This window comes from Vanellus vanellus (genome assembly GCF_965231255.1).
Source record: "Vanellus vanellus genome assembly, chromosome: 1".
Classification (NCBI taxonomy): Eukaryota; Metazoa; Chordata; class Aves; order Charadriiformes; family Charadriidae; genus Vanellus; species Vanellus vanellus.
Genome location: NC_138905.1, coordinates 56,739,769 through 56,811,150, shown reverse-complemented (window position 1 = coordinate 56,811,150; position 71,382 = coordinate 56,739,769). Strand labels below are relative to the sequence as shown.

Genomic DNA, 71,382 nt, shown 5'->3' with positions numbered 1-71,382 from the left:
AATTGCCAAAATACACATTTAGGTGTTCTTGCCAGTCTGGAATAACCCAAGAGTAGAGCTGCATCATCAGCTTGCTTAATATCCATCAGTACGCCCAGCCCAACATGCTACTTTGTGCTAAAATTCTTAATCTGTTAAAAGTACAAGATGATTTGCTATTTACGGAGCTAGGACTCATATGTTCAAGGGCTGGGCATACTAGGAAATCTAAAGAAACTGAACACTACTTTTTAATTCACAAGTGTCATGTGAAAAATTTAATTCAATAACCCATACAAACCTCCTCTAGCTACACCACGCTTGCTTTATGTTTTGATTAACACCTATGCATCGTCTCACCCTTCACAATTTCTACGTCTATATGAAGCAATCGCAGAATGCGGATGCTTCGTACACAGCTGTATGTTACATAGCTGAAGTGCTGTCCCTCTAACTTCTGGGAGACTTAAATTTTCATCATTAATTTGATGCCCAACTTCAGAAGCTTATAGACTTGGTTTCCCAGGGAGCGCACCTGCAGCTCCTACTGGGCTCAGAGGAGGCTCCAGCTGCTCAGGACGCCAGCCAGCCTCGAGGTTTACCAAATCCCACATCCAAAACTAGCGAGAAGCAAAACGAGGGCTTTGCCGAGCGCGCAAATGGGATGGGTGGTGAAGCTGCGACCCGGTGTCAGGGAGCCCCCTCATCCCAATCCCCTCTTCTTGTCACCGTGAAGGGCTTGGGCACACCTCAGCACCCCGGCCGGGCCCGCCCGCGCTGCCTCACCCTCACACCCACCCCCCGACTCCCCACCCAACCGCCCCCTCTGCTACGGCCCCCCCCGGCGGCCCCTCAGTCAAACAAAGGCTTAAGGCGGCCGGCGACCTCCTCAGCTCCCCCCACCAGGCCGGCACGGCCGCTCTGCCCGCTATTCCTTCCTCCCCGCTGGCCCGGCTTCCCGCCAGACCCCTCCGGCGCCGTTACCGCCAACGGCCGCCGCCACCGCCGAGGAGACGCCCCCTCCCCCCACCCACCCGGTGCCGCCCGCAACGGCTCCGCGGCGCGACCGCCCCCACCCGCTCGCTCGCTCGCTCACCACAGCCCCGGACACGGCATGCACCAGGCTCTCGTAGGAAGCGACGGACGACATCGTCGCGGGCGCCGCCGCCGCCGCCGACCGGCCCGGCTGCACCGCGGCACCGGCAGGATCTAGGCTACCAACCGCCGCCCCCACTCGCGCCATGGCGCCCGCCCTCCCGTCACGTGGCGCCTGGCCCCGCCCCACCTGCGGCCCCGGCGCATGCGCGTTGGCGCGCCTCAACAGCCAGGGCCGGGGGGGCGGTGCCTCAGGCGGGGGGGGGGGCGGGTCGGCGGCGGGGCTGGAGGCCTTCGTGAGGGGGGAAGCGGGGTAGTCACGCCGGCCGCCCGTGGGCACTCACGGGGAGGGCTGGAGGGACAGCTCGGGAAAGCGTTGCGCGTGGAATTTTAGCATCCAGCTGTAAGAGAGCAAGCCGTGGGGGTGAGGGGATGCGTTAGTGGAAGTCTTGGGCACTAAGAAGCAGTTAGATGGGAAGAACAGATCTGAAGTACTTTTTGTATATCTAGTTTTGCACGTCTTTTTTTTTTCTATATACCAAGTAGGCCTTACTTCACAGAAGCTTAGAAAAATTGCTGTGGGTTTAAGAAAAATACAGAATTTGGGTAGATAATGGCAATAACCATTGTGCCTTCCTGTGAAACTCCAGTAATGCCTCTTCTCTCCACCACCAGCTTCCCCTTCCCAAATGTTTAACATAAGCATTTAATTACGAAGAGGAGACGCTATTTAACTTCAAAGTCTATTTCTGCTTTTTCTAACTTCAGCCCCTTCTACCTAAAGTCCACTATCTTTAAAATAACGCTTTTTTCAAGCTGATCATTACTTCTTTCTTACTCCATGCAGACCAATACAGCCAGTTGCTTCTCCTGATTATTTTGTTAGCACCTTTTCCAGGCCTGTCAGCCCTTTCCTTGTCCTTGTCCACTGTCATGGCTGAGGGGCCACCCAGTGCCTGCGGCCAAGGCGCACCCTTAGGCCCAGCGCACCTCCGGGCCCGTCGCTGCCTGTGCTGGCTGGGGATGGAATGAGGAGTGCTGCAAAGACGGGACTAGGCATGGGTAGCTGGCCAAAGGACTGGGTAGCCACGGCTCGCAGCAGTTCAGGCACCCAGTGAGAAGACTTCACTAGGTATTAAACACCTAGTTTGGAAACTACCGAGGATCCTATAGCCTCTTCTTAACCTTTTATGTAGAAGAGGTTCTGCAGGGTAGGAAGGAGCTGAGGAAATTAAATGAGGTTCGACGTGCCACTTTGTAAAATCACTCGGGACAATATCTGTGTCTGTTCCTATCCTGTTTTTTTCCCCCGTTCTTGTGTCATATACTGGTTTCCAGGTAACTTCAAGGTTGTGCCTGTGTTAACAATCCTTCCCCTCAACCTATACTTGAAAAAAATTACAAAGATAAGAATGAAAACTCCCTTCAGCTTTGTATCATGTTACTCCTGGATTCTTTTTTTTTCCCTGTTGTTACTCCATGTTTCATTCTCCCTTTCTGAACAGAAAAAAAAAAAAACAAACAACTTCATAACTTGTTCTCCGTGTTTGCAGGTCTTAGTTCTTCAGCCACAACTCTCCAGCTGCCTGTTGCTTGAGCTACAAGAGCTCCTAGCACTTGCACCTGCGGTAAGAATCACCGTACCATCCGTTGTCTAAACAAGGACGGAGCAGTTAGCACATTACACACTTCCCAAGAGTTTCACAACCACATGGCTGGATAAGCCATTTCTTTTTGGGAAGACATTTCTTCATCAGGTGGTCCAATAACAGACCACTCGTCTTTATTTACCCTTCTGTGGGGAAAATCCCATGATCTGTGAGAATCGGGGCCTGTAAAGAATGCAGGTTACTCTGCCTAAGCCAGACCTTTCAGTTTGAGAAAAACATTCTTCCAGTGCAGTGCTCCAATATCCCTGTGCTCCAACTTTAGATGCTGACACCAACAACCTAAGAGGCCACAACTCTCAATTCTTTCCCGCACAGCTGATACCACCAGTAGTCCCAACAATTTTCTTTTTTTTTAAGAATATCCCCTGTGACAGACACACCCTCTGTGACTGACTGAACAGCACTTTGGTTCAGGCATCAGTGACAAGTAGGCCTGACTGAAATCAGCCCTGCTCTGCAAAACTTGAGAACTGTGCTAGGCTGTATCTTCTCAGGAGCTAAGGAGTGTAGACCATGTCTTATCAGGCGCTAACAGTACTGGCCTCAGCTGGGACTAGACAAAACTAAAACTGCTACAGCTGCACATACACCAAAAAGGGGTTTGACTATGAGTCACTCACTTCACGCTGTAAATCTCTGCAGCACCCATGAGTCCACTGAGCTCTCCTACATGGCTGTGGGCTGCTCAGTGATGATCTCCCCCTTGAGCAGGGATGTCTCTCAAGGTTACTCCTCGAGGTTGAGAGACCCCTTACCCAGAATCTAGTATCTATAACAAGGTAAGCGACATTTTACGTTAGGCCTAAAAGTATATTGTATGTTAGCAGTGTTTATATATATATCCACCTGTAGCTTAATTATTACATGTGTAGTAAGTAGTAGAGTGTTTGACCACCATCTAAATCATTGTCAAATTATGGTTTAATTGCGATTCAATTATTGCTTAATAGCCATTCAATTACAATTTAATTTTCATTCAATCATCGATTAATTATAATTTGATCATCACTTAATCCTTAATAAAACACTTTTAGTTAACCCCACAATGATGGCTTTGTTTTTTAATAATTCACCTGTGACACCCTCCTACATGCAAAAGACTCAAACCTTCATTTAGAATTAAGGTATACATGCTTTGGTGGCTGTCTCCTGTCACGAAAGCAGCCAGGACCAGCTTAGGTTTTACAAAACCAGGGAACAACTACAGAATCACCGAATGGTAGGAGTTGGAAGGGACCTCTGGAGCTCATCTAGTCCAACCTCCCTGCCAGAGCAGAGTCACCTACAGCAAGTTGCACACAAACACGTCCAGGTGGGTTTTGAATGTCTCCAGAGTGGGAGACTCCAACACCTCTCTGGGCAGCCTGTTCCAGTGCTCCACTACCCTCAAAGTAAAGAAGTTCCTCCTCATGTTAAGATGAAACTTCTTATGTTCAAGTTTGTGCCTCTTACCTCTTGTCCTATCACTGGGCACCACTGAAAAAAGACTGTTCCCATACCCCTGGCACCCTCCCTTTAAGTATTTGTAAGCATTAATAAGATACCCCCTCAGTCTTCTCTTCTCCAGTCTAAAAAGACCCAAGTCCCTCAGCCTTTCCTCATGAGAGATGTTCCAGTCCCTTAATCATCTTTGTAGCCCTTTGCTGGACCCTCTCCAGCAGTTCCCTGTCCTTCTTGAACCAGGCAGCCCAGAACTGGACACAGTACTCCAGATGTGGCCTCACCAAGGCAGAGTAGGGGGGGGGGGGGGGGGGGGGGGATGACCTCCCTCGACTTGCTGGCCACACTCTTCTTGATGTACCCCAGGATGCCATTCGCCTTCTTGGCTACTAGGGCACATTGCTGGCTCATGGTCATCCTGTTGTCCACCAGGATTTCCAAGTCCCTTTCCACAGAGCTGCTTTCCAGCAGGTCAGCCCCTAATCTGTACTGGTGCATGGGGTTACTATGCCAAGTTACTTTGCACAATCAGGTACACAGACTTCTGGAACAAATGCCTCAAAGCAGGACACAAACTTGCCTACATTACTGCTGTTCTTTCCGATTCTGTCCCTCTTGTGCAGAGGGAAGCTTTCACCAAGAGTTGGTCTGTACTAGAGGTTGGATTTCCATCCTAAGTCTGTGCCCAAATCATTCTATACTATTACTATTCTATTTAGCAACATTTTTAATACAATACTATGCCCTGTATATACTGCAAAACAGAATATTAACAGGTAACACAACAATTGCAATATTCCAAAACCAACTTCCCTCACTGTTGGAACATATGGACGTAGTGAAGCTGTCCAAGAAAAATAACGGAAATGCTATAGATTAAGTTAAACAAGATGTGTCAAGTGTGTTCTGTAGGGGAAAAAATGGAACCTAACAATAAAAAGTTTCATGAAGACATCACCTTAGGTCTTCACAGAAATGCCACAAATTCCTGCCTGATGCAACAGGCACCGCAGGCACATATGCCCAACAACTATCATACCTTCCAAAGTCCCACTGCAGAACAGATACACTGTTCTGCAAGGGGAACTGAACAACGGTGAGGATGATAATCCTCCCAGGTTGGAGGTGTCACTGAGGCCTAGTCAGACCACCCCCCCGAATCAAAACCACCTCAGTAAAAAACAAAAGACAGGTCATTTTAATAGGGGACTCAATTCTGAGGGGGACGGAAGACCCAGTATGTAGACTGGACCTGCTATATAGAGAGGTTTGCTGCCTCCCTGGGGCCTGGATTAGTGATGTTAAGAGGAGGCTTCCAACCCTGGTGAGGCAATCAGATTATTATCCCTTTTTAGTTTTTCAGGTAGGCAGTGATGACGTAGTAAGAAGAACGCCAAGGGCAATGAAGGATTTCAGTGCCTTGGGATGACTGGTTAAGGGATCAGGAGCCCAGTTCTTGTTTTCTTCTATCCCTCCTGTTGCAGGGAATGATGAGGGGGTTAACAGGAGGAGCCAGCAGGTCAATGACTGGCTCCAAACTTGGTGCTGCTGGCAGGGTTTTGGGTTCTTTGATCATGGTCTGATTTACAGAACACCAGGCCTGCTGGCATCAGATGTGAAAAGCCTGTCTCACAGGCGGAAAAGGGTTCTTGGAGTAGAGTTAGCAGGGCTCATTGAGAGAGCTTTAAACTAGATTCAAAGGGGGATAGGCACATAACTGGGCTAGATAGAGAGGCGCCTGGGGGTAGTAGCTCAGCACCTGTGGGGCAGAGTGCTAGTATTTTTGAGGATTGGAAGGCCCACCACCACTGAAGGGCAAAAACTATACACTCATTGGCTTTTCTGAAATGCCTATACACCAACGCACGCAGCATGGGGAATAAACAAGAGGAGTTAGAGATCTGCGTGCAGTCACAGGACCATGATCTCATTGCAATTACTGAGATGTGGTGGGATAGCTCACATGACTGGAGTACTGTCCCAGAGGGCTATGTTCTCTTTAGGAAAGATAGGCCAGCATGGCGAGGTGGTGGAGTCGCTCTTTATGTGAGAGAGCAACTGAAATGTATCGAGCTCTCCCTGGGAGCAGACAAAGAGCAAGTTGAGAGCTTGTGGGTAAGGATTAAGGGGCATGGTAATATGAGAGACACTGTTGTTGGTGTCTATTACAGGCCACCTGATCAGGATGGGGAAGTTGATGAAGCCTTCTACAGACAGGTGAGAATCGCCTCACAATCACAGGCCTTGATTCTCATGGGGGTACTTCAACTATCCTGATATCTGCTGGGAAGGCCACACAGCTGGGCATGTACAGTCCAGGAGGTTCCTCCAGTGCATTGATGATAACTTTGTGACTCAGGTGGTGGAGGAGTCCACCAGGAGAGGGGTACTACTGGACCTAGTACTGACAAACAAAGAAGGACTGGTGGAGGATGTTAAGGTTGGGGGCAGACTGGGCTGCAGTGATCATAAGAAGATTAAGGATTAAGTGCAGTATACACAAAATGACAAGTAGGGTTGAAACCTTAAACTTCAGGAGGGCTAACTTTGATCACTTCAAGGAATTGCTTGGACAAATTCCATGGGAGAGGGCTCTAGAGGGTAAGGGGGCTGAAGAGAGCTGGCTGCTATTTAAGCATCACTTCCTCCAAGCTCAGGATCAGTGCATCCTGAAGAGCAAGAAATCAGGCAAGGGAAGAAGGAGACCTGCATGGCTGAGTAGGGACCTTCTGAAAAAACTCAGGTGGAAGAAGGGAGTTTACAGAAGGTGGAAGAAGGGGCTGACGACTTGGGAAGAGTATAAGAATGCTGTCAGGGTATGCAGGGAGGAAACAAGGAAAGCCAAGGCAGCCTTGGAATTGAACCTGGCAAGGGATGTCAAGACCAATAGGAAGGGTTTCTTTAAGTATATAGGAGACAAAAGGAAAACTAAGGAAAATGTGGGCCCGCTGTTGAATGAGACAGGTGCCATGGTGACAGATGATGCAGAGAAGGCAGAATTGCTGAATGTTTTCTTTGCTTCTGTCTTCACTGTTCAGGCCAGTCCTCAGGAGACCCGACTTTGTGGGTAACAGAGAAAGTCTGGAGGAAGCAAGACTTTCCCTTGGTTGATGAGGAACAAGTTAGAGATCAGTTAGATAAACTGGATATCCACAAGTCCATGGGGCTGATGGGATGCACCCTCGAGTGCTGAGGGAGCTGGGGGAAGTCATTGCTGGGCCGCTCTCCATCATCTTTGAAAGGTCCTGGAGAACAGGTGAGGTGCCTGAGGACTGGAGGAAAGCCAATGTCACTCCAGTCTTCAAAAAGGGCAGGAAGGATGACCTGGGAAACTACAGGCCGGTCAGTCACACCTCCATCCCTGGCAAGATGATGGAACAGCTTGTTCTGGGTGTCATCTCAAAGCACCTGGATGAAAAGAAGGTTATCAGAAGTAGTCAACACGGATTCACCAAGGGAAAGTCATGTCTGACAAAACTGATAGCCTTCTATGATGGTGTGACTGGATGGGTGGATGAGGGGAGGGCAGTGGATGTTGTCTACCTTGACTTCGGCAAGGCTTTCAACACTGTCTCCCACATCATCCTCACAGGCAAGTTTAGGAAGTGTGGGTTAGATGAATGGACGGTGGGGTGGATTGAGAACTGGCTGACAGATAGAGCTCAGAGGGTTGTGGTTAGTGGCAGAGTCTTGTTGGAGGTCAGTAACGAGTAGTGTCCCTCAGGGGTCAGTACTGGGTCCAGTTCTTTTCAATATATTCATCAATGACCTGGGTGAAGGGATAGAGTGTACTTGCTGATGACACAAAACTAGGAGTGGCTGACACGCCAGAAGGCTGTGCAGCCTTACAGTGTGACCTAGACAGGCTGGAGAGTTGGGCAGAGAGAAACCTTATGAAATTCAACAAGGGCAGGTGTAGGATACTGCACCTGTGGAGGAATAACCCCATCCATCAGTGTACAACAGGATGACCATGAGCCAGCAATGTGCCCTGGTAGCCAAGAAGGCGAATGGCATCCTGGGGTACATCAAGAAGAGTGTGGCCAGCAGGTTGAGGGAGGTCATCCCCCCCCTCTACTCTGCCCTGGTGAGGCCACATCTGGAGTACTGTGTCCAGTTCTGGGCTGCCTGGTTCAAGAAGGACAGGGAACTGCTGGAGAGGGTCCAGCAAAGGGCTACAAAGATGATTAAGGGACTGGAACATCTCTCATGAGGAAAGGCTGAGGGACTTGGGTCTTTTTAGACTGGAGAAGAGAAGACTGAGGGGGTATCTTATTAATGCTTACAAATACTTAAAGGGAGGGTGCCAGGGGTATGGGAACAGTCTTTTTTCAGTGGTGCCCAGTGATAGGACAAGAGGTAAGAGGCACAAACTTGAACATAAGAAGTTTCATCTTAACATGAGGAGGAACTTCTTTACTTTGAGGGTAGTGGAGCACTGGAACAGGCTGCCCAGAGAGGTGTTGGAGTCTCCCACTCTGGAGACATTCAAAACCCACCTGGACGTGTTCGTGTGCAACTTGCTGTAGGTGACTCTGCTCTGGCAGGGAGGTTGGACTAGATGAGCTCCAGAGGTCCCTTCCAACCCTGACCATTCGGTGATTCTGTGAAATTCAGCAGGTCTCCAGGCAAACACATAGTACGCGTGAGCGGAGCTTACTGAAGGACAGAAGGCCCAACTGACCTCCTTTTCCTCAAATTTGTCAGTTCTACTAGAAAGCTTAGAAGTGAACCAAGTTAAGCAACTACAAATAACGAACATCTTCTCTATATATGAACTGCATCTTAGTAATTTCTTGTTTGCATAGCTTTAATTCTGTGGATTCCTGTCCAAGGAGGTAACAGATCTTGAGAAACTTTAACCTTGAAAGATTTTCTTTGGCCAGCCCACAGCTTTGTTTCTGATTCATGACAAAGAATGAGGACGCTATTAATGATGCCAGAGGTCAAATTTACTGCCTCTGCACTGTGTCTTACCTTAGCAAATAAAGGATGAACTCTGAACTTAACGAATTTTACCCTACTACTCTCCTTGTTCTAACATTAATTTACCAAAAAAAAAAAAGAAATTAGAAATGCACATCTCCTTTTTCTGCTTAGAAATTCAATTCATTAGAGAGTGAAAACATGTTAAGACAGATTTAATTACTACTTTCAAAAGGACATTCTGAATCTGTTGCAAAATTTATCTTTCAGAAAACGTTGATAAACTGGATCATACTCCCAGCACCTCATGGATTAAAGCCACTAGAGATTAACAAATAAGACTGCATGTGCCGACAAATTTACTTCATTAAATAGGGCAATGTGTAATCACACAAACCTGCCAAGATCGGGCTTAAGTACAAGACCATGGAAAGACCTGCCTATTCCAGAAGCAAGCATTGTAATCACAAAGGTATTAAAAAGCCTATTTGTTAAGCATGTGTGTGTGCGTTTTGACTGAGCCTCTGGGATGCTGCTGAGTTTTCCCTGTGCACTTCACCTCAGCTCTGGGATATCACAGAAGTTGAAATGCTTTTCTGTTTAAATTACTTGCATTTGCTGTTAGTAAATTTTATCTCCTATCATGCTACTTGTTCAACAGCCTCACTAGTTCGGACCAAACGTTCTTTAGCCACCTTTAGTTTTACATAGACTACGTAATTGTCAAACAGAAGTTTTAGTACCTTGGTGTTTGGGTCTTTTTTCCCCCAGGCACTTGATAAGTGTCTAACATCTGTTCTAATGGCACATTTTTGTGGTCTGTTTTTTTCCGAAAAGGCTAGTAATTCATTCCAGTTTTGATTTTTATTTCTTTTGGTTTGAAAAATTTTCACACAAGAGACTAAAGAAAAAATATCACAGATTACAAAATGGCTTCTGAAAACCTGTTTTTCTCAAGCACTTTTCCTTATTGTGGGGTAACACACAAAAAAGCTAGAGCAAGTCTTCTTTTAGAGTAGTTGTGTTCATTTTTCCTTATACACTGCGATAAGCCATGTTTTAGATGTTTAAGATCCTTTTTTAAAAAATCTGAAATAAGAAAGCACAGGTAGCACTTGGTGCTTTTCTTTTCCAGGTGAGAACTAGACACTAGTGGCTGAGCTTCTCCAGCATGAATTTTCTCTAATGAGAGGCAGTGCAGTTGGCAGCAGATCAGCCACTTTGTTCTCAATACCTTGATATTTTTCCATCTAATTCTCATGACCTAATAACTGGTATCTTCAGCCTATTTTAAAAGGTAATTTTATTAAACACTGCACTGGTTGTTAGGTGACAGCTCTGATTTTCTGCTATGATACATTTCTTTCTGAAATGCAAGACGCAAACTAACTAATTTCTAGAAACTCCTACCCTCTAAAGTGAGAGCATTAGATTTAGAAAACTAAAGGTTTCAATAATGGAATTCCCTTCACTATTAACAGATTTAGACGTCACCTCTTTGTTATTCACTTTATAATTCACAAATAAGTACCTTTTCTTTCTGAATACCTTTGTTCTATACACATTATGCTTACCATCTGACTGCTTCAGCTGCTGTACTTCAGGAAGAAAGTCCAAGATAAACTGCTACCCTCAATCCTCTAATCTTTCACATTGAATTTATTTACACCTAGTAGCAACTTGTATTCCTTGTAGCCACTGAAATGTCTGTATGTTAAAAAAAATCCTGGTTTTAGTAAATGTGTGCAACAATAAAGGTGCAAAAGTTTGTTACCCATTTACTTTACAAAAAGAGCCGTAACACATTCTGCAAATACATTTATTTATTGACAAGATCTCAAGCTTGTCTGAGACCATCCATCTAGAATATACATTTCAAAAGTGTATTTGTACATCAGACAGGTACAGTAATGATACTTCTTTAGCAAGATTACAAGTTAACATCTTGATTTGGTTAGTCATCAAGATTCAGATTTACAGGAAAGTCTTCAGTATTTACATTCAGTAGGACCTCCAGTCAGTGGGGGTGAAGGAAGGTTTGCCTCACATAAAGTTCCTGTTTGTGAGGACCACACCAGGAGAACATGACTTACCTAAACTCTGATTCACAAGGTGATCAACTATTTGTAGCCCAAAGTCACCTGAATCCTATTGTTGCTCCACAGCATGGAACCACCAGCCACCACCTGACCCGCTTCTTTGTCACATTAAAACTGTTCCTGCTTCCCCTGTATTTGCATTTGGTTATATCATACTACTGACCTCCTATGACTTGTCCAGTAGGACTCAATGTAGTGGTCTCTGCATCTAGTTGGAAGTTGCCATTTTTACTCCATTTCAGCTCTTTGGTAATCCAGAATTACTTTTCTACAGTGCTGCGCTCACTCTGTCATGTATCAAGTATGGTTGATGCCCACCTCTACAAAGCTCTGATCCTGCTCAAAGATGCCAATCCAATTCTGTACCGCCACTGTCAGACTACCCTGCAGCCAAAGAAAGGCAACAACCACGTAACCTCTACCACTATTCCAAAAACCCGCTTGCGCTTCAACCATGACAGCACTGCAGTATTCCTCCGCCTAGATGCCCTATGGGATTTCAAAGGGGCTCCAAACACTTCCAGGCAGGAGTATGCCATGATCCACAGGAAGGTATGTGCCAAAGCTGACCTGGCTCCAACTCACCCTGTCTGGGTCCACAACCTCCCATCCCTTTTGAAGATTTCTGCTCAGACTGCAGTTGCTACAAACTCCCATAACAATAGTTTGCTCTTACATCTCACAGAATAGCCGTGTCCAGACATATACAAGTGTGGCTTGCATGAGCTTTATGCAAAGGCCCTGAAGGTAACAAACAAGAACGAAGTGGCATTTAAAGACAGAGATGTTAAACTACATATACTACTGCTTGCCACTTGCAACAAGCAGTTTCTACAACATGGTTTTACCTTTACACGGTGCTTTAATACTCATTTATTCATCCATTCTGCCTCTGACAGCTTTGTCGCACCTGCCTTCATCAAGATTTGAGACAATCTGGCTCCTGCCCATCTGATCAAAGACAAATCAAGCCACTTTGACAAACAGCTTTTATTCACAACCCAACATTGAAGCATGAGAAATTAAAAAAAAAAAAATCTGGTAAAGGCACCAAGCCTTGCATTCTCCACATTACAATGCAGTAGGGCTCGCTGTGAAGTAGTATAGCCTGGAAGTGGCATCTGACCTGACATTTATTTTCTCTTGGGGCGGCAACTGAACCACAGAGGACAGATAAGTCACTCAGACTCACACACACAAAAGGTATAACCCTCTGCTACCAGTCAGTTGCAGGTGTATCATCATACTCTCTTGCAGACCAGGTCTTCTCATCTGTGGCAGTGGATTAGCCAAACACCACGCTACCTGACGTGCTTCAAATGGCAGAAATGCACACCTGAACCCGGGTCAGCACCTCAGATGCTGCGCTGTGCTAGCTGAACCATTCATACATGCTGGCAGCTTTTAGAGTCAAATTGTCAGCCGAGTTGATTCCTGTACTGTACTTGTAAGAACCACCCCTACTCTGTGCTGCAATGGAAGCAAATAACCTGAAGGAGCTGCCAGTAAAAGCTGGAGCAAGCACTGAAAATAAGAAATTCCTCATATAACTACTTATACCCTGCACTTGGAACTTACCACCTTTGCTCATCTCCTGGGCAATTAACTTTCTGCACTTGCACTTCTGTTCAAACCCGTTTCACAGCTTAGATGTCCACAGGCCAACTTGGGGAACTGAGATGAGTCCAGACATCTCCTCAATTAATTTACTGGATAACATTAAAAACAAAAAAAACACACACGAAGAGAGTCATGGGATGTTCATTCCCAAAGGATCACAAGAATTCAGCTAGATTGCCAACACTAACACCAAAATTAGGGAGGTTTTTTTCTTGAGTCAATCAGCTCTAAATAAGGGCAACTGATGTGTAAGCAAGCAAGACACAGATATGACCATTTCTACTAGCTAGTAGTAACTTCCTACTTTTGACTAGTCACAGGTAGACAGACGCAAACAGCCAAGATGGAGTAACAGGAAACCGTGGGGAATAAGCAGAAGATGTTCTGAGTCATGCACAGCACATATGCACCAGCTTGAATGAAGAAGTTAAGTTTCAGCCTATACTCAGGGCTGACTTACTTCAAGTATCTCCTCTTAGGAACAGGAGATCAAGAGTATGACCAAAAGCCAGGCACACTGCAACGCTCAATCATAACTTGAGTTCATTTGGTCATGGAGACAAGCCCTTAAGCATTTAGTTCCAATTTAAATCACAAGTTATATATATACAGTTTAATTGAAGCACTTCCACATTCAATTTAAACAAAATAGGCTTTATCATAAAGTTACACAAACCCAAAAAGCTTTATTTTTCAAAACCATACTTTATTTTTAAAGGCTAAGAGAAGTATTCAGAACTATATTTCTTAAGCAAAAAGATTCACATTTCATTCTGCAGGGTCATTAGCATGAGAAAAAGCATTTGGGGATTTATTTTTTGCAACTGTTGTTGAGTTCCTACACCAATCCAGATTTATTTAAAAATGGTAACATCAGTTATGGCTTAAGATACAGAATTACAAAAGAGTAACAAACATTGAGACTCAAGTGGTGAACAGGTAACTATGGTCATTTTCCCACAGAAAGATAATGTTTTGGCTAAGACAAACAAAAGCAACAACTGTCTTTATTGGTAGACAAATCAACTGAACATCATCAGCACAGACGCTGCTTCAAGGATACCCATGCTGTTAACACACAAGCATTAGGAGAACGTTCTGTCTGCTCCAATTACTTCACCTTTTCCTCCGTATCACAAGCCTCAAAAACATGGAAGTATGAAACCACAACAGCTTTGTGTTTTGTTTTGTTTGGGGGGGTTGTTTGTTTTTGTTTGAGTTTTTCTTTTTTTTTTTTTCTTTTTTTTTTTTCTTTTTTTTTTTTTTTTTTTTTTTTAAAGAAAAGGATACAAGAAAAGATGGAAGACTACACTATGTGGTGAAGGAAGAGTCATCACCTCTACAGAAACAAGCAGGACTTTGGCCAAGAAATTTTAATCAGTAAGCATGTAAAGACTCAAACAGACTCAGAACACAGAGCTGCAATTTTGTTGGGTATTCTCCCCTTCACTGATTTATAACTCTGCATTTACATATTCTGGATGGCTTGCATTCAGTAGGACAGAGGTAGTGACGGGAACAAGATTCCTTCCCTAAAGTTTCTAAATAGATGAAACCTGGTAAGCATGGCCCCAAGGAAGGGCAAGTGCAACCAGCGGAGGACCTGCAAACTGGGAAAGGACAAGAGCACGAGCACAGACAGTAAGCTGCTCTCCCATACCCAGACTGATAAATAAAATGTTACGTAAAGGTGCTGGACAAGAATTGAGCAAGTAACAAAACCTCTGTGGCCTCTGCAATATGTACTTCATGCCAGGTTGTGCAAAGGATAGGACTGTACCCTTGCTGCACAGTTGTGGTGATCAAAACATTACATTACTTGTAGTACTGCCAGAAGTTCCAGTGTGTAACTAGCTAGCATGGTTATACTGACAATTTTAATAGCTATATAAAGTCAGTAACCCATTAAAAAAAGAAAATACTTTTATTTGCAGACAATGCCTTTATCCAGTTAATTCTTCAGACTTGTCCCACCTTTGCTATTCGTGACTAGGCCAACTTTTCTGTCCTAGGGGGATTAGGACAGACTTCAACTGTTGAAGTTCCTTTCTCTTTGCTGACTGAGTGTAATTAAAAAAAAAAAATCCAAAATAACACAACAGCAGGTTTTTATCTTACACTCCTGGAATATTACGATTTCTTACAGGAGCGTTCATTTAAAGGAAACTGTCTGTAATACTTACAATAAAAGGTTGCAACGCTTGGACAAGGAGGGATGGTTTAAACTAGGTCATCTGAATATAATCTGAGTGCTATAAACCAATCATTGAATAAAGTCAATGCTTGGGGCTACAGAGCAGTTCTCCTTAGAACACCCCGTTTCTCTTCTTAAGAGTATCAGAGGTACAATGGTTTGTTTTATTGCAACACTGGCTAGCCAAATCCAATCCTTCCCATTCAGATATGATTTTTAAGATCCAGGGATTTTATGGTTTACTGCCAAATTTGGCAGACAATTTAGTGATGAGATTCATGACCTTGGGATTATTCTGATACTTGGACATATTTGCTGGGTTCTGGGCAACATCTTGGAATGCAACCATAACTTCTGGATCCTGCAGGACAAAAAGCAATAAAGTTAGGGCGTTTATAAAACAAGTCTATAAAAGTTAGTGGTTATGTGGTTCCAACATGAATTTAGTCTTGTTCAGCTTTTCACAAGAGCAGATTAGAGTTTTGGGCAAGAGGTCTCTAAAGAGAACCCAATGACATAGTGCATGCTGTTAATGCTTCATTAGTGAATGCCAGAGTAATTACTGAACTTGTTACAGTAATAGCACAATGTGTGCGAAGGGGCACAAGATAAGATCTCTTCTTCCCCAAAACAGGAGCCAAACACAGCCACACCTATTGGAATATTTCTATTCAGGCATCTTCAAATACATTTTGAAGGATGCAGGAGCTCTAAGCATGTAGCACGCACAATAGGATAACCCTCCTCTAAGCAATAGCTGCTACTCATCCCTTTCACCTCTGTTCCTTCCAGCAGCAGAAACTTTACTCTGTGGGCAAATGATGTGGCAATGTTTGGCTTTTGAAAATGCATCTAACTCTCAGTCATTCCCCACCTCCTCTGAGAAATCACAACTGGAAAAGAACCTTCTCTCTCATCACACTACTGTGTTGCAGTTAATAAATACATTCATGTATACGTTAAAGTCAGTGGTCAAAAGAATACCAACTTCATCTTCTCTATCTAGTATGAGAAGCATTAATACTTTTTTTCTGTACTTCTAGTACACCTTTGGTCTCCATTAAGCTAGAATTGTTTTTAGTCATTTTACATGTGCATGTTTTTAACAGTGCCTTTTAATAAATCTGTATAGACTGATTTTTACATCTCAGCCTGTAAAAAGGTTTCCATTATAGGCAACTTCTGCAAAGATTCAAGTTTTCTTTAACTCAGCTAAAGTGCAAGCCTTTTATTATGTCCAATACAAATAATCTGCATCAGCTGTGATTTCATTTGCTGTTCTTTCTAGCACATTTAAGTAGTTTCACTGAAACATACAATGTTCCCTAGACTTCTAGCCCATTGCTACTGCAGATGTATTCTTTAGAAACCATCAAAAACAAACTGGTGTCCTCAGAGCTGTCTGTCCTACAGACACCTACACCACCCTGTATCTATTCTATCATCAGACACAGACAAAAGCTGTTTAACAAGTCTGATCCAAAATTGCATTTGGCAGGTGTGGACTCCACTGAAATCACCCACGTGATTCAGTCATGTTTTATGCATGTTGGGAACCAAGAGTCAAGCCTTATCTTTTGTTAGAAGGATTTATAAGTGTTTTGTCCCCCTCGCAAAAGGGAATCTGCAAAGCCCATGAAAAATAGAATGCTGATGTTCAGAAAACAGACAGACACTAGATATATTTTCTCCACTTTACAGGATTCCTATGCAGAAAAAAAAAAAAAGAGATGACTTTCACAATCTCAAATTTATTGAATTTTCAATTTCAAAATAGGGCACATGACTGTAGAGATCACATTATGCTGTTAAATCTGTGTTTTCACCTGTATATGAATCCAGAACAAAAAGCTGAGTAAGCTTAGTCACTGCTTTGTGTCAAAGCACACCTAAATGAATGTTAAATATCCAATTATGTGGTTTATGGTCCTATAAATTCACAGCATGTAAATTATTCTGTACTTGTGCAAATCCCTGGAAGCCCTAAATGTCAGACTGTGTTTATAAAAATGTTTAACACATCCAAGGTTTCACATCAATGAGCAATATTATCTGAATGAAGTTTAAGACTGAAGATATCAACAATTCCATAGGGAAATATTTAGTACATAAGATGTGCTGTTTACACAATGGTTCCCATTACTAGTGAAACATTCAGTTTTCTAATGCTGTAGTCTTTAGTTGCAGAAGGATGAAAAATACTAAGGAAAAAGTTATCACTATTCTTTTTTCCAACCTAACATTTTGGTGGAAGGCTGGGTGTAACATATAACTACATGTCAGATAAGGAATCCATAGGTTCATCTTACACATCACTCCTTTTGAAAAGGACTTATATTTGACCCATGACAGCTCTCCAAAACATAAATGTCACGTTGTGACACAACAGTTGCACATGCAAGACAGGAAGTACCACAGAACCCTCCAGACAGCTAAAACAGTGAAATAAGAGAAACACACACACAAAAATTTCAGCCAATTCTTCTGGAGACTAAAAAGCTTAGGGGCAAATGAGCTAAATTAACATGCACTGGAAGTCACTGCAAAAGGTCACAAATACTACTGTTAAGAAGCTATGAAAATAAACGCAGCAGAAGTTTTGCCACTTTGAGCCTTCTATGCTTAAAAGACTAGTATCGGCCACAATTGACAAAAAAAAAGGAAATATCCTGAAGACAATAAATGAGAATTTTTTTGTAACACCTCAGATAACCTACGTAATAGCTGCCAGCTACCATTATCCATCAACATATTCCATAGCTGCACTGAGCAGAAGCCAAGCAGTAGAAACTACTGTCTTTTAAGACTAGAATTTACACTGACAATTCAGACAGGACCAGAACATAGCCAGTTGGACCTTTTAGGAAAAGAAGGCAGTGCAAACATAGGATGCTGAATAAATCATATCTAGATGTAAAGTTTGTACAAAGAGGTCAGGAAGAGACCCAAGGTTTTGCTGACAGGCTCTACATGTTAAAGCCTGCCTCCATTATCAGAAAACACTCTCAACACATTCTTGCAACACAGTCCTACAATCCATTGGGGTATATATAATCAGCATGCAATGGAGTCTTCTTAAAGGGATGTAGCAAGCACTTAATATTTAGCTGCACCTCAAAGCTCTGTTTTCAGCAACTCTAATTTCAAACTCCTGTCTTGCGGCATAAATTAGCCAGGTAATGAATAGAACAATAAGTCACAGGGGTTCTTTTGGATGGTTTGGATGCCAGTCAACATTGCTGACTGTGGCAGCCTAAGTAAAGGTGTGTAGCCAAACACCAGAAACCATTAAGGGAATCCATAAACTTTTGTATGGCAAGTGATGCCTTTTTTGTGATTTCAGGGCATACCAAATAAAACTCCCTCGTGATGCTTTGATTTAGATCAGGATCATAGTTGTTCAATAAGGCGAGACTAACACGTAACTCTAGCTTATGCACAGCAATCCAGAAAAAGTAACAAGACACTTGATGATATTAGTACACAAATACAACTATATAGCTCAGATTTTTCCTAGCCCACCTGCCCCTAAAACTGATGTTGTCAGATATGTTCTATTTAATCTGGTGGAATAGTTTTTTTGTGTAACAGTAGTCATGACATTGAGCAATTAATCAAGCCCACTGGAGAAGTAAGCTTTGTGAACATGAATTTAGAAAATGCTAGATGCAGAACTATTCTGATACTACTTTGCCTCTGGTAAAAACCAACCACTTAATTCCCTAAAGAGAAAGGCAATTCTTGTCTCAGTATTACTGTAATATATTGTGTTGCAACAAAATTATGCACAAACAAAAAATGATTGTTAATAATCTCGCCACAATCTGTATTCAAGAAAGAAGCAAGTGAATTATACTGTGTGGAAAATAACCATTTAAAAGACTCAAAAGAGATGAAGAACTCTACATAGCACATAGTTTTGTCTATTGTAGGCGAGTATGGGGAGGGGAGAAGGGGAGGCACCTTTAATTAGGCTCCCGATTCGAGACAGTCTGGTGCCACACACACAGAAGGACAGAATTTCACAACAGAAATAAGCAAGCATCCCATTGCTATCTAGAAGGTCACATCTTTCTTCCTTCCCTTAGCTCATAGGCACTGTTCTTCCCTCCTTCAGAACATTTAGTTTTAATAAATACTCACCTGCATGGCTGCAAGGACTTCTGGATCACTGAGAATCTCATTGAGGCCTGGCATACCTGCCATTCCTGGCATACCTCCAGGCATAGCCCCAGGAAATCCACCTGCAAACCCAAGACAAGAAGAACGCATGACGAAAAACATTGAATTCATCTATACAAGACACTCACTGAGAGAGCCCAAGACATACTTCCTTTGCCACACCTTTAAAGCCATGTCTTCCATAAGGCTACAGCTGCTCCACTGAATGCAAAGCAGGGTCTTCACCTTCTCTTTATGTGAAGACCTACATCTTATTTCATCCAGGTTTCTAACTCAAATTAATAGGAGGCTTGTAATGAGCATCAGGTTCTAGCACTTTGTACAGAGTTGCAGTTATTTTTCTTGCAACGCAAGTTAACTTAAATCAGGTAGGTCTCAAGCCCAGGAACATAAGGAGTTTGAATGAATGCCTGGGGTGAACAATTCAGGGCAAAAGCAGATCAGTAGTAGTATGTCCCAGGCACATTCCACACTTGGTAGGAACTTTCGGTTTGGAAAAAAAAAAAAAAAAAGTACCACCAAAGAAAAAAAAAACCCTGAAGCAAAATGCTTGAGGACTGTTTTTGAATCCTTAATCAGCAGCTACCCCAGCTGTGCTGAGCAGGGTAGATATGGTCTCTCTGGTTCCCCTGACAAGCTGATCTGGTCGAAGCATGCACACAGCCTCCCTCAGCTACTTCTCAATCTTCAAGAGCATTAGTACTCTTGTTTCTCCCCAGTCTACTGTACCTAAAAATAACATGGAAAGCCCAATTTTTGTGGGACTGTTCAAGGACAGCTTTTCTATAAGGTAACTACCTCCTTTGAAAAACTATTCTGTTCAACAATTGCTTACAACCAGCACAGATTTCCCTAATATTCAATCCAATTTTTCAACTTTAAAACTATTGTCCTTAAGCAGAATGGGTCCAAGGCACCCTGGGTAATTTAGAAAGCATCTGTGTACTAGTTTTTCAGCACAAATTATTAAGGAAGTACTGTACCTTTGTTGTTTTCTCAGACCTAAATCCTTTCATTCTGTTATCCATCATTATTTTCTGTCTTTCCTCTACTTGCTACCCAGCATCAATCCTTTTTAAGAGAAAGAATCCAATCCCTCTTCCCACTGTTACTCAAAGAGTTATTTGTAAACAAGTTCTAAACTTCATAGAATATTTTTCTCTCTGTCTTGAGAACGAGCGCTATAAAAACTGTGGTTATAATACTGCATGCAAAAACATACAAACATAAAACCCCAACAGTCACTGCTACCTCAAGTATTGGTGCTTAAAAATAAAATACCTGGGAAGCCACCTGGGAAGCCACCAAACTGAGCTCCTCCTGCCTGTCGTCTTGCTTCTTCCTCCTGCAGATGAAAGCACATCATTCCACACAAAGCAATGGAACTACAGCCTGTTTTCTACTGCTCAACTGGATTTAGGAGAAAAAAAAAATAGCCGAGACTGTTTCAGGCAGGTAGGCTGTTGCAATAAACAAACAAATCACTTTACTATGTACAAAACCACTGACAAGAAATAGCAATGTCTACTCTTACTTTAGTATGTTTTTGCAGGTAAGTTATGCATAGTATGTTTTTACTCAGTATGAACTGTATGATTTAAGTGGATACTCTTAGAGTACACAAGTTATCTGACATTCCTGAAAACAGGAAACTTGCATCCTTGGAATAAATATGGGGCAGTTTCCTATGGGAGAAGCCATGTTTTAGCACCTGACAATAGGTGTAAGTCATGGAGTGTCTCAACAACTTGCTAACAAATTGCGTGACACGCTAAAAGACAGCAGTGGCTTGCTAATACGATAGTTTACAATAAGGCATATGACAACTCCTACAATGGTTCATAGGGATCAAACATTCAGGAGTTTGGATTCAGGCATGTTCTTGTTTTTCTGTATGAACACAAATACTAAGCTTCAAGCTACTGTAGTTTCCAGAAAATTAAATACAGAAACTTAATGGTTATTTTAACTATGTGCTCTTCCAGTGGTTGCCTCTGTCTCTATTCTTTTGAAACAGTTGACATGGAGCAAAAGAAAGTACAAGAAGGAAACAGCATTCAGCCTATACAACAATTTACCTCTGGTCAGCTTTGAATTCATAACCTCAGGTAGTCAAGTTGTTTTTATCCACTGCAACACCCTGCATCTTTGTAACAGATGCAAGAGCCTCTGTACATACTTCTCATACCCTTTTCACTGCTTCACCAAATTTTTGGTGCATATCTCTAGAACTATCTGTACTCAATTTGCTTTTCCACACTTTCATTTCTTCTGCATCTGAAGCATATCCTGTTTAGCGTATCCTGATACTCAAAAGAGCTGAATCTGAGTATTGGCTGTATTTACACATTTGCACATTAACATCTAATTTACATTTAGTGAGAACAAATGTATGCACACACAACGAGCAAACCAGGAAGCCTGTGACAAGGCTCAAGAGCAATCCATGTACTATACAGTATTATTGGACTTGATGATCTTAAAGGTCTTTTCAAACCTAAACAATTCTATGATTTGTTTTTAGCACCTCAACTTACATTTTTAGAACTCCCACCCCCAACATATTAAAATATGTCAGTAAAGCATGAAGAAAACGCAAGCAAACTGTGTCAGAAAGTGAGGAATAGAAGCAAAGTATTATTTGAATTTAAAGCCTCCCACTTCAGGAGGCATAAGTACTTGAAGTGAAAACTATTCTGGTACAGTCATACAAGAAGTGACCCCTTGAAATACAGGATTAGTAGATATTCCAGACCCTGTTTTTGTCATAAGCAATAAAAACAGATGCAGTACAATGCCACCTTCTCCAAAATTCATTATTGGTCAAGTAACCAAGACAGAAATCAACTCTCTAAAATATAATTCTAAGACTTAAAATTGAAAGTAATTCTTCTCTGCAATTCATTTTAAGCAAAATAACTACGACACTCTCCACATATCAAGAAATACTACAGCCTAAGTATTCACCCTTTGTGCTCTCTCGTGCTCCTCCCGTGCCTTCTTCACTCTTTCCATTCTTTCCTTGATCTCTTTTTCTTCACGTTTCCGCTCATATTTTCGGCGATGTTCAGCAATTTTCTGAGCCTGTTACAAAAGAATACCAAGATTTCACATACATTTCTAGCATACCACATACCGTATTTCAATACAAAATACATGTAAGCATAGCCATCTTCTTTTACCGATTCTTAAAAGATTTGACTTCACATCCTAAAAGCCCTTCTGTTTTAGGAGTCATTTGCTACTTCCTCTCTAGAGCAATCAGTTATTCATGTTTACTAGGCCCTAACTAGTCTCACCAGAACACGCACTCCAGTATACTTTTTTGCTATAGAGCTCTGGGACTTGCACCATAGTTAGAACCTAGAAACGTTATCACTCCACACCCATTTGTGCTTTTATGCTGAAACAGTCATTTCTTCAGGGCTAAAATCAGCAACTGCCCCCGAAAAAAGAATTTTTACCGGGATAGCAACAGGAAGTATAATTCCCCCTGCACACAGACACACCTTAGATACTGTAATTGCTGTTCCAGATGCCTTTGCAGCATACACAGTTAGATGTAAGCAGACCAAAGAATACCTGAACCAAATCAAGAAAGGGCTGGTGGGGAGAAAGTTTGCTTCCTATTGCTACCTTTTTCTCAAGTCTATCAAATCTGCAGCCCAGCAGAGGAGAGTAGTTAGCAATGAAGTCCCTAAGGCTCCTCATTCAGGGCTTATTTTAACAATAGAATACTAACTGCAGCATTGCCTTCCTGAAACCAGAACGTATCCTTATACGGCATTGCAAAAAATGGTTCATGATTTCACAAACTGTGTAGGATGGTTATCCTGTAACACTTCTGTGACTAAAAAACACAGCAAAATCAAGGTACAAGAACAGACACCAACTACTACTACAATGGACATTCTTCTGTTCTTTCATACCACCCTTTAAACAAATAAATGATTTTATAAGTAGTGAAGTTTCAGTACAATTTATTTTAGCTAGGAGTTATTCATTCCATACCACATCATTCTTGAAGTACATCTGTTGAGAGAAAGCATACTCGCAGGCATGAGGACTGACTGGTATTGAACGCAGTATGAGTTGGCAAAACCTGGTGTTATGGTCATTGAATAGTTCATTAAGAGAGAGAGAAGTTGTGGTTTTTTTTTTTAACGCACATTAAGCGTTTCCAAACTTCCATTGTTTGCAAGTATTTTTCTAAATGAACCAAGCATTTTTAGAATTTAACTCCAGACTTTTGGCTGAAAGTGCTACAAACTAAAAAGTGCTAGGAAAGCTGGAAGTAAATAAATTAGGTGAATGTATCATCTTCACTTATTAAAGATTAAAAAAAAAAAAAAAAAATCACCCGTGATCATCTATTTTTCCTTGAGTTACATACACAAATTCCCCACAGTTGGCAACTGCACATCCATGTATCACAGAAATACTTTGCTGTTTCCGTGCATGGGCAGGTTAACTGGGAAATAAAAGGTTCCCCCTCAGCCAAGCATTAAATATATGTCTTATAAAAAAGGTTGAGACCCAAGACCTAATTAGATTTACCACAGATCAATACCCTCCAACACAGAAGACTAATAGATTGTAACATGGTTTAAATTGCTGTTTTGCTGTAAACGGTGTCTTTTACAAAGGTGTGGTAGGAAAACTGGAAGTTGGTTATTAGACACAGGAACGTTTATGCACATGGTGGGTTAACCTTGGCTGGCTAGCTGCCAGAGGCTCACTAAGTGGCTCTTTCATTTCTCCTCCTCAACACGACAGGGAGAGAAAATAAGATGGAGAAGCTCCTGACTTGAGATAAAGACAGGGAGATTCCTCATCCACTACCACTGTGGGCAAAACAGACTCAACATGGAAAGGATTTAATTTATTGCCAATTAAAAATAGAGTAGGATAATAAGAAACAAAGATAGAACTAAAATCACCTTCCCCCCACTCCACTTCTTACCAAAGCTCAACTTCACTCCTTTGTTCCCCACTCTTTCTACCCCTCCCCCCACCCCAAATGGTGCAGGGTGATGGGGGCTGCGAGTCAGTTCGTAACACTGCACCTCTGCCACTCCTTCCACCTCTGCCACTCCTTCCTCTTCACATTTTTTTCCTGCTCCAGCATGGGATGCCTCCCCCCAGGATGCAGTGCTTCACAAACTGATTCAATGTGGGTCCTTCCCACAGGCTGCAGTTCTTGAAGAACTGCCCCAGAATGGGTCATCCCTATCGGGTACAGCCCTTAAGCAACGGACTGTTACAGCATGGGTCCCCCATGGGCTGCAGCTCCTGCCAGAAAACCAGATTCTGCATGCACTCCTCTTGATAGGCCACAGTTTCTGCCAGGAGCTTGCTCCAGCATGGACTCTCCATGGGCTGCAGCTTCCTTCAGGGCATATCCACTTGCTCTGGCATGGGGTCCTGCACGGGCTGCAGGGTGGATGTCTGCTCAACCATGGACCTCCATGGGTTCAAGGGGGACAACCTGCTTAACTGTGGTCTTCTCCACAGGTTACAGAGGAATCTCTGCTCCTGTGCCTGGCACACCTCCTCCCCTTCATTCTTCATTGATCTTCATGTCTGCAGGGTTGCTTCTCTCACATTTTTTTTTTCTTTACCCCCCTATCTCACAGCTGTTGCACTGTGTTTTTTAACCCTTTCTTAAATATGTTATCACAGAAGCACCACCAGTGTCACTGACAGGCCCAGCTTTGGCCAGCAGTGGGTCTGGTTTGGAGCCAGGAGGAACTGACTCTGTCTGGTATAGGGACACTCCCATGTGTCTTTTTACAAAAGGCCAGTCCTGCAGTCTCCGCCTTCCCCCATACCTTACCACTTAAACCCAATACAATACAACAGCTGAAATCCATTGTCTGCCAAGCACTTTAAAGGACTATACAAAACAGATGAAGAAGAAAGCCTACTATCAACAGTCTTACTTTTGTGTAAAGAGTTCTTTCTTAGAAGAATGCCGGGGTCAACCACTTGACAAAAGCTGAAAACCAGTCTTACAGAGACTATGCTGCCCTCATGGGGTAGACTAATGAAAGTACAAATCACAGCAAAGTACTTCCTTTGTAAAACGTGTTTAGGATGAAACTTTGATCAATTCTGAAACATTTGGGAAAAAATCCATTACGACAGTGTTCTCCTGCTGTTCTGAATGTTTTAGTCTAGATTCTAAAATGCCTGGCAAACTTCAACTACTTCATATTCTTCTGTTAAGATTTTAGAAAAGGAACATATTGTTCCATAGTTCAGTTACAACCCCAGCCCCAAAGACTCAATTTCTCTACACACGGCCATAAACAGCTGTGATTGAAGACAGAAGTATTTATAAACTCAGTTTGAAGTGTAAGATGACATGTGAACACATTCCCCCAAAATAATGCATATTGGAAGAATTCGAAGGCAGCAACAACACTTAAACAAAGAGGAACCTCCATTATGTCTCCCCACTTACTCTTGGTTGCACCTCCTTCAGCATGGCGCTAGCATCTTCATCATAATCCAGTTTACAAGCTAGGGCAAGATCATGAGCAGCCTCCTCCCAGTGACCCAGAAGTCTGGAATTCAGAAGATAGCAACATTCAGAAGGGAAAGAGCAAACTAAACTCTTTTAGCTCTTCAAAATACTTACAACCATGCGGCATTCAGTATTTTTACCTGCAGCTTTATGGACTTAGAGAAGTTTAAAGTTCAGTAATCATGGTGTTTTCTGTAACTTGCATGGTACCATGCCATTAGAAGGTATTTACTTACTTCACACCCTTACAATAACTTTTGCTCAAAGCAACGATGAGGAAAAAACCCTCAATCAGCTAGTGTCATTGTTTGCTATGAACAAGAAGGGTCTCACAGGGAGAAGGTACCCTACCTAAACACATGAAGAACATTAATAAAAATACTCTGCACCACTAGGGAAATGTTCAGTGTAAAACTACACACTCGGGGTTCTGTACAAGTCTACACCACTACTACCTCAAGATCACTCTTTACTCTCTTTACTCAGCACTCAAACATTACAGTTAACTGGGTGCACCATGTCTTAGTTGAAGAGGTCATATGAGCTACTGTGCACACTTCTTAACTATTCATTTATGCAAACTCTTGATAGTCAAAACTTTAAGCAAACGGTGGCATTCCTAAACAGTCAAAGCACTTCTGCTTACAGACAGAGGTGTTAATCCAAACTATACTCGTCTTCTCACTCTTAGGCTCCAAGTCGTTCACTAAAACTGTAGACATTCACAAACTACTCTGAACACTGTTTAAAATGTCTTTTTTGGGGGGTCAGTTCTATTAGCATTTATTCCTTACGTTTTTATACAGCCTGTAAAACGTGTCACCTTACTTTTTTGGGGGTGATTTATTGTCATCAAGAAAAGAAAAATAAAGTAACTATAGTTGGGGGAGGATGCACACTGGCCTAATGCCATTTTAAATAATTAAATTGTTTGCTTAATATCACTCTTGCAATTGCAACAAATGGTTCCCTTAATAACTAGACACTTTAATTTACTATGTAAATGTGCTCTAGGATCTAATGGAATAAGGGCAGCAGAGAAATGTTTAAGAATTATAGGTTTGTAAATAAAAACTAAGTGAAACTAATACCTCCAAACAAGTAAAACCCAGTCCTAGAACTCATAATCTTCAGTGAATGATTACAAAATGCTATTCAGAACAGCAGTAAGCCACTAGAAGATATGTTTAAAAAAAAAAAAAAAGAAGATAAAAAAGACAGTACCAGGACTACTCATAAATTGCCATCAATAAATCACCATCATCCTTTCTTTCCTGTGAGCCATACACTCAGCACAATGGTTTCTTGACTCATGGCTACTGCCCTCAGGTACAAGACAGACAGTTCAGAGACACAGAGGAGAGAACGCATAAACAAAACTGTTCTCCACAAGTGAGTGAAGAGAGTATCAATTACAGGTGCAGGTCATTACCTATGCGCTTTCCCCCTCCATTTGTAGGTCTGTGCAGAGTCAGGATTAATCTTGATGGCTCTGTCACAATCTCTAATGGCAGCATTTGGCTTCTGTAGTTTCACAAAAACACTGTGGGAACAAGAACGTTTGTTGTACATCTTGAAATACCAAGTTACTAACTTAAGATGGAAATAATTTTGGATGACTAACAGGCAAGCTAGTGAGATGATATATTTGAAGAGCTGAGTTCAAAGAGATTTTGTAGTGATAATGAAGTCACTGAAATTTAGTTCCCCCCATCACTGTAGATGAATCATAGCAAGAAGCGAAAGCACTCATTATTCAGACTCAAGCCTTGCCAGCAATAATAACTTTAGTGCACAAGGAAAGGATACATAAATGCAAAGGATGGTTCAATTTCGTGGTGTTTGGAGTCTACAGCCAATGGCAAGTACCCATTTGAACAAAACAACAATAACAATATGCATGCCATAATACATAGTCTTTAAAACAGTAAGATAAAGAAAACACGAGTTATCACACAGGCTAGAAGGATCAATGGCTAGAATCACCAGGAGGTATAAAAGGAGATAGGAGACAAGTCATCAAAATTAAAGAGGCAAAACAAAACACAAACCCAGAAAGTAGCCCCAATCCTTTGTCAGTTAAGTGAAATAACTGCAAATTTTACAATACACAGGCATATCAGATTAACTAGTAGGGCAGTACAGGCATTTCAAATGAAAAATCTCTGAAGAAAACACTAAACAAACATTCCTGAATTGACAAAAGTATTTGATATTCAATATACTCCAAGTCAGAACTTCTGCCCTTTTACATCTACTTGAAAACAATTTATTGTCAATTAGAGTGCCAGTAAGTAACTTCATCATTAAGGCTTGTTATAAAGCAATCACAAAGTCACACATCCTCTTCTAGAAACAAACAGGTGGACAACGTGTCACGAAACTGTCTCAAAGCTACACCTCACCAATGAGAAACATTCCAATGCTGCTGGCAGCACAAAACTCTTAAGTTTCCCAAATGCACACCCCCCCAGAACCAAAACCCAAGTCCACCAGAGAGATGTATTGTTCACAGCACTTCATCAGCACTGCTGTTGCACTGCAGGTTTTACAATATCCTGCTATACTGTTTGCTTATTTCTACTACAGACCAAATGAGGTAACTTTTAAACTTCTCCTATCCCTCTTATTTTTCATTGCTAATCCCAATCTTGAGGACATGGCACTGCAAAAGAGTTTAAAAATACTACTATGGTGGCAACAACAATAGTGTATTAAGATACAGAAGTGTTGTTACATGCAAAAACTTTGATATGGAAGGAAGAAACAGAAAGGCATGTACCAGTTCAGATGTACTAGAACGGAACAGATAAAGGACATTAATTAATCACATGAAAGTCATCAAAAGTTGAACATCTCTTTGAATTATACCTTGCTATGGAAAAGATACACTAAACTATCAAATCATCCACGGTTAGTGATTTTTTTTGTGTAAAAGGAGGAAAAAAAAAATCTGCGAGAACTTCTGCAACCCGTATTTACCCAGCCTTCCTCAAGAATTAGGAGGATAAACGTGTTTCTGCATTATGAAGTTAGGGCTACCACACATGGAATGTGACAATGTTCCCAATGCATTATCTGCAGTCCGGTAGATGTAATTAGCAGTAAGGTGGGTATTGAATGGGTTGAGAAATAGGCGTGTCATGTTCAAACATAGGACTCTGTCATGGTTTGGGCTGAGCTGACCATTGGGCAGAATGACAGACACACGAGAGAGACTTATGAGTTTAGAAGGAACTAAACTACTTCAATGAAATATTAATAATAAGATAAAAAGGAAACGATAAAATATATACAAAACTCTATCAAGCTCCCAGGGTGACAATCATATCACCGACTGGCACTGGGTAAGTCCCAGACTGGATGCAGTGATGGACCAGAACTGGATTCAGGATTGGGATCAAAGGCAGATGAACAGAGTCCTCCTCGGATGCCAGCCATTGAAGAAAGAGCCCTGATCCTTTGATCTCTCAGCTTTTACACTGAGCATGAAGCAGATGGGGTGGAATACCCTGTTGGTCAGTTTTGGGTCCCCTGTCCTGTCCGCTCCTCCCCGGGACTCCACACTTTTCCAGTTCCAACCCCCCAGTGGGGCAAATAAAGTTATCTGCCCTTAGGTGTTATAGCAATAAGAATGAGAGCCTCTCTGCATACCATTCCTTGGCATCAACTATAAACATAGGTCTCTCATCACTCTGAGAGCGAACAGTTTCTGCACAATATGCTGTTAATTTTAGTAGTTAAAAGAGGCCTCACTAAGAAGTGAAGTTACAGAACAGAAAATTGGTTCTGTTTTACCTCAAACCAGGACAGACTGTTGAAAGGAAACAAGCCTACTTCACAGTGATCAATTCATTTAGCAGGTACAACAGGGAGAGAATTCACACAATCCACAATTAACTTTGCATCTAAACAGGACATGATTTCAGCCATCATCTTAATCTCAGAATAACGTTCAGATTTAACAAGTGTTTGTTTTCCAGCATTATTCTAATTCAACATACCAAAAGCCATATTACCACAATGCATTTTGGAACATCATTCTGTTACTTACTCTATTATCAATATTCTGGATATGGCTGCTTCAGCAAAATCTGGGTAATTACATGTAAGAGAAAATCCATGAAGTGTACTTTTCTCTTTCCCTCATGTGGTTTAAGTTTACATAGATCCTCAAGTTGCCATTATATTTAGGCTTCTTAAGGAAAATAGCAGAACAGGCAGAAATGTAAATCACTAATTTATAATGACTCACCTTGCCCTCTTGGCGTACAAGATGGCCAAACAAGGATTCAGCTTGATAGCATCTGTGAACAAGTCAACAGCCTTCTGAAGTTCACCTAAATATGAGCACCAGTAAAGTTTCAATCATTAGGCAATGAAATTACACCCAGATTGCCAAACCTGCCTTACAGGATACAAGGCACTCCTTAGGCACTTCTTAAATGGAACATTATCAACAAAGGAAAATCAATTTCTCCCTCTTGCGATGTTACTGAAGTACAAACTCCAAAATTAATGCTAGAGGGGAAGAGGACTTTTCCCAGTTAAATTTGTACATTTAACTTTGCATGCAATCAAACAGAAAGTCACCTCTTTATTACACAGCTTTTCACTGCACTAAGACAAACCACCAGAGACACTCATCATATTATGTAGGGAAGTACTATAACGAGCAATTTGTAATTAAGATGCTGCAGTATCTCATTCCCCCAACCCTGTCCAAAACTATAGCTACACTGGGAAGACAATACTTAGAGAAGCTTTTGCCTTCTAGATAGTTTTGGGTATCCAACAGGAAGTGGGCTTTCTCTTCCTTGAAAGCATTCAAATTGTCCAGGATATTTACTTCCTTTTTTAAGAGGAGAACCAAACTTAATGTCCTTGAATATGGACTAAAAAAAACAGTTTATCACCTTCACTTAGAGCATTTATTGCTTCAATCTTCTTCTCATTAGCTTGATCCCTCATCTCTTCAGTTACCTAGGAAAATAAAGAAAATAAAACACACACACAAAACGCAAAAGCTGTGAGAGCCCAGGCCAGAATTATCATGTTAAGACAGCACCAAAGAAGGGAGCTCTGGTCTTCTGATTCCAGAATCTTGTGTTTAATTTGCATTAAAATCATAGTTTAAGAAAAATTAACTTTGCTTTCAGCTTAGAGACATTAGCCACCATTATTTTTAGCTAGAAAACATTCAAAAGATACGTAGAAATATGCCATAATTCAACTTATCTAGTTCTCATGGGTGTTTTGATTTTTTTTTTTTTTTTGTGTTTTCTGACCTGATTCTCCTCACTGAACTTTTTGATGGGCTCTAACCTTGAATAAGAAAAGACTGTGGTTTTAAGCCAGTAGGTTTTCTACTTAGGAAAAAAAGAGCCAACACAACAGCTGGCTACCTAGCTAACATGGTACTCGTCTCCCCTCAGCTGCTATTCTTGACTAAACTCAAAACCTCTCCCTATCTTTCCTACTGCCACGGACAATGAAAATATTGTGCTTACCTCCACATTTTCATCTCCCATTTCTTGAGGGTCATCATTGTCTGGTTCAATCACTCCCTCATTGTCAATTTCTGGGGGAAAAACAAAAAGCAAGATTAAGCTCCATCCACAGACAGAGGATTTCCAGAACCACGTTCGAATTGGTGAAATGTGTTAAAGTCATCTGTTTTCCACACCTAAGTCACTCTCTTCGCTTTCTGGCTCAGGTGATTTAACTGGCTCCTCTGGCTGTTCCTCTGCTTTGCCCTGAAATAGAAATGTATTTGTAAGCATACATTATTTCTGTCCGATATTCTAGTCCCACTCTAATAAATAACAATGCATCAGAAAATCAAAAATTAATCTTCAAAGCTGCTCTGCAGCTAAACTGTTTTATTTTTAAGATACAAATCTCCTTTTTCCTCCTCTCAGATTAAGTCTATCAGTCATGCAAATAATTCAGAGCCCAAATTTTGATGCATGAACTTCTATTACTGGTAAAGCCCATCCTTCAAATTGGTTAATTCAATAATCGAACCCAAATAATCCAGATAACACCCAATTCAGAACCAGTTTTGCAATGAACACTAATCAATCCTTTCAATCTTCCTGCCTTCCCTCACACATTCTCTGGATCAAAAATTCTCTTAATCTAATACTATTAAGATAGGGTCCCTTAGCAGCAAACAATAAGCTGGTGTCAACAATCAAAATATTGTTTCCATTTGCCAAGGTCAGAAATCTTTGCTGCTTATACATACTTAGAATGTTTTTTTCAAATGTTTTCCTATCATCTTCTAACTACAGTACTAATTTCCTCTGAATCCCGTAATTTAGCATGTCCTGCTTTATCAAAGACATAAGGTGCTTGTCTGCATATTCAGTATCACAGACTATACTCACTACATATACACAATCCCTCCATACAGTTCTAACCAGTCAGTATTTCCAGCATCCACTGCCTTGTTAAATCAAAAAAAAAAAAACAATTCTACTTTTTCCAAAAGAATTTCAAGCTTGGGAAAATCCTGCTATAAATATCTTCAAGCCAAATTTATTATTTCTCTTAAAAAAAAAAAAAAAAGAACAAAAACCAACTAAAAACTCTTCCACTATACTGCCTTAAAAAGTTGATAGTTCAGCTGTTCACTCCATTACCTATCATGCTCACTAATATTTCTTCCCATGCAAAGATTATAATTTAATCGACTACTGATTACAAGAGAGGTGTATAAACAGATAGCAAAAACAAAAAAAGAGAAATCAAGACTTTGTTTGGCATTTGCATTGCACAGAACATCAGGCATTCAGGATTAGGGAAATGGAGCATGATAACACTTGAAATAAACTAGGAAGCCACCTGTAACAAGTCATCTATAACATGCAATGGGCTTGAGACTGAACTCTCACAATCACTCACCCTAGCGTGCTGACCTACCCTATTTGAGTGAAAATTGACAGCAATTTTTTCCCTCCTACTGCTCAGTGCAGAAAGTCTAAATGTTAGTTTTCAATGATAAATGCTTCGTATCTCACCTTACTTGTCTCCTCTGTGGAGGCATTGGCTGGAGCAGGTGGTATTGTGCCTCCCATACTTTTCAGCAAAACAGAGAAGAGAAAAAACAAAACAATAAGATTATCAAGAGTGACGTGTTTTATTGATTCAAATCCCGCTGATAAGCTCAGCTTTTTGTTGTGACACAAAACATGATGATCCAATTCACTGTAAAACCAGCAAATAAAAAGCACACATCCACCGTGCTTTTCTCAGTGTAACATAATGCCCACTGTGTCTGTTAGCTCTTTCACCTAGAACCCCGCTGCCACTTGTACTCATGCACGCCACACATCACCCACCCACCCTTTCTCACACGGAAAAGCTGCTTCCTTGGCTGAAATGGATTTTCTCCTTAAAATGTAACTTGTATTTTAAGTCAAAATTAAAAATTATTATTATAGATATTACTAAAATTAGAATTATATTTGGAACAGAGGTCAAAGAAGTTAGGAGAACCCTAATGGCCTAAAATGCTTATGCAACTAAAAAATTGCTGCCTAGAAAACAATTTCATTTCTTTTATGTATTTTGATATTCTGACCTTTGCTTAGCTACAAGTTAAGAAGCATTCTCTGTATAGACAGCATTCTTTCAATATAGAATAAACTTGTATATTATATCGAGTTTGGTTAGCAGCCAGAAACAAGCATAGGCCGAATTCTCCAGCTGTTTCACGTAACATCTAATCATACTTAATGGCAAGCTGCCACAAGGACTACCATTCCCATCCATCCTCTGTCCTGCATTCCCATCTACTGATAGTTTTCAATTGTTCTGGCCATACTCACTCCAAAAGGAAAAGAAACATTTCTATCATGGTCAGCAGGCTTGACCAACTCCTTAGGGGCCCACGCAACTGGTAAGACATGATGCAGGGGAGACGAGAAGGAAGTGGGCAAACAGGAGCAGGCAGGAGAAACGGGAAGGGTGCAGGACTATCTGCTTTCAGCAATCAGTGCAACATAACACTGCACCCTAAGGATGGTATCCTACAGCTTCCAAAGTCAGGCTGCTGCCCTCTCCCCTCTCTCCTCCCTCCTGTCACCAGCATGACCTCACAGTCAGGCCCCAAACTGGCTGAAAACAAACCTGAATGGGAAAGGACAGGACGGGGACAGGGATGAATTGGGGAGAGAGGGTATACGAGGGAAGAAGTGGTGGCAGGAGTGACAGGTCCTGGCACAAAGCCCTGCAGAAAAAGGCGAGCAAACAGCCCTATGCTACCTCTAGTTTACAAGGATAAACTGTCAAAATAAAATACCATAAGTTACAAAAAAGGCATCTTCTGAAGCTATTGCAAAAATCTAGATGTGTCCCTGGAATGTTGACATTACTTAATCTAAGCTATACTGGAAGGACTAAACAACTGCAGTCAGATAAATCGTTATAGGGCTAGGCAAAAAAACACAGTACATGTAGTTAACTGTTCCTCCTCAATTTTTATCCTTGTAGGCTGACAATAGGGCACATAATTCTCTACCAGTCTGTAAGAATCAAAGAGTTTTCTCTAGGACTATAGGGACTGTCTAGGGAAGCCTTGGAACTTCTCCTGCACAAAGGAAAACAAAAAATTCTGAAGCATTTCAGTGGTGCTAATAGCCAATATCCAGGGTAACACAATGCTCGCAAGTTAAGATCCATCTAATGCTTGTTGGCAACACTTTTTTTTTTCTTTTTTTTTTTTTTTTAAACGAACTCTTTCACAGCCTGGCTTACTAGAAAAAGACTGAGAACTCTCTAACTCAAAAAGTACAATAACATTTCCAGCTTCCAATCACGTATTTAAGAACGGTTCAAGCTAAAAAACTACAGGAATGAAATTCTTGAGCAATTCCAAACTATCAGTCTCAAGATCAGATGGTTTTAAGTCTGACACCTTGAATCACCTCAAGGCTGAGATGGTCAGTTTCCTCTGCCCTTCTCACATCCCCCCCAAAACTATCCAAGCTTAGAACAGTCTGAGATACGTTTAACTAATACATATGCACATTTTATAATATGCTATTTCATGAACTGCCAAGGATAAAGTTTCGCTCCTAGTCCTTGAAAATGTTACTATCCGGTTACCGTCTGTTGAATCTAGAGTTACAATCCCAGAACAATTCAAAAGCAAGTTACTCCAAAATCCATTAAACCAGCATTTGATTACAATGATTAAACGCACAGCAAGGATATATGCAAAGTTTGCAATGTATTTAACCTCAACAGTACACAGATATATGAGACACTTGTAGGAAAAGGCAGGTACTGAGCTGTATAAACAGCGCACGCAAAAAAAAAAAAAAAAAAAAATTAAATCTTTGTGCTAAAACAGGGTTGTGCAATTCCAGTAACAACTCTTGGGAGCTGTCAGGACTCCACTGCAACAACTACTCGGTACTTCCACTCATCACACTGATGAGAAGTGCTGCTTTTATGACTTGTTGGAAGAACTGCAACTGTCATTTCTGCATCCACTTTCATCACTGACAGCAAAATTATCTTTAAAGAGAAACTGGATTACCAAGAATTCAAAAGGGTCAAATTCTATTTGAACAAAACAACAACAAAAAAGGCAAAAAGCCCTGTTCATCAATTATGGATTCTGTGCTATTGTTCCTTTGCTCAATTGCAGGTTTTTGAAATACATTCTCTTTAACAACTCGTTTCATAACAATTGGTGTCAAAATATTTGTATTTTTATGCAATTATGGAAAAAAAAAGCCATGTCAAAACACCTTCCAAATATAATCGTACAGTAGTGTACACTTTCTATACAGAGAGCATCTATGTAGAAATTAAATACAACAGCTAGACAGAATAAAGGTTAGAAGATACCAAGCACATGAAAACAGGAAAGACTTAAGATTTCTGATGCAACATAAACAGCTAGTCAGAAATAAAGCATCCCACTCTGGCTACCTGGCTCTACAAGCAGGTAGCATCATTTAAGTCAGAATCATTAGCTTTAAGAAAAACAAACAAGTCAATCATCAGAATTTTAGTTGGAAAAAATTACCGATGCATTTCAGTATCGTTTAGTCATTCTCTAATCACTTGCAACATTACCTTGAGGACTAACCCTATGTCTTTTGCAATAATACAGGTAAGCCTGACAGAGATAATAAATATAAGGTAAAAAAAAAAAAAGATGATAAACTCATCGAGTTTATTTCCACCTGAAGCCAGGCCATGCTAAGTTCCAACCACTTTCCAAAGAATGAGAAGATCCTATAAATGCATTTAATAGTCATACTGCAAACAGCACTATTATGGAAGTGAAGAGGGGAACCCATTAGACTTCCAAACAGATTGACATTAAAAGTCTACCACTCCAGATATCCAAGTGTATAACTTGCTCAAATACGTGAAGAAAATCAGAAAGCTACAGGAGCTTCTACTTTAACTCCTGAGATAAAGATATCCACTGAAGATTTTACATGGAAAAAAATATTACACGGTTGAAAACCTAATTTTTATACTTGTAATACAAGCATCCTTCTATTAACTGAATGTAAACTCTAAAAATTAATCTGGCAGTTAGAGCCCTCCCCATTAACATGGAGGAAGTTACAAATCAGATTATCTAGCACCTTTCCATTCCCTAATGTAGAAAGAAATCAGTGTTCTACCTCTCCCTCCCCAAATACTCCATTCACACCTTCAGAATTACACAACAGAATAACGGATGTAAACTAGGATGAGGCATTTAAGTCTTTTGTACATTAGCAAAAGGAACTAAAGACCTACAGTAGGATAAAACAGACATGCATCTCCCTCCTAGGCCTACGTGCAGCTACTATCAGTACTGCAAACCAAGCTTAGGTAAAGAGGGGTGGTTTTGCAACCACGCTAATATTCAGATACATTAAAAAGTTTAAACATCACTGTTAAAAAAAACCCAAATAGTTCATTGTAGCCATTTTCATGATATGACATACTGTGAAATGCCAGTATTTACTTATATATGTACGCACACAAGCCCCCACTAGTTTTTCAGCTAATTACTAGTACTATACAGCACAACTTACCATTAAAATACTTTCACATTAAAATTTAAAGCAAATTTTCTAAAGCAAATCCTAGTTTGTCACTAGATAAAAACCTTCTAACTTCCCATTTCACAAAATGTATATCTGCAAGGACTTTCTTAACTTTTGAGTCCTTTAGAGTACTGAGAGCTGTAGCTATGAAAGCCAAGCAGAGGCACCCTAGATAAATACAGGGGTTCTGTGGGTTCTCTGCCAGCGCCAAAAGATCTCAACCCTTCCAATCTGGTATTAATGGGCACTCAGGATGGAACCCAAGGATGTTTTTATATTGAGAAGCACCTGCTGTGACACGCCACACGTGTACAGAAGACTACGTGCCACGTAAAGAGCAGCAGATATTTGAAGTGCCTCGCAGGGGAGCAAGACTTCAGGTACTTAATACACGAAACTTCAAGGGGCAAAGCACGTTTTGGGGTGGGAACCATTCCACCTGTTAAACTGTCAGGTATTTTACGCTTTTGGGTACCAGGATGTAAATCAAGGCCACTCACCTCCCCGCAAACTCGGCTCCTTTTAAGACACGCTAGCCAACTCTGCTGCATAATGCGAGAATTAGCTCGGTAAGTATTACTCTGGGGCTTTCCAGCCTGGAAAGCTGAGCCACTGAGATGGCCGGGGGGCAGGCTTTTGCAACGGGAATAGCCAGAGTTTAAAAAACAAAACAAAACAAAACAACACAACACAACACAACAACACAACAAATCTTTTTAACGCTCGAGCTGTAACCGCGCCGCGCCCTGCGGCGGGAAGAGAGGGAGGGAAGGCGGGAACGCACCAGAGCCGATCCCCGCCGAAGACCCGCCAAGCAGGACCGGGCCGGGCCGGACCCCACCCCCCTCCCCTCCCCGGCCACGCGGCGGGGCCGCGCGCCGACACGTGCCGCCCCTCCCCCTCCGCCGCAGGGCGACACACGCCCCCTCCTCTCTCCTCCCCACCCCCCTCCTCCTCCTCTCCACCCTCTCCCCCCCCCCGCATCCCGCGCGAGACCACCCAACCCCTCTTCCCCCCCCCCCACCCGCCGCCTCTCCTCATGGCCACCTCAACAGCGGCGCGGCCCGTGACCGACCTCTCCACCCACTCGCGAAGGAAAGCCAACTCCTCGGTGTGCAGCAGGCCCGGGTTCTGCTTGCAGAGCCTGACGAAAGCCCGCAGCTCGCTCAGCTTGCGGGAGTCCATGGCGGAGCAGGGGTAAGGAGGAGGAGGCGGCGGCAGCGACTAAAGCTCGCTCGCTTCCCTGCCCAACCACCGCGCGGCGCCGTGGAAGCTTCCAGCCCGCCCCGCCCACCCCGAGGCCCCACCCACGCCCGCCGGCCCCGCCCACTCCGAGGCCTGGCCCCACCCCCTCCCCGCGCAGCGGCGGGAACGTTCTAGAAGCGGAGGTGGCCGCCGAGCGGCCGAGTGCCGCCGGGCGCGGCATCGTTTCCCTCCTCTTTATCGCTGTCGCCCGCCTCTTCCCCGTTATGGGGGTTCCGCTGCGGCCCCGGTTGCTTCTCATATCTCCCCTACGGGCGAGACAGGCGGCCTCCGCGGGCGCCTATGCCGGTGTGGTGCCGCTCGTTGGCGCCGGCGCTCGTTGATGGCGTCAGCGCGCGGCGCGGCGGCGGGGGAAGGCCCCGCCAGGCGCGGGTTGGGCTGGGCCGGGCCGGGCCGGTGCAGGGGGTGGTGGGTGGGCAGAGCCCCGGCGCCAGCCGCCTCCCTCCGGCATGTCGCGCCTTCCGGCTCAGGGGCTTGTTGTGGCGGTGAGGGGTTGGCGCGGCTTCTCAGGTCAGAGACTCCTCCACTCCCCCCTCCCGTCTTACTTCACCTCACCGGCGCAGCCCCGTTCGGTGCCGCTTGGGCCCCGTCCGGCCCCCCGGGCCTCTGGTCACTGACCATCCGGGGCACGCTGGGCGTTACCGCTGCTTACAGCCTTTCCTTCTCCCCCCAACACCCGGTTCGCTGTGGGTGCGAGGGTCGCGGGAAAGCGGCCCTCTCCGGCAGCGAAGCCGTGGGCCGGGTCACGGTTGAACCCGAGGGAAGAATGTCTTGTTATTTGAAAAAGAAGGCAACGATGTGGGAAGCTCCTTGCTGTCTTCAAAATATTACTTTATTTAACCCTTGTGTTCCTTTGTCTCGCGTCAAGCTATCCTATTTGTTTTCTGTAGGTGGAGGGAAGCAGTGAAAACCCTCTCTTTTAAAACTGCGCAAAAAGCTGTAATCGTATTTCACTGCCTGGGTCTCCAGATTGTCACTCCAGTCAATCATCAACATAGTCAATGCTGTATGTTATGACTATCAGTTGTCATGCATAAGTAATCATCAATTGGCGGCTAATCATACTGGCTCCCACAGAAAATCCACAGCCTATGTGTTCTGCTATAAGTTTCTGAGTCTCAGCCCCCTGAAAAGCAGGCAGCTACACTGTGTTATATTTGCTTATGCCTGTGAAGAGTTGATTATCATTTGTCCTAAGAATCCAGTGCCATGCTATGGCGGCATGAATTGATTTTGTAGTAGGCATGTGGTAAGTGACACAAAAGAGAACCAGTTTCCAAAACATCAGCTGGTAGATGTTAGGAAACTGACTACCATCCTTTCCATGTGTCTGATGATTTCTATCTAGGCAATTCTTCAGCTGCAAAAGGTGGTGACTGAGAATTACAAAGTTGGTAAAGTTTGTGGCAATGATATTTAATCTTTGCTGTTGTCTTATCGTGCGTACCTCCAGCTCCCAAATGCATGCTTGTAATTCTGTTTAAAATTTGTCTGCTTTGGCTGTGTGTGAATTCAGAAGAGGAATACATAACTGTATGCTGAGGAACTGTTTTCAGTTTGGCTAATGCTACTGTCAAGTAAGTTAAATAAATAAACAGGGACTCAAGTATCTTTCATACAAAAAAAAATTGTGGAACTGGAAGGGCCTTGAAAACTGTATAATTGTTCTATATGAGCGGTATTCTTGAAGACATAGTCAAGAAGTGACGATATACAGGCATTGCGCTTTTAAGTCCTGCAGTGTTTGAGAGAAGCAAGGGAGGGAGAACAAGTGTAGAAATCAGGCATGTGCAAACCAACATAGCTTTCTGGATTTTCTTTCTGGATTGTCAGGTTTAGCATATGTTAATTTCTTTCAATCTGTTTTATAAATATTTGATCATTAGTTGAATTGTGTACACATTGTTTCATAAACTATTAGGGTACACAACAAATAGAAAAGTTAAGTCTTTTAACTTTTCTTAAATATCTTTAACTTAAGATATTTAAGTCCTATAAGATAAGTGAATGTTACTAAGAGTCAGATGACTGGAGTATAATTCTGAAGTTTGCTAACTGGAAAGGTCTTACCTTGACATGCTGCATTTTTTTTTTCCTCTAGTTTGCAAGTCATGTGCTCTCCGAAGATTTTCTATCCAGCCTGCCCAGCAGAAGAAGATTCCAAACCGGTATTTGGGCCAGCCCAGCCCCTTCACACACCCACACCTTCTCAAACCAGGTTAGGTTCAGGCCCTGTGTGAGCCAATCATTGGTATTCTTTCTTGTCTCTGTCTTGTTGAGATGTCTAGGACAGGCTATTGTTTTGCTGTATCATACAGGTATCTATAGGCTTCATGTGTTAGCTTTTTACCTTTTTCTCACGGAGCGCTCAGTGTCACTGACCTCAGTACTGCAGTGGCATTTTGTGAGCTCTTGTCCTGCAAATACATATGTTAAGGGGGAGACCTTTCTGCAACCGGAACTGCCAGAGTGCTTTATAACCAATGTCTTGTGAGTCACAAAATAAAGGTGTCATTCAGAAAAGGAGATTGGGGAGAGACATATTGATAGATGGACACCACTAGTCTAAAGAACATGCCACCTTAAGAAGAGTATTCAAGCTGTGAGGAAAAACTTGTGGAAAAAGAGACTTGTGGCTATAAAGTTAGATGGTAGTGATGAAAGAGAAGCTGAGGTTGTCCAGTTTTATGAGATAAATGAAAATGAGCATGTAGGTATGAGGTGATTGTGATTAAATCTAAAAAAAATAATCGGAAGTAAAAATATATTCAGGAACATGCCAGGAAAACATTCTGGTTCTGTGTTCTTTTTCCGTAGGTAGGTATACAGAGAGAATAGATGAACCATGCACTTACATATTCAACTGTAGATTAACTCAGATCAGAAGGAACCTCATGAAGTTAGCAGGTCCACCCTCTGCTCAAAGCTCTGCTAACTTCAAGATTAGATCAGGTTGCGCAGCGCACTGATTAACAGCTCACAGTAAATGAGGCTGACACTTTAAAAGTACTCACAGCTGAAACACTGGAGATTTAACTGTAGCTGCTCATAGCAATTCTGTGTTTAATAAAGGAGTGGTGTTTTCCTTAAAATAATACAACATTGTTTTATTGCAATTATTGTTTTAAAAAGAAAATGCTTTTCAGGCAAAGAGAATTTCCAGGCTAGAAGACAGATGGGATTCCTATGTTCCACCCTGCTGTAGCTTCTAAACTTCACTGGCCTGTTTGTGATAGAAAACTGACTGGAATGCAGCAGAGCATAGGAAATTTGCAGTATAATATTGCAGAAATGTGCAGTCAGATTGCATTAAAACAATTTCTGTGTTCTCTGTCATTTGTAGATCTACAGAGTAAAACAAATTTGGTGGTTTTGTTTTTTTCTTTAAAAAAACCCAAACTTTTACACCAAATAGGTATTGGGGATGTATGGTGTTGAAAAAGTGTAACGTTTAATGCAAATACAATGTATGTGATTTTCTTAAACTCTCTTTTGTCAAGGAAAAACATTCTGTATAGAACTTCCCCACCCATACAAGAATCCACGTACAGCACAAGTCAAATTTCAATTTTATTCTAGAAATGTCTGCTTAATGCATTAAAGAGGAAGAAGAGAGTATGAAAGTAGAAAGTTAACAGTATGAAAATGCAATCTATATTAAAAATAGGGTGTTAGCAAAAGTACTGATTAAGGCTTATATATTAATTTATAGTTAAGGAGTCTCACATTTTTAAAAATACATACTTAAGCTGTTGTTGGTTGTTCTTTCAACTTCAGTCTGGTTTTGGTGAGTATCTTGATCGCTGTACTTCATATCCTTCGTGACTGGAGCAGTTTAAAACGTACTTTCATCTGAGAGATCATTTGTTTAGTTAGAGTAATTTGGAATATAGTATTTAACTTTGGACAAATCCAAATTGTTAATTATTGAGAAAAGCTACATCAGCCCTGGAGAAGATCCTCTTCTCTTCTCTTAATTGGAGTCTGCCGCCAGCCTGCAGTTTGTAGTTTCTTTCTGTCTGGAATCTTGTGACTGGTTAGACTCTGCAACCACTGTTTCTGCCTGATCTCCCAGTATCTGTAACACTCAATCCACCCCTTATGGTTTAGAAGTAGTTACTTTATGAGTTGACTTAGTGTGTATTTGAAGAGACATTCTAGCTTTATCTGAGTAAATTAATGCTCAACCTCAGGAGGTAATCTTCTGTTCAATGTCCAGATGCTATAAAAAACATCAGTTTTCAGCAGTCAAAGTCCAGTTTGCCTTGCCCCCCCTTCCCCTTTTTTTACATGCCTTTCTGAAAACATCCATCTGTTTTGGATGTTTGTCTATATCTACCGGGTTTTGTGATTTCTGCTTTTGCACTGAAATACATAACAGAAAATCTGATTTGTGAAAATAGATTCCTGTCTTTGCATGATGGAGGAGCAGATTGAGTGAGGATGTACTGTAGGGATGAAAGCTGAAGAGGTGCATGAGCGAGCAATGGAAAGACTAATGAGGGACCACAAGGAAGCCATGCATATGAAAGGTGTCAGGGAGTAGGCAGGAATCAGGCATGTAGTTAGTAAAATATCACGAGTGCTTTGAATTTCTTGATTTGATTTGTTTTGTATTCGTAGGAGAGGTAACCCCAGGGCTGTCCCAGGAGGAATATGCCCTTCGCCGACACAAACTGATGGCGTCGATCCAAAAGGAAGCCCATGGCTGGGATGGATTGGACCACACAGTGATTCTGCTATCCAACCCCACATATTACATGACCAATGACATCCCCTATGTTTTCCACCAGGACACTAACTTCCTGTACCTCTGTGGGTTCCAGGAGCCTAACAGCATCCTGGTGCTGCAGAGCATTCCTGGCAAAGCACTGCCCTCCCACAAATCCATACTTTTTGTGCCCCGGAGAGATCCAAGCCGAGAGTTGTGGGATGGGCCCAGATCAGGCACAGATGGGGCAATTGCTCTCACAGGAGTAGATGAAGCTTACACTGTCGACGAGTTCAGGCACTTGGTGGCCAAGCTGAAAGGTAACAAAACATGGAGGGGGGAATGAGATGAGCCGTGGTTTGCAGGGTCTGCATGGCATGGGTTTGAAAGGTGGTCTGTGACACCAATTCAAGACTACCATGAACTTGGGGTGGTGCCAAGGGTATGACAGTATGACAAAGACAGTTGGAAGTTCTTGTTAGCTTCTTGGGCATCACCAATGGAAATGTAGTTTCGAAAATAATAGATTTTCCTCCTGTCTGAATTTCTGGTGTGCCCATGTGAATGCCAGTGTACACGTCTGTGAAATGTAAGGAACAAGATAAACAAGAGACCGTTGCAAACTGTATTACTGTTTTAGTTATGTTTTTGCTGACAGAGCCAGAACCAGATAAAGCATAGGAAACCTGAAGATACTTTTGTCATAATACACTTGAAAAATGATCCCCACAGGGAGGTTGTTAGACCACTCAGCTTTTTTAGGTACAGGTTAACTTACTCTTGAAATACAAACGTTTCTGTCCTTTAGATGTGTTCTTTTGCATCTAACATCACCATGTCGCCTCAATACCTATAATCCAAGGTGAACTTAAATGCGTTATAAAAGGAAGTTGAAGGCTTATGTCAATATAAAAAGGGCAACTGCTTGGGGGAGTTACACAAATACATAGAGTGAATGCTGGAGTCTTAAATACAATCTCAGATTCTAGTAATTTTGTTTCAAAAAAGGATATATGAAAATAAAAAAGTCACAGAAAGGGCAACAAGGATGATAAAAAGTATGGAGTATGTATGAGATACACGCTGGACAGACCTCAGTTTGAAAAAGAGAAAACGGAGGGTAAGGCATGAGATGTGTATGATTATGGCAAGTGCAGAGAGGATGAGTAGGAATGGTTAGTTGCTGTTTTTCATAATTTACAAACAAAGGGAACACTGAATAAAATGATCAGATGGCAGGTTTTGACACCTTGTAAGTTTTAAGTTGTAGATCGTTCATGGAAGGTTTGGAAGGTTTTCGCGTACAAGTATCTAAAGGGTGGGTTGAAGGAGGATGGAGCCAGGCTCTTTTCAATGGTTCCAAGTGACAGGACGAGGGGCAATGGGCACAAGTTAGAACACAGGAAGTTCCGTTCAAATACACGGAAACAGTTCTTTACGGTGAGGGTGACAGAGCACTGGAACAGGCTGCCCAGGGAGGTTGTGGAGTCCCCTTCCCTGGAGATTTTCAAGACCTGCCTGGATGCAGTCCTGAGTAATGTGCTCTAGGCAATCCTGCTTTAGCAGGGGAGTTGGACTAGATGATCTCTAGAGGTCCCTTCCAACTCTGATAATTCTGTGATTCTGTGAATGTCAAAAGTGTAAATGGAGTCAAAAGTTTCCATGGGGGAAAGGAATGTGAAAAGTAGTTAATCACTGCAGCCTTGAAATGAAGAAACCAGAATTGGGGAGGATGTGCTAGGGGAAATATTTTTCATGAATGCCCTTTTTATTAGAGACTTTTTGGAAGCACATGCTAATGGCTGCCGTCACCAAAGAAGGAAGGCCTAGGTAAACCTTAGCTGGGACTCAGCCTGGCTTTTCTACTCATTCCCATTTAAACATTCCTGTGGGGAGAATGTGGTTGCTAACTGATGTTCTAAATAAATTTCCATGTAGGTTAGTATGTTTGTCCTCAGTAAATTCATCTTCTCTGAATGGCTGAGATTAGCAGTTGTTCTCCAAAGAGATTCTGAAGTGTAGGTTGATAGTGACCCTGATTCCATGTGATGGGTAAAAGGTAAATTGCCTTACGGCATCGGGGAGACAGGCTACATGAGGGAATGATTGAGAACATGCACCACTGCCCTGCAATGGCAACTTAGCTTACATAAGTGCAACTTTGATATGCTCACTCTGAATGAATCTGTGTAATATACATTCAGTGATGATCATGGAAGTGGGGGTTTGTCAAATCTACATGCTATGCATTGGTAATCTTACAGATTTTGAAGAGATCAATAGCATCCTATGACAGTAAAAATGTCTATATGGTCTGTAAATGCAGATTCAGAGGAAATTAATTTCTCAAATACAGCAACAGGTCTACTTTAGGAGGAGTAAGTTTGTTCAGTATGGTGAGGAAATTTCTACATTTATCTTCGTCTCTGTCAGCTTTTATTTTGTATTCCAGGTGAGTCAAACATTGTTTGGTACGACTTGGTGAAACCAGTGCATACAGAGCTGCACTCTGACTACATGCAGCCCTTGGCTGAGATAAAAGCTCGGAACAAAAACCACATCCAGGGCATCCGACATCTAGTGCAAAACCTTCGGCTGATCAAATCTCCTGCAGAGATTGAAAGGATGAAGATAGCTGGACGGGTGACAGCAGAGGTACGGGGTCATGTGCTCTCCAAATGAACCAGTACATTCCTTTAAAGAAGAAAGAAGAGGGATTTGATGGAGTGAGATGGGCTAGAAGGGTAGCTTTGGTCTAATCTGTTATTGAACTGCTATGTCTCAACCATCGACTGGGCTCAGTCCTTCTGCAGGACAAGGAGAAACAGGAAGTCTGCTTGGGCTACCAGCTTCTCTCAATTAGTGTAATTCCAATGAAGAAAAGCTAGCAGCAGTTAAATTTATTTAAAAGCGATATCTATTCAGGAAGAGGGGTAGCCTCCCTACTCTTTTCCCAACTTCCCTGCACCATTTTCTTTCCCATTTATCCTGTTGTTTTTGAGGAAACAGGGTTTTTGCCTGTGTATGTCTCTGAATTCCCCCTTATCCCTCAAATACCTTTTGAACTCATTGGCCAGCGTTAAACAAATCTGACAGATAACTTCAAATGCAATTAGGTTTTTGTAAATATTATTAAAATAGATAGCCAAATAGAAAAGAGAGGCACAGCTTGTTCTTTGAAGAAAAAACTGCATAGGGCACTCCTGTTATATGCGAGAGAATCCATATGTGAGACAACTTGTAAAATGCCAACCCATGGGGTCAGATTCAATAATCTAATCTTTTTTCAAAAACTAGAGTCAATCAGCTCTTAAATGCAGTTTCATGGGAAACAGAACTTAATTGGTTCTAGTCTTGACAACACTCTACATTTTCAGTTGCCTCTGTTTCCTGTGTTCTGGGTTAGCTGATTTTTGGCCTTCCTCAAAAGACAACAGGTGAAAAAGAGAACTTCTTTCAAGTTCAGGCTCCTTTGCTAACTTAAAGGCCCTTCTTTTTCATAGGCTTTCATAGAGACAATGTTTGCCAGCAAATCCCCAGTGGATGAAGCCTTTCTGTATGCAAAGGTGAGTACTTCGTTGTTGGAGGTGGGTTAGAAGGGCTGGATGGTGGTTATCCTTCCAGGAAACTTGAAACGTCAGATCTCTCTATAATGTGCCTCCCACTGTACCACATTTCTCCTTCACCCAACTCTTGTGGTTCCAAGGACATGCAGAAAAGTCAGTGTGAGGAATTCTTCAGCTGTACTTCCCGTACCCTTATTGAAGGAACATAGTAATTGTCTAAATTTATCTGCTATTGATGTTTTTTTTTTTCTACTATATTTAAATGCAAAACATGCTAAACAATCAGAGATATAGTTATTATCTTATTCTATAATACAGTTCTGTTGTACAGAATTTAAGTAGTTATAACACCTGTTTGTAAAGCCTGATCTCTTGATTCTACCCTCTTACTATATAAGATTACCACAGCTATCTTGAAGCAGTGTAGATGCCTCTCACTTACAAAATACAGACTAATGGCTCTGCACGTTTTGTATGGAATTTTGTAAGGAATTGCAGTGAGATGCCTGTTTGAGAAACATCAACAGGATTTGACCCTCCGTTGTGACATAGATGAGCCTGTGCTGACATGGCACTGAGCAGCAGTACTGACTTGTAAAGAAAATTATTTTAATTAAAGTGTATTTTACAGATGAATTTTTCACTGCAGATCAGGATTGTAACACCTGCTTCACTACATGTAGGCATCCTGGAGTGTTCTGCCCCATGTGGTTTTGCTAATTATAGAAAAGATGTTATTAATATATTGAGGATATAGAAGGTCTTTATAGATGTAAATTTATTTGTTTCCATGCTTTCATCAGCTTCTTCACTAAAGAAAGGTAAAGATCTTGAGGCTTACAGTGTCTTTTTTTCTGTTGGTTTTTGGTTTGGTTTTTTTTTATATATAAGAAGCAATCTTCACCTGGATTTATGACAACGTAATGAACGTTTGGTACAGTGTTGAACAGCTTGCACCAGAAAGAGCTTCCATGAGGCCAGATGCAGGCTTAAAACACTCTCTTGAAAAGTGGATATTTCTGTATTTTTTTTCCTCCAGTTCTTGCAAAACCTTCAAGGCTGCTTTCATTTAGTGAACTGACTTTCCAGCTTCCCTTTGTGTTGTACAAATTAAGAAAACAGTTGTAGGATGTGAATTATAATAGCCCCAAGGCAGTTAATCACCTGAACCCACACTAACTTCCTCTCTGAATTGGTATTCCAGTTTGAATTTGAGTGCCGGGCTCGTGGTGCTGACATTTTGGCCTACCCGCCTGTTGTTGCTGGTGGCAATAGATCCAACACTTTGCACTATGTGAAGAACAATCAGCTCATCAAGGTAAATCATATGCTGTCTGGTAACTTAAAATGCAGTGCTGTGACACACTGTCCCCATATGTGTCTGCTAGCTGCTCTTCGTTTTGACCAAACAAATCAAAACCCTTAAATACATATTTTCAAGTGAGCACGAGAAAGGAATCCTGCCCTGGTTAGTTTTACTGTCAGTGAAAGATTAACTTCACTCCGTCTAGTCTCTTTCTTTCCTCTTTGCTCTTTTGGCAATATTTTCTGAACAGTGGAAGGACTTGCAAACAAGCTTGCAAATTACTTCATTTAGAGAGCACGTCTGCTCCCACACTGTGCAGCAGCGCGCCATGCTGGGTGGATTGCTCACCTCATGAGACGAACTGCAGCAGCAGGCAGAGTGAAGGCATTGTGGGTGTCTTCTTGCATTGCTTTGCCTTGCTTTGCAACATAAGATGTAATAGTGCATTCCTGCTCTGGCGAAGCTGAAAAGCATTTTGGACTCTGTGTAGGCCAGTAAAGCAGGGAAGGGGAACAAGGAGGGAAAGGATCAGTGTTAAATGTTGAGAGGTGGATTAGATGGCTGTAGGTAAATTAAGGTGTCTTGTCTTATTCTGAAGATTCACATTATTGAATTGAACCTTCAGTAGCTTTCGTCGCAATACACCTATAGACAGTTAAGTATTTTTAGGAGCAGTATTCCCCCACTGCTGTACTCATGATTGATTTTTCAGAGGAACGTATTTTTCCTCTGTCTTAACACAAGATGAAACTTTCCTACTAGCATTGTCTTTTCTTGAAGCTGGCATGCTAGCAGACCTTGAAATGATCTGCAGAGACAGATACACAAAAGATATGACAGGCTGCTTTTGGCAGAAAGAAACCTCCTTTGTTGTACTGTCATCCAAGGTCAGGCATGCTCAAGTAACTCCAGTTGCTTCTGTTAAAGTTGTTCAGTTAAATGACTGTCACTTGTTTTTTTCCAAGCTGTTAAGTCGGAAGTTAAACCCGTAAACTTGACTCTTTCTTTCCCTTTGTGTGCTACTTCCTGCAGATTTTGTTGCCAAATAGGCTAACAAAGTGTCTAATTTGGAAGGTATCTGAAGGTTGCTTATGGCCTGTTGTGGACTTCATTCAGTCCACCACTTAGTGGACTCGGGTTTAAAGAAAGAGGACAAGATGCATGACATAAGGCTCTTACTGCACAATCAAACCACAGGCTGAATTCCCTTAGCCAATAAATTGTTACTTAGCTTGTTTAATTGTTTGGAAGAGGGCAGGTGCTATAATTTCATATTTTACTTAAAGAATTGAACCAGCTATTTTGAAAAAGTTAAAAATACAAGTTAAATGGATAGTTAATGGCCTGTCTATTCAGTGGGATAGTGAGATCTGCTCACTGCTAGTTTATCTACTGTGTAAGTGTTTGTGGCACTTAACTATACATAATGATAGTAGCTAACACTGGAAGTAGTGCTAGCAGTGAAATTCTGCTTGTTTTTTTCCCTTATGTATTTCCCTTAATTATTCCTTGTCATTCTGCATCATGGCTGCTGGCACAGTCATGGATCTGTGGAGTGAATCTCTATAAAAGGTCTTGGATTACAAGTTGTATAAATCCATATAGAATTTAATCCAGACTTTTACAGATCTCACTGCTCTATTTGCTGTTAGCCCCTTTAAGGAGGGAAAACAATTCAGTGATTTTGTTCCTGGCCCTTTGTCTTTTTTTGCATGGCTTTTTTGGAAGATGTGGAGTCAGTGATTTAATTGACCTGGAACAGTTTTGCTGAAGTGAGTTGGAAGTTCACATCTCCAAAAGATTTTTCTATCACCAGATAGATTCGGAAGTTTATCTTAGAGCCATCAAGAAAGTCCCAGAAGAGAACAAGGAACATGGTATTCAGTACTGCATTTACAGTAGTAGTACAATTTCAGAGAAGTGATTCTGCTGGGTCCTCACCTTGTGACAAGGCTAAATCTTTAGCTGTTGGTGGTCTTGAGGGTAGCTCAGAAATCTGTGGTTTTGTTGTAAAACCCTTCTGTATCAGTCACTAGCAGAGAACTTCTAGTGAAAGGAGTCACTGGTGTAATTTGCTGGAGTAACCAACCGATCCACGTGTGAATGGGACTGAAGTGTCAGATTGCAGAATAGTTCACAGAAAATGTCTTCTTTTTACTCCAAAGTAAAATCAGTGCGTTAAGAGTTCAGGCTGTAGATAAGCATAACAATCAGAGACTACCTTGCAGAGAAACAATCAAACTGGAATAACCTATTTATAAACAGTAGCACCTTGGGTGTTGTTCTGCAAAAGGAGTTCACATCTCTGCAGCTGCTTTGCAAAAATAAATACATAATTTCCTTGCCTGCTCTCAAACAGAAAAATAAATTCAGTTAATAGCTGGACTGACCTACAGGGCATTTTTTCCTGTTATTCTCCAGGATGGTGAACTGGTCTTGCTAGATGGTGGATGTGAGTCCTCCTGCTACGTAAGTGACATCACACGTACCTGGCCCATCAATGGAAGGTATGCTGTGATAAGGCTGTTTTGAAGAACATTGAGAAGCTCTTAAATAATTGATGGATTGAGTGTATGTGTGTTTAATCTCTGTGAGTAGTTTTTAATGTGTCCCATTCTGTGGTTCTTCAGAGTAATCAAATTATATCAACTAATGTTTCAGTGTGAGAAGCTGTATTCCCCACTGCCTCATTAATTACTACATGAATATGTGTGATTACTGCTATTTTCAGCTATTATAGGAAGCTTAAAGTGCAGACAAACCTTTGGTGCATTCATCTGAGGCTGACTCTGGTTGTGTGTAAGAAAACAGGAGTTTAGTTGATCTGCACGTGGCTCTGTCAGTTGTGAATTTGCTGGTGTGGTGTCCCTGTGGTTGTGTGTTTGATTCCTATATGTTTTGGCTCAAGTGCATTCTTTTTCCTGCAGTAGCTTTGGCTTGCTTTGCTTTGGGGTTAGGTTGTCAGCCGAGAAACCCTGCCTCTACCCAGTGTATTGAAGGGCATAGTGCAGTGATGCCTTGTCTGGCATTTCATATAAGGAGCCGGTTGCATTCCTTTCAGACTTTCCCTGCTCCAACATTGAACTGAATCTGTCCCAAAACCAAGTAGAGCTTCAGTGGTGAGAAATGTCCTTTGTTCCTTTTCTCAATGGCTTTCAGGTTCACCAAACCCCAAGCAGAACTATACCAAGCTGTCCTGGATATCCAGAAGTCCTGCTTGAGCCTCTGCTCCCCAGGCGTGAGTCTAGAAAATATCTACAGCCTCATGCTGAGCCTTATTGGACAGAAGCTGAAAGAGCTGGGGATCCTGAAGAGCAGTATCACTGACAGCCACTTCTTCAAGGTACTTGAAGTTTTTTTTACCGGTTTTCCCCCACTAGGCCTACTGTTTTCTCCTTGGGTTATGTTAGTGGCTTTAGATTGGCTCAGGAATGTGCTTTTGAGATGAATCTTCTAATTGTCCCCACTCACTATGCTTTAATTCATGTTGTGGGCTGGTCTCAGCACAGGACTGGATTTCTCTCACAAGACTAAACTTGAAGATGTGTTTCAACCATTCAGTGCAGAATTTGGTCTGAAGTAACCCGCCCACCAGTCTTATATACACACAGTATGAATCTTTGTTCCTCAACACTTGCTATTTCAATCTGCAGATCCATTCCCATTGGTCTGCACTACTTGTTAGTGTAGATGCAGCTTTAGACTACAGTCAGGCTGAAGGGGCCTACAGAGACATTGGCACTAACACAAAATTCTGGGCCCAGGGCTGTCTGGCAGAAAGAAACCTCCTTTGTTGTACTGTCATCCAAGGTCAGGCTTGGATGTTTTCTGATCTCTTTAACATAGCATAAATCTGCAGTCCCACCAAATAGTGCAGCCCATTCTTCTCAGTCATTCCACCTGCTGCCTCTTCTGCACCATTTTGTGTCAGTATTGGGATTCACAGAGCTACCTGGTGAACAAGAGTGGGAAACTGGTCTGCCTTAGAGCTGAACCTGCAGATAAAATAGGATTGGTTTGCAGTTAGAGAAATTTATCTGGCGCACGCACTGCAAACCTGCATGATTGCTGATGCTAATACAAGAAAGATGGTGGAACCAGGTGATGGATGCCCTTTGGCAGCAGGACAGATTTCTGCCAGATTTAATTGTCCTACAGTGTCAGTGTAATAACAGCACAAGTTATTGCCTGTGAACGGAGGCTATCATGCCAGTTTCTCTCGGCAGGTGGCAGCACAGCCAGGTAAGACCAGCATCTGCCTGCAGCTCACTCCCCAGTGAATGTGAGGAGCCGTGGGGCAGAAGAGGAATTAGCTCTTTGATTCCTGCTGTCAAGGAGCTCCTCTCTGGAGGGAGGGGAATTAGGATGATGTCGGGGGAGGCGGTGTTAGTGCCCTGTAGAGGTGGATTAAAATCCTGCTGTAGCTGCTGAGTAAAATCGGCACAGCATTCACTCTGTCATGCATAGGAGACCTCTTTGCCATGTCATGTAGCAGCTGTATCAGCTCCTGCTGGTTGTAAGGGTCTGCTGATGGGAGCAATGCATGGCTTGGATGTTTAAGGGATGGAAAGGTTTGGGGCAGCAAAGCTCAGTGAGCTGAAAACTAAAGCCTTGCCTGACATGCTGAGGTGGTGTTGGGCTTGGGCTGTTCTTTTCAGTGAGGGGAAAGGCAATCTGCAATGTGGTCATAATAGGCACCTGGTATGGGTGGGTTTTGAGGACCATCCAGTTCTGGTAAATGGAAGACAGCCCCCGGTGACCTCGTCATGGCAGTAAGATTGCTAGTGAAGCACATAACTATTCTGTCTCTTCTCCTCATCTTTTGTACTGGAACAGTAGGTTGGGCTGTGTTTAACTGCCTCCGTGATATTTGTTTTGTCTTCTCCTAGGCTATTCGAAAGTACTGCCCACATCACGTGGGCCATTACTTGGGCATGGATGTTCATGATACCCCAGATATATCCAGATCGCTCCCACTCCAGCCAGGCATAGTGATAACCATTGAACCAGGTAAAAAGCGATGCAGTCAGTGGTGGACAAAAACATGCCAACACTGAGGATAACAGTATTGCTTTGAGTAATTAGTTGATCCCTCAGACCAGAGCATTCATGTCCTTTCTGGTAAAACTGAAAATTATTACAGTATTAGAAAACCTTATTACCCTACCAAATACAGCCAAGGTAATAAATTGTGGGAATAAACTCTCAGAAAGTGCCTGTGCAGCAGAAGGCAGAGTAGTGTAGACCTCAGACCCTGTTGTTTAATAGAGTAGTATAGACCTCAGACCTGCTGCTGTTTGACCCACAGCAGTGCAGGTCAATTGCAGTGCAGAGAAGCAGGCTAAATTCACTTGCGTTGTGTTTCTGCAGCTAAACTACTACCAGTCACTGGTAGTGTAAGTCTCAAGCATTGCAGTCTGCAGTTACAGGCATTCACAGCTTAGCTTTGCAAATTAGGCATTTCACGATGAATCTTTCTTTCTGCTTGGCGCTGAATTTGGAGCTGTCAGCTGGAAACTGATTTTTAATGCTTGGGTCTTCTCTCGCTCTATTCAGAACATTGTTAAAATCATCATTGTGTACATAGCATTGAGAGCAAGAAGTGCAGAAAGGCCAGCTGTAATTGTGGAAGTTTTTATTAACATGCTAGTGTCTGTAGGCACTAAGGGACACTTTCCTTTCTTTGCCTACCAACTATCATGAGTGAGGGGAAAAAGAGTAGCTTTCTGTATTAAAAATTTTGGGGATCAAACTCATGTTTTGTTGTTGAAAATCCAACCCTGCTCTACCTGCATGGTAGTGCAGCAAGGGAAAGGTGTTGTTCTGGAGAGTGTTGTGTATTTTAATTCCCTTCCTTCTTTCAGGCATTTATATCCCCGAGGATGACGCGAGTGCCCCAGAGAGGTTTCGTGGCATTGGTGTGCGCATTGAGGATGATGTTGTAATAACAGAGGATGCGCCTCTCATCTTGTCTGCTGACTGTCCCAAGGAGATCTACCACATTGAGCAGATCTGTGGCCGCAGCTCATGATGCCTCTCCTCTGCCTCTCACATCCTCCTCAGCACGCAGCCCTGCAGGGATGCAGATGCCTGAAGCTGGCTGTAGTTGTCAAATGATGGAGGGCGTGGACAGTTGATGGCTGTTTCGAAGACTGGGTCTGGGAAGTGGAATGCAAAAGGCTTGGGTACTGAGGGATGAAAAAGCAAAGCAATGTCTTCTGTATGCATTTTGCTTCTGATTTGATAAGTGCTGATGCTGAGCTGTTGTAGGACATGAGGGTGGATTCATCCATCTGCTTTGTGGATCGATCTGTTCTGGTGCCCTTGGAGGGTCGTATTTTGTCAGTGCCACCAGCAGGACCTCTGCCTGGTCCCTCTCCAGATGCATAGATGCAACTGCTGAGACCAGGGCCCCGTTTTTTTCTGCTTTAGCAGTAGTTTCACAACAGCTGGATTCTTTATATGAAGCTTTGATAAATGCTGTTTTGGAGGAATATAGTGTGTCAAACAACTTTGATTTTTATAGAGCCCTGCAAGAAGGGGTTTTGTAGTCAGGAAGATAGGTTTGGTTGTGAGGTAATTTTTTCTGAAGCCAGTGGAGAATGCTTTTAGTATTTTAAGGATAAGGATGTGTTTGGTCCTTGTTCAGGCATATGCAAAACAGGCCAACAGCAGGGAAAAACATGTCATCTGGTCTTTCAGTTTATTGGAATGTTTGGTAATTTCAGAAGGGGCGGATAGGGCTCAGGAGGTTGAACACAGCCATTCTTGCTGTCTTCCACCTTCCCTTCTTTTTGTCCTAAATGTCCATTCCAGTCTTCTGTTCTGAGCCCACCTCTATCCTGGGAAGTAGGGCCGTGTTGGCTGTGCTGGATTTTACTGGTGAGGTGCTGGTTGTCACCTAGATGCGAGGTGTCCGATTCTGGGACAGTCACAGTACCTTTCTGGTTTATGCACTAAGTGCCAGCAACTTCAACATTGCATTTTTGAAGAGTCTGCCCTATGATGATTCCTAAGTCTTTATACAGCTTTTGTATGGAATTTAAAGTAATTATCCTTTTCAAAACACCGAGAGCATGATCACAGCTGCCTTTTGGGGTTTGCCAAGTGTGGTCAGTAACTAATGCTCTGTGATAATATTTTTGAGGCAGCTGCAAATGTGATTCGGGGCTAGGATGGATGAAGAGTAAAAGAAGTTTTCTTCCCTCAACAATCAGTCTACCACCTAGGCCATTGTACGCAGTAGTAAATACACCTACTAGAGGCAAACACAGCATCTGTGTATTTACTGAAAATATTTTGACAATCAACTATTTAACATGTCTAAAAAATGCCTCTCATAAGTGCATCTCCTGTTGTTTATGCTTGCTGTTGCATCACATCATCTTACTTCCTTTCTCATGGAAGCTTTCAGTATTTTTTGTCTGTTACTCTCAATTTTCTTTCTTGTCTCTTGCTATATTGTCTATTTTTGACCCACTATAATGTCACTGCTTCCTAATTCATTTTGCTTTCTAATCAATGTCACTGCCTCTTCCCCAGTTTGCCCTAATTGCCCAAAGTGGATGTAGTGGGAATCATGTCAGGGAGATAGTCAGGGTTCCTGAGTTCAACCTCTGGCTCTGTTGCTGTGTAACCTCTAGCAAAACCTGCTTTGCTGCTTCTTTTTTTTCTCTTCTGTGTTTCATTTCACTTAGTGAAGGCCAAATGGACGGTTACTTGCATCTCTTACTGCTTTTAATGGGAGCTGGGTGCACGCACTAGGGTTTGAATTTGGTAGTTTAAAGGCAGCCGAGACATGCTGTAATTTTATTTTTTAAATGTGATGAAAAGTAAATGCTTTTACTGAGTTTAGCGTATCAGCTTTTACCTAGTTAAGAGAAGCTGCTAATCTTTGATGGAAGCCTTTGTTAGATGCTCATGTGTTACAGTGATACGTACAGTGTAAATTGTTAGACGGAAGGCTTATTAGGTGTGTATACAGAACTGATGAATACTTTTGATATTGCTCTGATCTGTAATATGTTTATTGTTCCAATTACACCTGTTAGAGCCATGTCAACTGGGACAGATCTTGGAATTTGGAACTATGTAAGCAGCTTAAAATAACATCAACCTGAGAACATGTGTGTGCTGATCTGCACATCTGCCCATGTACCTAACAGAGTTAATAATTGTATTTACTGTAAATAAGCCTTTGAAATACATAAAAAAAGTTATTTTTAAAATAAAACAATTTGTAGAAAGTCATTTCTCAGGCTATCGAGTTGTATGGCTGTTGAATAGATACAAGCATTTCCAGAAAGAGCATTATTTTTCAGGGAGATCTATAAATTATCTGTAACCTATATTGGACTTGAAAGAACATTGTCAAATATAGGGACACACTAATTCCTACTCCTCTCAGGAAAACCCCGAAACTTGCAAACACCAATAGATCTCAGGAATGTTGTGGATGAATGTTTCTGTCAGTAAAGAAGTATTTGTGACTCTGCTGAGTGGGGAATAATGGATGTGCTAGGGCTGCTGTGCCCCCCATGCTCATTGTATCTGATTTAGGCTGTATATTGCTCCATATTCTGTAATTCTTCCACAGTGTTTAGCCATTTCTTCAGCATAAACTGCTGGTAATGTTTTGAATTTGTTGTTCCATGTAAAGAGGAGCGTGTTTTGCAGAATTTATTAAATTTGAGTCTTATCAAGCTAAATTTTTGAAGGCTTTTTCTCAGTTGTGGCAGAGGTGGGTAATCAGAGTATCATCTGGGACCTACACACATGCTGCAGTGTCCCTTGAATAAAACCAAATCTGTGAACATTTTACATGACCTTCATCAAGAAACTGAAGAATCCCTTTTCTGGCCGCACATACTCCTGGTGTACCTCCCAAATGACCTCTCCCATACTGCCAGATTTACGATCTGTCTCTAACACAGAAGAGATTCCTCACTCCAACCACTTGGGTGCAGGAGTAGCTCTCGGTGGCAGCACAAGTTGCCAGCTACTTGACGAGGGCGTTGGTGGCATCACTGGAAGCGAAAGAGAAAATGAGGTACATGCAAGTTCACTCGGGGAGAGATTTTGCTGCAAATATCGCACAGGTCTTAAGGTCGTCAGAGTAGGAGAGAAAATTTTCAAATGAGAAGCAGCCATCCCTGTGCGAAAGCTGGTTTGCTTTCAGGGGACGCCCGGGAGGCTTTTCTTGGCTTTCTCATTTCACATTGTATGAGGGGCCTGCTTTGCCTTGCAGAGAACTAGTTAGTAGTAAAATCCTGTTGTTAAAGTAGTCTGAGCAGAGGTGCTAATTTGCAGATATGCTTCTGTCATCAAAGTGAAAAGAAATTTGGCGTTTAACAGAATTTGGCATTCCATCTCTGTTATCTGTGAAAAATACAATATGTCTTTCCTAAAATTGCATTCATTATTTTGCAAAGGAACCTGATGGCTGTAGGAAGTAGCAAACTGAGAGAGCATGTAAAAGAGAATGGAGATGGAGGGTTTTGGGAACCTACGATGCAATAGAGAAGATTCAGGAGAAGGGTGTGATTTAGAGCTGTGGGGATGTGTGCAGGTGGATGTGAGAGCAAGGGGAGAACAACAGGGTATAAAATGGCTATTCAGTCTGTTGTGCAATAGCTCCAGGAAACTGGTTATGCTAACCAGGGGACCCTGATTGTTTTGTCCTACTCGGGAGCAGGGAACAAAGGAGTCAGATTGTATTGATGAACTTGGTCTTAACAGTTAGTTTCATTATTTCTTTTAAAAATCAATAGCATTATCATATGAGAAAGTTTTCTGCAGTTTCATGCTATTGATCATGTGTCATATTTTCAATAATGTGAAGAAAAAATACATTTGTAGGCAAAATCTTCATTATGATGGAGGGAGCAAGGCTGAGGTTACATGCTCTTATGCTACCCAAATTACTGCTATGGAAATTTAGTAACTACTCCCAGGAGAATTACCATAAAGCAAAAAGAATTAGGGTTAAATTTAGAAAAAAAATCTGTATGAGATAAATGATGAAAATGCTTTAATAATGATGAGATGCTTAATACTTTGTGTAACTGGATAACAAAACTCTGCACTGCAATAAATTGACATTTTTTGATTTCTTTTAAACTGAGTTGTCTGGAAGCCTATACAGGCAACTCTTCATTAATATGCAGACCTAAACTACATTTAAGTTTACAATTTTCTGAGATCATTACAGCATCTCTGCTATATGTGCTCCATACATGCATGCTCTGCCTCTACATGATTAAAAATCATCATTTGCACACTTTCAAAATGCTGGCTCAAAAAGTGGGTCTGACTTACAGAATTCATTGTATTTCAGAGGTCTAGCAATAAGTTACATTTTAAAGTGGAATTTATAATCAAAACGGACAGTGAGGCATGGTGGGCTCAATGATGCTCAATTTCTCCCCTCAGCTCCTTTCACCTCGGAGTTTGTCTTGCTGCCTTAACTGGCTGCCAGCTCTCAGCCTTCCTCGCTAGCAGCAAGCCGAGCAGTGAACCCATCTTCTGGGACACGTTATGCCTCAGCCCACCTGGTTGTTTCTCTGAAGCACCACCTGATATTTGGCTAACCAAAACCAGACTCTTCAGAAGATGGGCAGAAAGGAACAAGGAAGAATTTTCAGGTCCTCCATGCATGTTACCTTCTCTTGCTGACTCATACCACGTATGCTTTTTTAACTACCATGACAGAGTTATCCATTAACAATGGCAAAGAAAAAAAAAATAATTCCTGTCTGAGTAAGCCTTATGACCAGATCTTTGAGCAAAGAAAAAGTAAATGAGAAAGCTGGTTGTAGACCCAGAGGTGAGAATGGCTACTGTAGGGTTCAAAATGTTCCTTCTCCTTGGATGTTGGGGAAACAGAAAGTACTGCAGGAGCGGTGTGATCTCGATTTGGGAGCTTCTTGCAAACGCTGGTCTCAGATATGCTGTGATGAACTGACAGTGGCTGAAGCTCTGTGTTGGTTTTCTCCTCTCAAGACTGTGAAAAGCCTGTGGCTTTTTAAAGGAATCTCCTTTTTTCATGATTCAGGCGGGAATATCAAGGGCAGCTGAGGTTGGGAACACTCACCCTGTGGTTCAACCATCAACTAGAAGTTGGCAGTCCAGCAAAAACTGGTTGAAGTGCAGTTCTTTCCAGGGAAATAGGCTCCCTGTGTTTTTTGGGTCAGTAAACTGGGCCAATATGAACAATATTGTGTAAAGGGGAGATAGTCTCAGCTTTTTATTCCCAGGCAGAATGAAGCTTCTGCCTCTGTGTCCACTTTTGAGAGATTAATGCAAATGGGGTTGGCCACTGATCCAAGTTAAGATTAAGCAGTTTTACTCTTGTACCAGGAAATAGATGTCAGGTAATTCCTTATTGTGTGATAATCTTTTACTCAGAGGGGTAGTGCTTTAAGGTTGGGGAAAATATACTTTGTTTTTCCAGTCTAATGTGCACACAGAGTACAACATATAACATCAGTTTTGCCTATAGGAGCTACAAGCAGTACCTCTGTAATTAATAGTATTGCATCTTGGTTGTGGACACTTTAGCCAGCATCGTAGTCATTCAGAGAAGACGCAGCTCTTAATGGTACAGAAGGGGTTGGAGGTTAAGTTTTCTCAGTGCAGGTGTCTTACTAGTCTACAAAACCAAGCAACTGATACTGCCTACGAACACCTTTTTTTACCTCATTTTGGCAGACAGATCATTTGTCATTAGCGGCCTGGGTGAAGTTTGTCATTTGCGTTGGCATTTCTGTGCCATTGCCCTAATGTGCCATCGGGATCCCATTTTGATCTAGTAACTGCTTAACATTTTTAACGTTGCCCCTTGGATAGACAAGGTTTGACATGGCATCAGGGATTAGGGGAATTCCCATTGTGGGATTGAAACTGCTGCGGAGCTGCTCTGGCTGACTCCTCGCACACTGTGCATTATACTCTCTCAGCCCGGTTGCACATGTCTTCTCGTTCTCAGAGGGGCAGAGAGACACGGCTCTACTGACGGCTCAGGAATCTCCAGTCCTCACGTCCCCATGCAGCTGCTCCTGTCACAGAGGCCTTAAATCTCAGACTGTCCTTCTAAGTGTTCCCCCTCCAGACTTGTAGAGGTACCAGTCTGCAGCCAAAAAAGCCATAGCCTCCGGTGTGCTCGTTGTACTGACCTCTTACTTGTCAGATTCTGTAAGGTACCACTGAGGTTCCTGTGATGCATTGCAGATATCTGGTATGTATATTGCTTTCTAATTTATGCTTTACCCTCTTTTTTTTTTTTTTCCAGGAGATGAGCTTTTTAACAGCTACATGGGTGTTACTGTGGTGACTGTAACCAGGCTAAAAAACATACAGTTCGTATTGAGATAGTTCTACATTTGTGGACTTGGATACGATTAAGAGATTTTTTTAAAGGCACGCTGTATTTTTTGCCCTTCCCTGCAAAACAGATAGAGGTTTCTAATGAACTTTCAGTTACACAGTATAAGTGGAAATTATTCATCTTCAAAAGCATGTGTGTATTAGTGTGTATATATATACAAACACACACATATTATGCAAACAAATCTTGTGACTTCTAGCTAGTTAGAGATTTAGAAGAGATTTTCTCCAAGCATAATTAAGATTGTTTAGATATTTGACTCTTAATTTCTTTATGCTTTATTTGGATTCCATGTTAAACTTAATTTTACCTTAGAATTTCCAGGGTTTATAATTCTTGGGGTTTGAATAATTGCATTATCTCTGTAATATATTTTACTGTAAACCACTGCCATGTAGCCTTAACATTGCCTCATATTCAGGTGGGTTTTTTTCAGTTTTAAAATGTAATTTCCCTGCAGTTTGAGGCTTTTGAGGAGGCAGCATTCTGTGATTCTCACCTGAGGAGTGCCTTTCCAAAAAATGTGAGAATGTGCTGTCTGGAAAATGTGATTATTACTCTTGAAATTCAAAACTGTAAACTATGTGATATTTGAACCCAAATGTGTCATTCTAACTTAGTTTCTTAGAGAAATAAAATAGAACAAGTGTAGCAATTAATGGAGGATTGTAGTGCAAACCTAAATTCCTAATATACCGATAACTGCAAATTAATCTCGGCAATTAGATATGAGAGCTATTTTCCTCCAGTGTGTTCCTCTCTGAAATTTTAGTGAATGTTAAGAATAAACTAGAAAACTGATAAGCTGTTTCTCTAAGCTCACTTAAGACCAGAAACGCACCAAATGCTGCGTTTCTTAAGGACTCCATTTTTAATGAGTCACAACCTAATAGAGGACTGAGTTGAAAATCTTCCAGAATATTGCCTGTCTTTGGTTAATGGAGTCACTGAATGAAAGGGTAGGATGTACCCTTTGATCAAGTAGTTTGAGCGCCTTTCTATTACAGCCATTGCACTCTACCTCCTCAATTTAGTGCTGAGCCTGGTAGCTCATGTGTGACAGCAACAGATCCCTCAGTAAGGCACTGAGCCTTGATCTGAAGGCTAGGGGAGGGAGAAGGATGAGATGGAGGATTGTTTCTTTCAGTCGTTTGCTCCAGCTGTTAACCACCTCATCATTAAAAATCTATGCACCTTTTTTGCCTGCGCCCTACCCCGAGCAACAGGCATTATAGGGAGGATAAGGAGCAACTTTATGTGTTTAATGAAGAGCTGGGATACCCGCTCTAGGTTCAGTTTCGCCTTGACAGTGGAACTGTGACTGTACTTCTATAGAAATGTCTACAACTCCGAACTTCATGTCCTCCTTCAGTCGCAGAGATGCACAGACCTCCTCAGTCCCCGGGGCTGCACAACAGGGTTGTTCACAGTTTAGCAAGTAAAGCAAACCCAGAAGGACAAAGAACCAGAGCGGAAAAAAAGAAAATAAGCCATGAAGAGAGGTAGGTGTTGCATGGCTCTCCTCTGGTAGAAAAGATCTTGGACACATACACACACACACACAAGAAAATCCAGTCTTCCAGTAAACAGCGCCCTCTCCTTTTTATTCCTTTTTCCCTAGTACTTAACATAATCTTTGTGTGTTTAAAAAGTTAAATGTAAAGCTGCGAAAGGGGATGCATAGTGACTCCTCTGGACCTGGATCCATAGTATACTGGGGCCTGCCCCTCTTCTTGCCATCGTGTTTGTTCCTGTAAAACAAGCAATTTGCAGGACTTGAGCACAGTCCAGCCGTTTTCTAAGTCTCCCATTTATTCCCTGCATCACCTGGCTTTGCAGATCTCGGACTGCTCATGCCAACATAAAGTGAAAGAAAAATTCCAGATCCTGAAGAGTAAGTGCAAAGGAGAGAACTAAGTAATCCTGTGAATCAATGATGCCTGTTAGGTTACATTCTGGACTCAGAATCTGGTGTTTCAGAAAAGGCCCATCCCTGAAACTGTCTGTGTTCTATAACATTTAATCACTTTAACCTCCTCAACAGCAAAGGTGTTCCCCTGAAATCCTCAATGTCTGCCTGTTGTTCTTGCTTCACATTTGAAATCTAACAGGCATGGTACAAATTTAATGTACCTCCAACTTTTTTCCATCCCACTTGGTAAACTTGTATTGATCCAGCTATAATATGTAACAGGTAACAAACACACTGTGGCAGGAAACGTTTCCATCCTGTCACCTGATGTTTTCAGAACATCGTTTCCATTGGAAAGCTCGCTCGAGATCACATGATGGAAGATACGAATGCCACTGAGTGTAGTTAAAAGGAGGGGGGACCTTTTACAGGGTCCATAACCTGGATTTGCCCTGAAAAAAGTATGGAGAAGGTCTGGAGGAGACTGATCCAGGCAGACGCTCCCAACCCCAAACACTGACCAGGACAACGTCTCTGTGAGAGCTTTATTCCACGCCTGAAGGAGAAGGGGTGTGAGCCTGTGTACGCCCACCGTGTGCTTTTCTGCGTGCTTCCTTTTCAATTCAAATAGGGGGAAGTAGATACACACCTACGTTCCTCTTTTCAGTAATTAATCCAAGAGAAGTGACCATACGGCGCAGCAGTTGCAAACTGAGGACATGCTGATGGGCAGTCCCTTTTGCTTATTTTGAATTCATTATTTCCTCTATTTTTTCAAGTCAGTCATATCATTATTTTGCTCTCAGTGTGCCTTGCTACATTTTGAATTTTGCTCTGCTCAGGCTTTTCTATTCAGTCTCTCGTAACCTGCTTGTGCCACAAAGCATTATTTCATTTTTTTTCCGGAGGTGGCTGGACTGATGATAATATTTAATCTGTTTCAGGAAGTTTTTAGAGGTCACCAGTGTCAAGGAACAACAATTTGCATTATCTCCCTTATTATGTGTATTACTTCTTCCAAAGAATATTATTTAACTGCCACAAGGCAAATAGAAGCATTCTTGAAATTTCTGCTTGTTGCAGATGTCATAGCCACTTCCCCCAGCTTTAAAATTGTTACATAAATAAGAAAATTAAAAACATTTTTGGATTATAAAGATCTGAGCAAAATGGAAGTTGATTGTTTATTTCTCGCTTTTTATTCAAGAAACACATCTACAAAAAGAATAAAATTTTAAGTAGGAGATGAGCTGATTTAGAAAAGCTAAAAATATGAATTGTAATTAATTTTATAACTGTTTAATACATAAAAGGTTTGAAGTACCCTTTTCGCTGCTCCCAGGTATAAAAACACCTAAGTAAGTAGTTGAGATTAGACCGGTCTCGAAGTTAACTGGCAGAAGTTAACATGCCAGAGACTGGCACGTTCCAGTCTCTGACTGGAAGTATGATTTCTATACGGTCTGCTGTTGCACAGCATACCCTCAGCTGATCTTCATAAAAAGGCCAGCTGAAGCATTGCTGAGCCTATGGAAACAGGATCAAGTGTTCCCAGTGGTATCCCAGCAATGATTTAGTTGTTAGGATAGGACTTTTCATCCTATGAATTCCAGTCTTGATGGAAGTGACTGATGTTCTCTGTCATACTCTAATGAGTAACTGAAATGTTAAGTATTAAAGACGTATTCAAATTATGAAAAAAATTTCTCCCAACTGATCTGGCCACTCCTTTCTGCAAAGGACTGTTCTCCATGTGACTGCTGCTGTGTGAGCTGGATATAGGGAGGCTGGATGCTCTACATGAGCTTTTTCCTATGGGGCAGAAAGAAACTTCCATTCTGTGAGAAAGTAAGGGGTTTTTTTGCAAACCTGTATACTTTATCCTTCATCCTTTTTTTTAAACCTATATCCTTTTATTTTTGCAAACCTGGTGCTAGCACCAATGGCGGAAACCATTATTCCCCTTTTAATTAAAATACTCAATTTTATAATAAAAAGATGCTTTCTTCCCTTATTCTGCAATTTTAGAGTCAAAATAAAGCGCTATGGTTTTAGCCTAATGTATGCAGCGTTCACGGAGAAATGCTTCATCCACACCTTACTTGGGCAGTTTGTATCTTCCTGGGAAAAAGATTTTAAAGATTTGACCCTTGACAGCTTTCCAGCAGTTTTGTGTGCTTCATAGTCAATAAATAAAAAATTGTTGCCTCTTTTTCACAGTCTTTCCCTGACTGTTCAGAAAATGAAATGTCCTCACTCTAGAGTCAAAGCCAAGACACACATACACATGCTGCCCTGTGCACCTAGTCTTTCCCAAGTAATTTGAATAAAGCATGAATATTCAAAATACTGTTACAACTGTCTGTGCAAAAATAACATAAATACTGTTGTTCACAGCTAGCCTAAAGGAGTTCTTCAGGTGATCATGAGCAGTCCACTGCATAGCCATAAAGTTTAGAGGATGGAAAAGTAATTGTACGACTCGTGTTCAGGTGTCCTGAACTTAAACTCAGAGGCAGTTTATACTGGGTGGGACAGAGGACTTGCTTTTGTCTCAGAGAAACATATTCTTGAAAATTATATGTATACTTTGGTGACATATGCCTGTGAATCAGGAACAGAGAACAAATTTTAACCTTGCAGATTTGTATACATCTGTTATTCCTGGTCCTGGAAATAGTTTTGGGTTTGGTTGTTTGCTTGGGTTTTTTTAACAATAGTTTTGGATTTGCAGAGGGATGGTTTCTACAGAGTTCCCTGGTATTAGTTACATTAGCATTTTATAGGCTGCTCATGTAAACTCTAGAGCTCTAGAGTTAGCTCTATTAGCTTTTTAATGTAACACAGTTCATACTGGCTTTTATTGGTGTTCAATTGAGGTTGGGTTTTTTATGTGGCTCCTCAGCTGCAAGGAATGGGGCCTCCACTTGTTTGAAACTTTTCTTGTCTGCGTCAACCTGCTATTGGTGTCCTTTTTTCTTGCACACTGTAATACTCTTTAAGAGCTAAACTTGGCTGTATTTGTCATGCAGATCAATTACTCTACATAGCAAACACAGATCTCATATTACAGGTGGGAACGCAGAACTTTTAGATAGCAACTGGAATTCTCTCCTACCTTTGTACCATATTTCGGTTGTTCTACAGATACAGAAATCCGTAGCTGAATTGTCTAAATAAATCATTCTTAGCAAATAGTGCTCCTTATTCAAAGGACACGTGCAAATAATTCCCAGCCAAATGTTAGTTATTGGTTTCTAAGTTCATGTGCTTTTTGAAGTGATCCCAATATCACTCTTCGCTTTTGGGCATCTGAAATTGTTCAGAGCAACATGTGGTTTCTCACCCTTCTATAAGAAAAAGGCAATTTCTAAGCAGGCTGAAGAAAAATGTAATTTAAATACAAGTGTATTGTATTTTGGATATTCCTGTTTATAACAGCAGCTTTCCTCAACGGAGAGAGAATTTTCTACCTAAAAAGATCATTCTTAATAGTTATTCTAGATAAATTTGTGTGGACAATTCAGATAAAGTTTTTAAAAACTCCGTATGAGATACTGAGAGGAGCAAAGCTTATGCTTTCACAAGTCTTATGAAAAAAAGGATGTTCTTTCTTGTGCATTAATGTGCTTCATCAGAATTCCTGGGAAGCTGTCCAGATATACATAGTAAATATTTCACATACCAATAAATGGATTCCTCAGCAATTCAACCACTCAGCACAAATGAGATTTAATTTATGGTGAATATCTGCACCTGTTAAACAGTGAAAAAGGCTCCTGACATAGTGATCCTTTCATGCTGTTATTTATCTAAATATTTAAAAAAGTCCTATCTTTCCAGATTATAATCTTTTAAAGATCATCATTTCAAAAACATTCCCAGGCCTGAATTTTGAACTTTTGTATTGAAGAGTGAATATATGTGATTTTGAGCTAAAGTATATATATGTAGGGCTAAGATCAACAACATCAAGGGAAGACATAAAATGTGCCTATTACTGAATTAGGCATTTGTTTTGTATATCTAATGATAAAATCAATACGTGGCTCCATCAGAGGAGAGATCCATCAGCCTCTATCTTGCTAGCATTCAATCAAGAGATTGAATTTGCAAGAGTCAAAGGGGAGAAATGTTTCTCCATCTTTTGACAATCCATATTACACTAATTCGGACAGCTTTTACACAGAGCTGCACCAGTTTACTCAAGCGTTGCTTTCAATATCATTTCATTAAATCAATGCAAAAGGTTGTGTTGACCTTTTAAATATATATTCAAATCTGATCAGTGGAGCTTAAATTGATTAGGAACCGATTTTAAGCCAACTCTTAAGGCAAATAAGTGTGTCCACACGGGGTTCCTCAGCTGTTCAACGCATCAGTGTGAAATCCAATTTAAATTAAGCCACTGCAAACAAACCACTGTTGTGTTGTACACAAGTCCCAAATGTGCCCTCCAAGTTCTTTGAGAACTTTCTTTTTAACTTGAACAGAGAACCCAAGGGAGATACAGTAAATGGAGTGAAATCTGCTCACCCCCACCAGGAAAGGAGAGGTGACTTATAAACCACGGTAAGAAGCTTCCAAACATCCAAGATTCAGCTAACAGCTGCATTTCTAAACCTGTCCACTGTCAAAGGATGGATGTTTTTCACTCTTCTCTCTTGGCAGCTGTAACTGCAGTGAACAAGGCGGGTGGCATCAGGAATACCACCACTCACCGGGCTCTGGCAGGAGGAGGCCTCCTCCATATCCCACGGGTTAAAAAGATCCAAAATCCCCTCTCGTTCGTGTTTGCTAGGGATTGGGACACCAAAGGTTTCCAACCTCTAGCTTGCCTTCACAGCAGCTCTGGTGTTTTCACAGAGTATATTATTCCTCTCTCCTGAAACCTCACCAAAGACCTTTGCAGGACTGCAGAGAAGCCCCTTTATCTTCACAACCTGCAAGTCAACAGGGAAATTTCAGAGATTTTGCTCTCGAAGCAAAGAAATGGGAGATGCAAAATGAATCACACTCAATATTGATTTATAATGCAAATAAGATGGAACAAAATGGGTATTTGCAGAAGGGAAATATTACCTGATAAGTTCTACACACCAACAAACCTGCAACCTGGGTTTTAATGATTGACTTTAAAAATAGACTGCTATATGAACATACAAACATAGAATCATACAATAAAATACACCGTGAGAGAGTAGGGGTGAAAGGAGCAAACAGAAGGAAATAGTAAGGTAAATTGAGGGAAAACTGGTTTAGCATAAGCAACTACCTTAATTATTAATCAGGTAACATGGGAATGCAAGTTGCACTCATGTGAGGTTCTGGGGGCTATTGGTCCCTCAACCTCCCCCACCTCACTCTTACCCAGGTAAATAGTCATCTGCTCCATTTTCCCCTGTCCTAGAACTGAAGAAAGAGAAAGGGAACAGTTTTCCTTATACTATACATATGTGGTTTAATTAATTAACAGTTTCACTGTATTAAAGAAGAGTTTGAAGGGCTCTTCCTCAGCTTCAGGGCCCTTTCTAACCAAAGGCTTCTGTTTGATGGGCATTTGCAGAAGTTGTCTTTGCCAGTCCAATCCCCAGCAGGAGAAATGTATCTAAATGCAAAGGTAGGTACTTTGTCACTCGTTGTATGAACAAAGGAAGGTAAGAGAATGGGGCTTTGTTTGTTTCTCCTCCAAGGAATGAAAAGGGTCTGGTAACTGGTGAAGGTTTGTATGTGCATGGTATTGCCAGACCTCTGGCCTCTTTCTTTTTCCAGCTTTCCTGGTTCCTCAAATTTACTTATAATATTCTCATTCAGACCTGTGCAACCAGTTGTCTTACATGATTGCAGACTCTCAAGAGAGGGTTATGGGATGTGAGTGAACGTGAACACAAGGATCTTCCATGATAAACTCATGAGTACTTCTATATATTGAGGTAAAGGAGCTAATACTTAGGTGGTTGTAGTAAGCTCTCACCCAATATAGAACTTTCTACGTGTCTTCCTAAAACCTCCCTGAAGCTGTTGCACATCTTGTCCCATTCTTTTTTTTTTTTAAGTCTTATTGACACTGCAGGTGGGTGGGAGAACATTCCTAGTGCTGGATATGGCTCTTTCCCCTTCCTCCTATCATAGATAGGAATCAATGAATCCTTAAACTCGGTTGAGAAATATGATTTATGAATGTGGTGAGCAGAGGGAGAAAGAAAACAAAAACAAAAAAAAACCAGTGTCTGGAGGGGGGAGAAGAAGGGACTACATCACCTTGTGGTGGTGTATTACCAAAACCAAAATTACCAAAGCACTAGGCCCTGGACCTTACACTTGTTTCTCTGCTCGCTCCTATTTTCAGCATTTCCCAAAGCTGTCAGGATGAAGAGCTTGTGCTTTCTGACCAGTGAACGCTCACTGCTTCAAATGGCCCTTCTTTCCATTGGGGTTCTGGAGATCCAGTTCTGCTGAGCTTTGAAATTAAAGGAGAGGATGTTTGACACAGCAAGATACGTTCAAGGTATATGAACCTGCAAAGAAGTATGACAGTTTATTAATTTATTTTACTGTTCAGTGCAGAGCTGGCAGGCAGACTATCTCTTGTGGGATTCGCTGACCTAGATGCTGTAATGAACTTTACAGTGGAGTCCAACACAAGGTTAAACTCAGTATATTGTCTTTATCTAGGCATAATGAGAGAGAGTGGTTAAATGCCAGAAATACTTGAAATCCTGCTTTCTGAGAACTATCTTAGGTACTTTTTTGTTCCTGTTTATGCTGGTATGGGAGGCAGAGGACTGCTGGCCTCCCTCACTGTTGGCTTCTTTTGTAATATCCATATAGTTTTTTGCAACAGTAATACAGTAATTGCCATGTCTGTGGCTACCTAATTTTTTTCCCATTCCTTTGTGTTATTTCCAAGAAGTGGTATAACAATAGTTATGTTTTGCCCTGAAATCACAACTCCACCTTCACATTCTCCCTCCCCCCCGAAAAAAAAAAGCTTAGATTTGGATTTTTACAGTTTTCTGTTGCCAAATGGTGCCTTTGCTATGACTACCAGGGGCTTCAACAAAATGCCTTAACTGATAGCAGCATCTCTCCTATTGTGACAAAGAAGGATGGCAAAGGCTAATGAATTGTATCTTGTTGAGCAGGGCCTGCAGTTAAGAACTTGATTCAGTTAGAAGAGATCTTTGGAGGAATTTTGGCATACTATATTTTTTGGAAAAAGGACAAAGTATTAATGGGGGAAGATAGATGCAAAGCTGTAGCTCAATGGTTCTCACCTGCTTTCAAACAGCATCAGAACCTTTGACTCGGTGGAGGTAGCTTCCAGACCTCCCTTTGTTGACAATGTTTTTTTCTGATTTTATTGCTTATTCTCTCTCTGTGACTCTCTCCCCACATTCAAGACTGTCAGGGAGAAGTTGTAGATAAGAATATCTGTAAATAGTATTTTAGTGTCTCCCACACAGCAGTCTGGAACTGCCTCTCCTCGTGTTACTGAAGGTTCATGGATTTCCCAAATCAGTAGGAGTTCATTGATTTATATGCAGGCAAGCTTGTGTTGCTACTTTGGTTACTCTCGTGGGTTTTCCTGGCTACTGCTAATTAGCCTGGCAGCATCTTACAATGTTGCTTACATGCAGTAGTAGATGAATATAACTACTTGTATTGAGCTATCGTAACATTCTTTTTTTTTTTTTCATCCTCCTTAAAAGGATAAAAGGCACTTTGAAAACTCTTGTCTAAGCAAGGAAGGAGATCCAGACTGACCTGATGCTCAAATGATGTCTCTAGTATGGTTAGTGGTGCTGTCTCCCACACTTGGACTACCCCACAGCCTCTTGCCACCTCTTGCAGTTCTTCTGGGATGTTCAGGTTAAAAACAACCACTCCCCTGCTACCGCTTCCCTGTTACCCTCTGAAAGACTTGCCCTCTCTCTGAATTACAATCTCAGCCGCTATCTCTGACATCTCTTCAGGATCCCAGCTCAGATTAAAGCAGGACTCTCTTTCTCTCAAGCCCTCACTCTTTTTCATGTGTGCATTTTTACTCTCAGCTGCCACAGGCAGTGTCACCCTCCCACCTCTTTGCCCTTGTGAATAAAAGAGATGACCAGGCTGCAGCTAACCTTGGGCCCACCTCTTGTCTCCCCAGGCTACAGGCGGCATGGCGAGCTCTGGCTCCCCTGGGGACCTTCGTGCAGGCTGCGGAGCATGGCTGCAAAACATGTCCTCTCCTCTGAGCTGAAGCTGGGATGCTGGTTTCTCTCGGGAGGTGGCAGCACAGCCAGACGCGATCAGCATCTGCAGCTCGGTGCTCAGAACGGCAAAGGGGTGGCAGGGAGGAGGTGGCGTTGGTGTTGGATTCTTTCTGAGGTGGAGCTCCTCAGTTGGAGGTGAGGATGAGGATGGGGGTGTATATGCATAGGAAGGATGTCTTCAAACCCTTTCTTGAAGCAGAGTGGAATCAGCCCAACATCCTCATCATAATGCACAGAGGTGCGTCTGTCCTGATCATGTCTCTCTGCATCAGCCGCAGACTGATTTGTCAGGTGTGATGTGGGGCTGGGATGCCCACTGTGGGGACAGTGTCATTTGCTGAGCGTAGAGTCACACTCCCAGCTGCTCTTTTTCACCTGTGGGGAAAAACTGTCTGCAGGAGATTGGGCACAGTCATTAAGTATCATGGTTTTTGCAAGCACCTACTTACCTGCAGGCTGTCATGATGGTTGTATGTTATTTTATCTGCAAGTTATCAAGCAGCTTAGGTAAAACACCATGAGAAAGGAAATGCAACAATTAGTCATCGTCCTATTAAATGGTACAACCCACTCCTCTCAGAATCTTATCTGTTCTTTTTAGCTGGATTACTGGGGGCTGGAGGCTCCATTTCTCTCCTGAGGTTTTAGTAATGGATTGCAAAGCCACGGGTACTATATGGGGTATAATGTGACCATCATCTGGAAAACATGCACAGAAGCAGGGGGTTTGGTTTTCTGCAGAAACCAAGCCCAGTCTGGTCCAAAAATCTAGGGGATGTATTGCTTAATCTACCCCTCTGGCTCTGTTCTTTGAATTCAGCTTTCGTATGCCAAGCACACTGAATCAGCTGGGGATGCTACAGAGCCTTGGTGGGAGGTTGTTTGCTTACTTCGTGAAGTTTGAGAAGTTTTGTGGCAACACAGAAAGTCAGAAGATTCAGTTTTGCCCCAACAGTCATTCGTGAATGCTGTCTGTGGGTTTGGGCATCCAAAAGCAAAGGGTGCTAGAAATCTCAGCTTGGTCAGTTCAAATGGTTTTAGTAGCATCAGCAACTGGAGGGCAGCCAGCCAGCCCTACAGTTCTTTAAAAAGTAATAAAATGCACCTGATTTTTACTCCTCCATTTGCAACCATTGAGTGGGAATTAGTCTCTTATACCAGGTAATTCCTGCTTGAAG

At 41.8% G+C, this 71,382-nt stretch overlaps 3 protein-coding genes and 1 long non-coding RNA gene across 9 annotated transcripts in view; 2 read left to right on the top strand and 2 right to left on the bottom strand.

Moving 5' to 3' along the window:
- SLC25A17 (solute carrier family 25 member 17) overlaps window positions 1-1,196 on the bottom strand; it is a 20,620-nt gene extending 19,424 nt beyond the window's left edge. Inside the window, exon 1 of the mRNA XM_082496158.1 lies at window positions 1,076-1,196. Coding sequence (XP_082352284.1) covers window positions 1,076-1,129 — 54 coding nt within the window. The 5' untranslated portion in view covers window positions 1,130-1,196. The remainder of the gene's footprint in view (window positions 1-1,075) is intronic.
- Window positions 1,197-14,048: 12,852 nt separating this feature from the next.
- Window positions 14,049-38,045, bottom strand: ST13 (ST13 Hsp70 interacting protein). The gene is made up of 12 exons (XM_082481132.1): window positions 37,879-38,045; window positions 32,760-32,817; window positions 31,421-31,490; window positions 31,245-31,315; window positions 30,651-30,717; window positions 29,990-30,074; window positions 27,167-27,277; window positions 25,672-25,774; window positions 22,173-22,289; window positions 20,487-20,550; window positions 19,167-19,267; window positions 14,049-15,384 (listed from the first exon to the last, which is right to left on the bottom strand). The coding sequence occupies exons 1-12, from the start codon at window positions 37,986-37,988 to the stop codon at window positions 15,256-15,258; spliced, it is 1,086 nt and encodes a 361-aa protein (XP_082337258.1). The 5' UTR covers window positions 37,989-38,045; the 3' UTR covers window positions 14,049-15,255.
- Window positions 38,046-38,468: 423 nt separating this feature from the next.
- Window positions 38,469-56,357, top strand: XPNPEP3 (X-prolyl aminopeptidase 3). The gene is made up of 10 exons (XM_082487040.1): window positions 38,469-38,576; window positions 40,168-40,284; window positions 42,690-43,097; window positions 45,230-45,432; window positions 46,281-46,343; window positions 47,548-47,661; window positions 50,071-50,156; window positions 50,809-50,992; window positions 52,539-52,659; window positions 53,514-56,357. The coding sequence occupies exons 1-10, from the start codon at window positions 38,516-38,518 to the stop codon at window positions 53,678-53,680; spliced, it is 1,524 nt and encodes a 507-aa protein (XP_082343166.1). The 5' UTR covers window positions 38,469-38,515; the 3' UTR covers window positions 53,681-56,357.
- A 3,355-nt stretch (window positions 56,358-59,712) lies between these two features.
- LOC309686449 lies at window positions 59,713-70,786 on the top strand. 6 transcript variants are annotated; one of them, XR_014270545.1, is made up of 7 exons: window positions 59,713-59,846; window positions 59,939-60,066; window positions 61,407-61,536; window positions 66,440-66,518; window positions 66,618-67,879; window positions 68,296-68,454; window positions 69,659-70,786. It is a non-coding gene; the product is annotated as an uncharacterized lncRNA (long non-coding RNA). The 6 variants fall into 6 exon arrangements; XR_014270544.1 differs by lacking the exon at window positions 59,939-60,066; XR_014270546.1 differs by lacking the exon at window positions 59,939-60,066 and having other exon boundaries at window positions 59,713-59,884.
- The last annotated feature ends 596 nt before the right edge of the window (window positions 70,787-71,382 follow it).

What these genes read in the sequence shown, in the direction of transcription:
- XPNPEP3 (XM_082487040.1), top strand. Translation starts at nt 38,516, where the DNA reads ATGTCGCGCCTTCCGGCTCAGGGGCTTGTTGTGGCGGTGAGGGGTTGG. An exon ending in AGAACAATCAGCTCATCAAG is followed by an intron (nt 47,662 to 50,070) that starts GTAAATCATATG and finishes GTTATTCTCCAG; the next exon opens with GATGGTGAACTGGTCTTGCT. An exon ending in ACCTGGCCCATCAATGGAAG is followed by an intron (nt 50,157 to 50,808) that starts GTATGCTGTGAT and finishes AATGGCTTTCAG; the next exon opens with GTTCACCAAACCCCAAGCAG.
- ST13 (XM_082481132.1), bottom strand. Translation starts at nt 37,988, where the DNA reads ATGGACTCCCGCAAGCTGAGCGAGCTGCGGGCTTTCGTCAGGCTCTGC. An exon ending in CTTCGCGAGTGGGTGGAGAG is followed by an intron (nt 32,818 to 37,878) that starts GTCGGTCACGGG and finishes TTTGCTGAAAAG; the next exon opens with TATGGGAGGCACAATACCAC. An exon ending in AATAAATGCTCTAAGTGAAG is followed by an intron (nt 30,075 to 30,650) that starts GTGATAAACTGT and finishes GCTCATATTTAG; the next exon opens with GTGAACTTCAGAAGGCTGTT.